The sequence below is a fragment of the Salmo salar genome, chromosome 17 (assembly GCF_965601325.2).
Source record: "Salmo salar chromosome 17, fSalSal1, whole genome shotgun sequence".
Classification (NCBI taxonomy): Eukaryota; Metazoa; Chordata; class Actinopteri; order Salmoniformes; family Salmonidae; genus Salmo; species Salmo salar.
Genome location: NC_138307.1, coordinates 1782599 through 1854687, shown reverse-complemented (window position 1 = coordinate 1854687; position 72089 = coordinate 1782599). Strand labels below are relative to the sequence as shown.

At 42.8% G+C, this 72089-nt stretch overlaps 3 protein-coding genes across 7 annotated transcripts; all 3 read right to left on the bottom strand.

Annotated features, from left to right (window-relative positions):
* Positions 1-9453: 9453 nt before the first annotated feature.
* LOC106575127 (insulin receptor substrate 2) lies at positions 9454-25907 on the bottom strand. The gene is made up of 3 exons (XM_014151345.3): positions 22934-25907; positions 22181-22680; positions 9454-13055 (listed from the first exon to the last, which is right to left on the bottom strand). Exons 1-3 carry the CDS (start codon positions 25618-25620, stop codon positions 13051-13053), a joined length of 3192 nt encoding a protein of 1063 aa, XP_014006820.3. The 5' UTR covers positions 25621-25907; the 3' UTR covers positions 9454-13050.
* Positions 25908-43766: 17859 nt separating this feature from the next.
* Positions 43767-48216, bottom strand: LOC106575128 (ras-related protein Rab-20). The gene is made up of 2 exons (XM_014151346.3): positions 47681-48216; positions 43767-46826 (listed from the first exon to the last, which is right to left on the bottom strand). Exons 1-2 carry the CDS (start codon positions 47937-47939, stop codon positions 46258-46260), a joined length of 828 nt encoding a protein of 275 aa, XP_014006821.1. The 5' UTR covers positions 47940-48216; the 3' UTR covers positions 43767-46257.
* Positions 48217-48940: 724 nt separating this feature from the next.
* On the bottom strand, positions 48941-71333 carry cars2 (cysteinyl-tRNA synthetase 2, mitochondrial). 5 transcript variants are annotated; one of them, XM_082963365.1, is made up of 18 exons: positions 65863-71333; positions 65157-65229; positions 64812-64947; positions 57960-60742; positions 57828-57878; positions 57613-57730; positions 57443-57514; positions 57190-57295; positions 56995-57075; positions 54009-54138; positions 53464-53597; positions 53128-53195; positions 52897-52963; positions 52661-52799; positions 52203-52326; positions 51836-51934; positions 51000-51215; positions 48941-49450 (listed from the first exon to the last, which is right to left on the bottom strand). In XM_082963365.1, the coding sequence occupies exons 4-18, from the start codon at positions 58205-58207 to the stop codon at positions 49385-49387; spliced, it is 1719 nt and encodes a 572-aa protein (XP_082819491.1). In that variant the 5' UTR covers positions 58208-60742; positions 64812-64947; positions 65157-65229; positions 65863-71333; the 3' UTR covers positions 48941-49384. The 5 variants fall into 5 exon arrangements, with proteins under 5 accessions (XP_082819491.1, XP_082819488.1, XP_082819490.1 ...); XM_082963362.1 differs by having other exon boundaries at positions 65157-71333; XM_082963364.1 differs by having other exon boundaries at positions 64812-65229.
* Positions 71334-72089: the final 756 nt, after the last annotated feature.

The following is a 72089-nucleotide window of genomic DNA, read 5'->3' as shown; positions in this document are numbered from 1 at the left end:
GAAAAAAATAAAATAAAAAAATAAAAATTGTTACGCTAATGGCGATATGATTTTTCACTGGATTTTGATCCCGCTGACGGGATGAGACGCTGAAGAGGCTAGCTGTCAAGTTGGCAGCTGCAAAATGATCGAACAGACTCCTAACATTCTGAAGGTGTACTAAATACCACCACATCATCCAAATAAGCCTCAGCATTTTCCAGACCATGTAGCACGATGTGCAAGAGCCTTTGACACATGGCTCCGACATTTTGTAACCCGAACAGAAGACAAAGGTAGGAAAACAAACCAAAAGCAGACTCTTTGGCGTGCCCAGTTAGAGGAACCTGCCAATATCCCTTCAGCAGATCGAACTTGCTAATGTACTTAGCAGTGCCAACACGGTCCACACAATCATTGACCCTGGGCAAAGGGTACGAGTGTCACGACTTCCGCCGAAGTTGGTGCCTCTCCTTGTTCGGGCGGCGTTCGGTGGTCATCGTCGCCGGCTTTCTAGCTACCACCGATCCACGTTTCTTTTTCCATTTGTTATGTCTTGGTTCCCATCTCATTATGATTATTCTCCCTATTTAACCCTCTGGTTCTCATTATGTTTTGTGCGTGATTGTTTGCTTGTCATCGTGTTAGTTGTTTTGTGTCAGGATTATTTATCCCTGCGTGGATTTTGATTTATGAGTTTCTTCGAGAGTAAAGTACGTTATTTTACTCAGTTCTGTGTCCTGCGCTTGACTCTATCCCCACCTCCACATAACTGACACTGACATTGAGTCAGACTTAGTAATGTCATTGAGTTTCTGAAAATTTGAACAAAACTGCAGAGACCCATCCACCTTATGTACTAATAGACAGGGTGAACTCCACGGACTGTTGCCATGTTGTGTAATGCCTTGCTCAAGCAGGAACTTACTGAGGAGTTTCTCTCTCTTTTCAGGATTCACTCGATAGGCATGTTGTTTGATTGGTGCAGAATCCCCAACATCAATTACATGCTCTAGTACATTTGTCTGAGTTGGCACATCTGAGAATAAACCCTGATATTGCTGTGCCAAAAAAACATCAAAGTTTTCCAGAATCTCTGAGTTAATCAGCTGTCCCATAGGCACAGGGTGTACTGGACATTCCTCATGCTTTTGAGAAAGACTATAGTCAACGGTGACAGCAGTGGCCACAGGCAGAAGATCACTACCGGTTTCCACAGACTTCTCCGACCGATCGTAGTGGGTGAAGTATGGTTTCAACATATTGATATGACACAGGCAGGTTTTTTTTCTATGCTCTGGTGTGGCGATGAGGTAATCCAGATTACACATTTTTTCACTATGGTGTAAGGCCCTGAAAAGCGTGCTTGCAACGGTGACCACCGAACGGGCAACACAACCAGGACTTGGTCCCCCCAAAAGAAAAGGATGGCTTCGGGCCTTTCGATTGTACCAAACTTTCCTTTTCGTTTGTGCCTTCTCCAGATTCTCACTGGCAAACTCACAGGCACAGTGAGTATCAAAAGGCGCTAACGTCTTTATCACACAATCTGTATCAAAAGGCGCTGCTCTTATTATAGTCGTCATTGATGTCTTACCACCCGCTCTTCAATGTCCAGCAGGCGTGACATGTACGCAGGTACCCTACCGGTCAAAAGTTTTAGAACACCTACTCATTCAGGGGTTTTGCGAGGAGCGGGAACAGGACGTACTGGACTGGGCTGACGCACTGGAAGCCTGGTGCGTGGTGCTGGTACTGGAGGTATCAGACTGGAGACACGTACCTCAAGGCTAGTGCGAGGAGCGGGAACAGGACGTACTGGACTGGGCTGACACACTGGAAGCCTGGTGCGTGGTGCTGGTACTGGAGGTATCAGACTGGAGACACGCACCTCAAGGCTAGTGCGAGGAGCGGGAACAGGACGTACTGGACTGGGCTGACGCACTGGAAGCTTGGTGCGTGATGCTGGTACTGGAGGTATCAGATTGGAGACACGCACCTCAGGGCTAGTGCGAGGAGCGGGAACAGGATACACTGGGCCGTGAAGCATTACTGGTGGTCTGGAGCATACAACCCCTACGGCCTGAGTGCTCACTCGAGCATGGCACTTGCGAGGGGCTGGAATCATTTTCACCGGACTGTTCGTGCGCATAGGCGAGATCGTGCGCACTTCCGCATAGTACGGTGCTCCTCTGATCCTCTGTTCCCCATAATAAGCACGGATAGTTGGCTCAGGTCTACTGCCTGCCCTAGCCAAACTACCCGTGTGCCCCCCAAACATTTTTTTTGTGGCTGCCTATCCGGCTTCCTTGCCAACCGTGTTCCCCTGTAGCGTTCCCGGTCCTCTTCAGCCTTTTTCCATGGTCCCACTCCGGCTAATATCTCCTCCCAAGTCCAAAACTCCCGATAGTCCACCTGCTGCTCCTTTCTCCGCTGCTTGGTCCGTTGGAGGTGGGAGGTTCTGTCATGGTCGTCGTAGTGAATGGACCAAGGCGCAGCGGCTCGAGTGCTCATCTTAACTTTATTAGTGAACACTTAAATAAACAAAACAAGAAACGAACAAACTAACAGTCTTGCAGGCTAAATACAGCAGTGCAAAGAACAACCTCCCAATATTCCCAAAACAAACATACTCCTAATTATAGGACCTTCAATCAGAGGCAACAAATAATCAGCTGCCTCCAATTGAAGGCCCCAATCCCAATTACCTAAACATAGATCTAAATACCCTAGAACAGACATAGAACTATACAACATAGAACTAAACCAAAAACCACGGAATACATAAATCAAACGCCCCTCTACATAAACACACACTCTGAACCATATAAAACAAATACCCCCTGTCACGTCCTGACCAAACAATAATACCAAATAACCCCTTTACTGGTCAGGACGTGACAAATGTAAATAGATTTTTATTTGGATTTCATGTAATAGACATACACAAAATAGTCCAAATTGGTGAAGTGAATTGAAAAAAATTACCCCAGAGTCTGTAACACCACAAGCAAGGGGCACCACCAAGCAAGCGGCACTATGAAGACCAAGGAGCTCTCCAAACAGGTCAGGGAAGTACAGATCAGGGTTGGGTTATAAAAAAATATCAGATACTTTGAACATCCCACGGAGCACCATTAAATCCATTATTAAAAAATGTAAAGAATATGGCACCACAACAAACCTGCCAAGAGAGGGCTGCCTACCAAACCTCACAGACCAGGCAAGGAGGGCAGTAATCAGAGAGGCAACAAAGAGGCCAAAGATAACCCTGAAGGAGCTGCAAAGCTCCACAGCGGAGATGGGAGTATCTGTCCATAGGACAACTTTAAGACATACACTCCAAAGAGCTGGGCTTTTTACTAGAGGGTTTGTCACGTCCTGACCAGTATAGGGGTTATTTGTTATTGTAGTTTGGTCAGGACGTGGCAGAGGGTATTTGTTTTATGTGGTTCGGGGTGGTGGTTTGTTTAGAAGGGTGTTTGATTTATTATTTCCGGGTTTTGGGTTATGTTCTTTCTAGTTTAGTATTTTCTATGTTAGGTAATTGGGTGTTGGACTCTCAATTGAAGGCAGGTGTTGCCTTTGATTGAGAGTCCTATATATAGGGATGTGTTTTGTTTGTTAATTGTAGGTAGTTGTCTTTAGCACTGCTGTAGTAAGTATAGCCTGTTAAACTGTCTTCTGTCGTTCTTTTGTTTATTGTTTTTCCCTTGTTCACATTTATTTAATAAATTAATATGATGAGCACGCAACCCGCTGCGCCTTGGTCCTCTCTACCCAACGACAGCCGTTACAGGGTTTCAAACCAAGAGGGTCCCAACGGGGGAGGGGAGTTGAAAGCCTTGAAGAATGTGTAACTTTTGTGGTTAGTGGAAAAGTACTGGTTGTTTGAGACGGGAGTGGTCTAAAGATAGGAATGTATATGTGTATTATAAAAGGACTGAGTCCTCATTTTTGACTTTAGAGCTCTCATGAATAAAGATCGTTGAACCTTTTTTATAAAATCTGAGACTTTGCCCAATTATTAGTGAATCAAGGGTCTTACAAACCTCGTTGAATTGGTTAAATATTAAATGCATTATTGGGATTTAAAAAATCCCTTAACACTTATAGAGACATACCCCAAGAGACTTGCAAGCTGTAATTGCTGCAAAAGGTGGCTCTACAAAGTATTGACTTTGGGGGGTGAATAGTAATACACACTCAAGTTTTCATTTTTTTTTGTCTTATTTCTTGTTTGTTTCACAACAAAAAAATATTTTGCATCTTTAAAGTGGTAGACATGTTGTGTTAATGAAATGATACAAACCACCCAAAATCATTTTTAATTCCAGGAAGTAAGGCATCAAAATAGGAAAAATGCCAAATGGGGTGAATACTTTCGCAAGTCACTGTATAAGGTCCCACAGTTAACAGTGCATGTCAGAGCAAAAGACCAAACCATGAGGTCGAAGGTATTGTCCTTAGAGCTCTGAGACAGGATTGTGTTGAGGCATTGAAGATCCCCAAGAACACAGTGGCCATCATTCTTCAATGAAAGAAGTTTGGAACCACCAAGACTCTTCCTAAAGCTGGCCGTCTGGCCAAACTAAACAATCGGGAGAGAAGGGTCTTTGTGAGGGAGGTGACCAAGAACCTGATGGTCACGCTGACAGAGCTCCAGAGTTCCTCTGTGGAGATGGGAGAACCTTCCAGAAGGACAACTATCTCTGCAGCACTCCACCAATCAGGCCTTTATGGTAGAGTGGCCAGATGGAAGCCACTCCTTAGTAAAAAGCACTTGACAGCCCGCTTAAATGCAGTTGTGTAAAGTATTTAAGTCGTTTCTTTTGGTACCTGTACTTTACTTTACCATGCATTTTCCCTGACACCGAATAGCACTCGTTACATTTTGAATGCTTAATAGGACAGAAAAATGGTCCAATTACGCACTTATCAAGAGAACATGCCTGGTCATCCATACTGCCTCTGATTTGGCAGACTCACTAAACACAAATGCTTCATTTGTAAATTATGCCTGAGTGTTGCAGTGTGCCCCTGACTTAAATAAATAAACAAGAATATGGTGTCGTCTGGTTTGCTTAATATAAGACATTTGAAATGATTTATACTTTTACTTTGATACTTAAGTTTATTTTTGAAATTACATTTACTTTTGATACTTAAGTATATTTTAAACCAAATACTTTTACTCAAGTAGTATTTTACTGGGTGACTCACTTTAATTTGTGAGTCATTTTCTGTTAAGGTATCTTTACTTTTACTCAAGTATGACAGTTGGGTACTTTTTCCACCACTGCCTAAAGGACTCTCAGACCATGAGAAACAAGATTCTCTGGTCTGATGAAACCAAGATTGAACTCTTTGACCTGAATGCCAAGCATCACGTCTGGAGGAATCCTGGCACCATCCCTATGATGAACCATGGTGGTGGCAGCATCATGCTGTGGGGATGTTTTTCAGCGGCAGGGACTGGGAGACTAGTCAGGATCGAGGGAAAGATGAATGGAGCAAAGTACAGAGAGATCCTTAATGAAAACCTCCTCCAGAGTGCAACAACCCTAAGCACACAGCCAAGAGAATGCAGGAGTGGCTTCAGGACAAGTCTCTGAATGTCCTTGAGTGGCCCAGCCATAGCCCGGACTTGAACCCAATCGAACATCTCTGGAGAGATCTGAAAATAGCTGTGCAGCGATGCTCCCCATCCAACCTGACAGAGCTTGAGAGAATCTGCAGAGAAGAATGGGAGAAACTCCCCAAATACAGGTGTGCCAAGTTTGTAGTGTCATACCCAAGAAGACTTGAGGCTGTAACAGGGGTGGTTCGGGGGGGGGGGGGGGGGGGGCAGTGCCCCTGTGACAACAATTTTGGACCCCCTTGTGGCCCCCCTAAATGTGGAGTATGAAATAATTTTTACATAACTCATTTTTGCTATCGTTCTTATTTTACATCCGTTATTAGACAGTGGCAACGCAGAACACTAATGATTATGAACATGGTCTTTTGCCTGCTAATGCCTGCAATGCAGTGAAGAAAATGATATGACAACAATAACGTCTAATGTAACTGGCCCCTCTAACAGTACAACTGGCCCCAGCTTGGCCCCCCCAGTTGAAATGGTCTAGAACCGCCACTGGGCTGTAATCGCTGCCAAAGGTGCTTCAACAAAGTACTGAGTAAAGGGTCTGAATACTTATGTAAATGTGATATTTCTTTTTTTTTTACAAACTGTTTTTGCTTTGTCATTATGGGGTTTTGTGTGTAGATTGATGAAAACATAATAATTTAATCCATTTTAGAATAAGGTTAGAAATAACGTAACAAAATGTGTAAAAAGTCAAAGGGGTCTGAATACTTTCTGAATGCACTGTACATACATATAGTTAGGTGTAAATTGATGAGGCAACATGAGAGATAATAAACAGTAGCAGCAATGTATGTGATGAGTCAAAAGAGTTTGTGCAAAAAGAGTCCATGCAGATAGTCCAGGTAGCTATTTGGTTAACTATTTACTGTAGCAGTCTTATGGCTTGGGGGTAGATATGGGCTACCCACTGGGCAAAAACTGTCTGAATAAACGTTGTTTCCACGTCATTTCAACAAATAAATTATATGTGATGACGTCGAATCAACATGGGAAAATGATTGGATTTTTAAAACGTCATCAACGTTTTTTTATACATTTTTTATTTCACCTTTACTAAATAGAAAAGTCAGTTAAGTACAAATTCTTAATTTTATAATGATGGCCTACCCCAGCCAAACCCAGACGACACTGGGCCAATTGTGCGCCGCCCTATGGGACTCCCAATGACGGCCGGTTGTGATACATACCGGGATTGAACCAGGGTCTGTAGTAACTCCTCTAGGACTGAGATGCAGTACCTTAGACCGCTGCGCCAATCGGGAATATGGGAAGTATGGGAGTATGGGAATTTTGTCTTTTTTTCACCCAACTTTGAACCTATATTTGTTGATTTCACATTAAATTCACATTAGTTAACAATTCAACCAAATTAAATCAAAACTAGACATTAAACTGGCATCTGTGCCCAGTGGGTAGTTGATCTGGACATTTATAAATAATCTCTAAGGTTTGCCATGACTGACATGACAAGAAGAAAACTGCTTATGCACTTCCCAATTTCGAAAATGCACCTTGTGCATTCTACTATTGCAACTTTCAAGAGTAAGTTGAAAGCCTGAAAAGGCGGATGGCAGATGGTGGATGTGTATTCTTACAGTTAATGGTCTGGAACTGTTCGGAAATCTCTGATTTAGCAGTGGAGTTAACGTGACCAGATGTTGAGAGATGGAGAGAACTTGAAGGACCGTTGAAGGGACCCACAAGAACCCTAATTTGAGGGGCCAAATGTCACTGTAACTACGGTCGTGGTGTGGTCCTTTTGTAGAGGTCAGCGTTCTTTGACCACATTCGGTCGTGTGGTTCAATCTCCAGTCAGGACCCAGGGTCAAAAGAAAACCGAGGCAGCTGGGGTTGTTTCAAGTGGGGTTCTATTTGTGTTTCTATGTTCCTTTCAGCTGGGTGCGTAGGTGTAAGGGCAAAAGAGAATGAGACCAAGAAAGGGTTTGGTTATTTTGGTTGTAATTTTGTGTGTGTGTGTGTGTGTGTGTGTGTGTGTGTGTGTGTGTGTGTGTGTGTGTGTGTGTGTGTGTGTGTGTGTGTGTGTGCAGCAGCAGTAAACAATCATGTTTTCCCATATCCTCCAGATGGTGATAAAGTGATCCGATTAAACAATTTCCCCAACACACTCCACCAGCGGTCATACCCTTGTATTTATCAAAGGACAACACACTTTGATCACACTCTCAAAGAAGACTCAAGGGCCCCTTTCTTTTCTTTTCTTATCCATCCTTTCTTCCCTGTTGTAATTTTGAACAAATATGCCCATAAACAGGGCCTGTGAGACTGGAACAGAACAGTAGCTCAGTGGGGGTACAGAACACATAAGACTGCATTTCTGCCTGACTGCTGAGCTCCAGTCATCAAGTATTGCATGTGTGTGTGTGAGAGAGACCCTCTCTGGCTGCCTTACTAAGCCCTGTGTCTGATGTCCGATACTGTAACCAGGAAGTATGTAATTTGCTGAACATGAGCTTCCTATGGTCTCCTTCTAAAAGGGGAAATGTTTGCAGGCAGCAGGAAAAGGCAACGATACTCGGAAGCCCGGGAATATCCTGATGGGAGGTATGGGGATGCAAATGTGCTGGTATATTTTGAATGGAGAGAGAACATTGTCTCTGTTACGTGTTTTTTCGTAGTGGCGTGTTGTTTGTTCCATCAAGCGTACCAAAGACGGACAGAGCTTCCTCAGGGACAATATAGCCGAGTACTCTGTGCACCATGGTTGACAACTGGAGCAGTTGGCCTATTGATGTGAGAGTGTTGTGGTGTGTGTGTGAGAGAAAGAACCCTCTTGACCCTCTGGCTGCCCTATTAAGCCCTGTGTCCGACACTAACCAGGAAGGAAGTTATTTGCTGAATATAAGCTTTCTATGGTCTCCTTCTAAAAGGAGAAATGTTTTCAAGCAGCAGAAAAAGGCAGAAAGACTCAAAAGCCTGGAATATCCTGATGGGAGGGAGGGTTCTTTTCCTTTCAACCCATTACATGAGTTTGTCCATTGAGTCCCAAATGCCACCCTATTTCCTACATAGGGCTCTGGTGAAAAGTAGTGCACTATTGGCCATGATCAAAAGTAGTACACTACATAGGAAATAGGGTGCCATTTGAGACAATAAAAACGTGTTAGTTGGTGATACTGACTGTATTCATTTTCCACTTAGTACCATCAGAGAACGCCAACAACGCAGAATGTACAGCACAGGAGGTCGGTGGCAACTTAACTGGGGAGGATGGGCTCGTCGTAATGGTTGGAGCGGGATCAGTGGAATGGTATCAAATACATCAAACACATGGTTCCATGTTTGATGCCATTCCATTCGCCGTTCCAGCCATTATTATGGGCCGTCCTCCCCTCAACAGCCTCCACTGATGTACAGTATAAATTCTTTGACATTATTTTAAAAAGTCAATCTAATGAATTCAACATTATTGCTGATAAAGTCTTATGTTAGCTCTGGCATCCATTAATCTGAAAGCAATACCTTGGAGCCCTATGGTAGAAGTAGTGCACTATAGAGGGCATTAGGTGCCATTTGGGTTGCAGACCTTTTATTCATGCTTTGTTTTCATTATGTATATTTTGCGTTCTTTGGTTCTGTAACCTCTCCCTTGCCACAAAAACAAACCGGAGGTAATTGGGATAGGGACTGTAGTTGCGTGCAGTGCTCAATAGCGATTGTCCTGAAAGCCTATATATAGACTGGCACAAACATCTGAACTGAATTACCCACGTAGAAGAAAAATGTGTAAATGAGAATGTGAATGTGAGTGTCTTGGGGGCAGGGGTGTTTACGACCCTGTGTGTTGTATGAGAGAGAGAGAGATCTCTTTAAATAAAGTTATTTATTATTGCCTGTTGCTATCCATAATCAATACAAACAAAAACAATACTTAACTACTTAGAATTAAATCATCTCTTTAGAGCATCACAATAAACAATTATGAAGTATGTACAATGGAATACAACATGTTCAATCTGTGCCCTCTCAGTATACTGCCCTACCAAGCAAAAAGGCACTAACTGCTCATAGCGTGGAACTGAGAAAAATGGCTTTTATTAACCTTGCTTTCACAGTAACTTCATGCAGTTACAGCTAACATGACCCGCATTTTCTCCAAAACAGAATAGAGGCAGGATACTTGTCCACATGATTAAGCATGTATTTAATGTAGCAAAAATGACAACTCATTTTCAACTAAATGAGCAGTTACTGCCTTTTTGCTTGGTAGGGCAGTATAGTTCACATTTCAATCTTCTCAAGTAAGAAACAGAAGATAAACACTAAAAGTGAGAGCACTGTTGAATATATATACACTATACGTTTCCAGTAACAAAAACAGCATCAAAAGTTGGCAGAAATAAATTTACAAAGGGCAAAATAGTTTCCTTAATTCCATTTTTTTTTTACAAATATATCAATATTTGGTTCCAAACTAAGTTAATGTATTTCACTATTGCATATGCCATATGGGTAAATTGTTATCGACAAGGCAAAGAAATATACTGAAGGTATTTCTCTTTTTAAATATTATAGATGTATTCACAAGTTACTGTGAGGAGGTAAAAGCATACATTTACAATCCAAAAACATCTAGGTTTTGAAAAATACTTTCTTTACATTGTTTAGTGATTTCATTGCAACATGACTAAATGTATCTCTTCAAAATCGACAGCCTATTTCAGATAAACTCTTGTGTACATAATCTACACAAAAAGGCCTTTGCAGAGAAAATAAATCATAAGTGTAGTACATATTAAATAATACCGTTTGATAAAATGTCTCCCCTCCCACTTCATTTTCAATTGTCGTTTTCTACTACATTCAGATGTGTCTCTAGTGTATTACACTCTAACAAATTGTGAGAAATAGGTGTGAAAATTGGGTAGTGCTCATTAGGGCACCAAACGTTTATAAGTCCAAGTAGTCTCTGGTTGTTTCAGTCCATTTTATGCCTAATGAACAGGACCCTGACACTAGGTACTCCTTGTGCTTACAGCAGCAGTGGCAATCCCCATGATCCCAAAATCATGTGGTTCTACCCCCATAACTATATCATTGAGATGTTCTACCATGTAATCAGGTTAGAGCTATGGATTATGGGTAATGTATTGCATATACAGTAAATGCCTGGGATAGCTGAGGTTCTGACTACTACTAGGAAGTACACAGACCAACATCTTTGCGTCCTTCCTACATGAATGTACTTTAATATGCATTTCTCACCTAACTGGAACTAGTAATAAATCCTCTTAAGTTGTATCATATTATTATCCTCACAATATCAAACACAGTTGAAGTCGGAAGTTGACATACACTTAGGTTGGAGTCATTAAAACTCGTTTTTCAACCACAACACATTTCTTGTTAAAAAAAACTATAGTTTTGGCAAGTCGGTTAGGACATATACTTTGTGCATGACACGTAATTTTTCCAACAATTGTTTACAGACAGATTATTTCGCTTATAACTCACTGTATTAAAATTCCAGTGGGTCAAAAGTTTACATACACTACGTTGACTGTGCCTTTAAACAGCTTGGAAAATTCCAGAAAATCATGTCATGGCTTTAGAAGCTTCTAATAGGCTAATTGACATAATTTGAGTCAATTGGAGGTGTACCTGTGGATGTATTTCAAGGCCTACCAAACTCAGTGCCTCTTTGCTTGACATCATGGGAAAAATCAAAAGAAATCTGCCAAGACCTCAGAAAACAATTGTAGACCACCACAAGTCTGGTTCATCCTTGGGAGAAATTTCCAAATGCCTGAAGGTACCATGTTCATCTGTACAAACTATAGTACGCAAGTATAAACACCATGGGACCACGCAGCCGTCATACCTCTCAGGAAGGAGACGCATTCTGTCTCCTAGAGATGAACGTACTTTGGTGCGAAAAGTGCAAATCAATCCCAGAACAACAGCAAAGGACTGTTTGGCCATAATGACCATCATTATGTTTGGAGGAAAAAAGGGTAGGCTTGCAAGCCGAAGGACACCATCCCAACCGTGAAACACGGGGGTGGCAGCATCATGTTGTTGGAGTGCTTTGCTGCAGGAAGGACTGGTGCACTTCACAAAATAGATGGCATCATGAGGATGGAAAATCTGTTGGATATATTGAAGCAACATCTCAAGACGTCAGTCAGGAAGTTAAAGCCTGGTCACAAATGGGTCTTCCAAATGGACAATGACTCCAAGCATACTTCCAAAGTTATGGCAAAATGGCTTAAGGACAACAAAGTCAAGGTATTGGAGTGGCCATCACAAAGCCCTGACCTCAATCCTATAGAATATTTGTGGGCAGAACTGAAAAAGCGTGCACAAACCTGACTCAGTTACACCAGCTCTGTCTGGAGGAATGGGCCAAAATTCACCCAACTTATTGTGGGAAGCTTGTGGAAGGCTACCCGAAACGTTTGACCCAAGTTAAACAATTTAAAGGCAATGCTACCAAATACTATTTGAGTGTACGTAAACTTCTGACCCACTGGGAATGTGATGAAAGAAATAAAAGCTGAAATAAATCATTCTCTCTACTGTTATTCTGACATTTCACATTCTTAAAATAAAGTGGTGATCCTAACTGAGGAATTGTGAAAAACTGAGTTTAAATGAATTTGGCTAAGGTGTATGTAAACTTCCGACTTCAACTGTAGCATGATAAAACATGCTAAAATTAAATTAGATTAAAGAAAATAGCAGAATAAAATAGATTTTCTTTGTTATGCCGTACAAATACTACCACAGAGACAACAAGGCTTTGCGTTGGTCTATATGAAACTTTCCAAAATAAATACATCTAAATATATCTATACGTTTCTCAGTATGCGGCCTTGCTCTTTCTGAGGTAGGGATTGGATTATTTTAAACGCTTTGTTAGTGAATGTGTTACTGAAACGATCATGGTGTCCGTTTTTACACACACAGACACAAACTTTGAACTCATGTAAGCAAATAAATAATAACTGCGTACCGTGTGTGTGTGTGTGTGGGGGGGGGGGGGGGGACTAGTCTTTTGAGGAGGGTGTAAGTACACATACTGTGCCTTACCAGGGTTTGCTTTACATGTCCTGGGGGTCAACAGACAGGCTACTCACAGTCCACGAGCCAAAACCAAAAACCAGAGTGAAAATTCTAAACAAATAAACAGAGCTAGAAATATAGCCTCTAGACACATACAGAGGCCCCCCACGTACAGGAGCCTCTGCCCCCATCTACTTTTTAGTACATAGTCTCTGGGACAGCACCAGTGTTAGGATTCCCCTTCATGGGCGAGAGAGTTAGTCATGGTGGGGGTGTTTGTTGGGTCACGAGGCACAGATTGACTTCATTTACAGCAGCAGGTTGTCTCGGCCACCCCACTGTACAACTGTCCGTCTCAGAGCAAGGATGATGAGGGCTTGGATTGTCCACTGTCCTGTTCAGTCTGGGGGAGAATGAAAGAAGAGCATGTTAAGTATCATTGCATTAGATAGAGCAGTACAGACTGCAATTAGCTTAAATTATTGGATTTCTTATAAATCTCTTAGATTTCCTATGATTAGTTAGTCAAGCTACCTCAAGTTATGGTTCTTAGTTTCTATTGCTACCACAATCAACTCCTATAGACCAAAAAACCCACGCTGGTATCTGACATTGGGAGAGAGATAGATATAAAACAGCCTCCTGTTACCATTCATTCCATCCTCGGAGAGATAACACATTTTGAATTCTAGGATGTAGGATGTTAATTTGATCAGTCTTTTGTTTCTGAGAATTTTCCTGCGCAGCAAACTTGTAGTGTATTCAAGGTTTAAAAAGGCTGCTAAAGTTTGTAATTTCCACTTTAAAATGTCAGACTCTGGGTCAAGGCCCTAACAAAGAAATCAACCCCTACAAAACATTTCCATTAACTATAATCCACATTTCCTGTTGCTGCGGGATTAATCTCCTGCTGTAGTAAACTGGCTCAAATTAACATCCAACATCTAGCTGTCGGGAAAAAAAAGCTAGACAACTGGAACAACAAGTGTGCGTCGCACCTCTCACACAGGACTAGAGGGAGTCCGACCGCAATTGATTTGATCGGGCCGGGCTCAAACTTGATACGCTGTGTTACAAAACATTACAGCGAGTGACTGTGTGACTTGCACCCATTGTCTCACTCTCCTCCCTGCAGGAGCTACCACCACATAACATCAACTGTGTTTATCGCGCTGTCTGTGTTGCTGAAGCTGCAATATAACTACAGCCATTTGTGACTGAAAAAGTCTGTTACCGAAATCCCTCATTTGTTAAGGAAAAACATTCCTTATTCCCTCAACCCTTGTTCTCTTTACGTGACACATGTATGCATCGCATGTGACCAATAGGACCTGACCTATAGCATATCATAATCATATCAATAAATTCAACAAACTCCGAACGCCTTAACACGTGACAGCAAAATGGATGCAGAGTACTTGACAAACTCGAAATAGGGGAATGTTTACTGGTTGCTAACGAGGTAAAGGGGAAGTCAGATGTTTGGAATAAATTTGACTTGTTGTGGAAAATACTGGAGATCAAGAAAAATAAGGTAAGGAGCAAGCGCCGCGTGCATATTATGTGTGCCAAACAGGTACTATAATTTCTCTGACCGTTTGGAACACTAAATAAATTACAAGCATACCACAGAGTCTGTTGTTTTTTGCAAAGCCTTTATTACAGCGAAGACTAAAACCAGTCGCATTCATTAGTGAATGCAATTTCCAAAATGCACGGTTTATTAATTTATTGTTTATGCTAATTATTCAAGAGTCGCTTTGCTATTTTATTTTAAAACTAAAGGCTTGATTGCATTTCAAATCATGAATGACTCGTATGCTGTGTGATGACATGAATTAATTCATGATTGATACATTACTGTAACTGATACATTACTGTAGCTTATATACTGTAAGTATTGAAATATAGGCCTAAGTAAGTTACGGTATTAAGACTAAACAGGATGCACTCTTAGGCCTACAGCTCAGTCAGTGGTGGTTATACAAGGCTTCAATATTAAGCCTACTAATGATAATGACATTACTTATTATTATAATAATATGATTATCATATCAATAATAATAACAACAACAACAACAATAAGGAAATCAAGAAAAAGGAGGGTTATTATTATAGCTCAGTGGGGCGATGCGTTTTGGACGGTATCACGCCAAGCAAGCAGCAGCTGCTTTGTAGGGGCTGAGGAGGGAGGAGGGGGGTTAGGAGTACTGCAGTAGGGGGATAAAGCACCTTCAGTTGTGGAGCTCCTCTATGCCATCTGGGTCTTCCAAGAATGGGCCCGGCCACCGGTGATGGTAGTAGGGGCTTAGAGAGCAGAGCAGAGTGGCGCTGCAAACCTCATTACAGACGGCACAGTTGGGGCAGAGGCCCTTGTACCTCACGACAAAGGCTCTGATATGTTGCTGTTCAGTGATTGTACACCTTATAGACTGCTTATTCACATATAATACACATGCCACTATGGTGGACTTCGGCAGTTTACAATGCCGAAACAGAACTTCAGCGCAGCTAACAACTAAAGGAAATTTGTGAATGGTTTTGGAAGATGGTGTGTGTTTACTTGAGTCTCAGGCAGAGAGAGAGAGAGATTGAGAGTGTGTATGCACACTTTCATCCCACCTCCATAACAAGCAACCTAGACACGGTGGCGGTGTCTAATCCCCAGCCACACACAGTGTATAATCTCATCTCTAACTCTAACCATGGCTGCTGCTGCTGAGGCTAAATGTAAGGGAGCGCTGCCTGGCGACGCCTGCCGCGTGGGTTATCTGGAGCCGGGAACATCCTGGCCTAGTTTAGTCACCGTGTCACAGCGTCTGCACCAACCGCCACCTGCTGGAAACTCTGACACAGCAGTGCGTGTGTTGGGTTGGGATGTTTGTGTGTACTACCAAACAGAGTGAGTGAGAGAAAAACATGCAAAGAGAGGTAGCACAGAGTAAGCAACAACAACAAAAAAGAACTACAAGAAAAGAACACCAAAAGAGGAAAGAGAGAACAGGAAAAGAGCGGGAAAGAGAGAAAGACAAAACAAGAGAGGAAGGGTCGAACTGGCTCTAAAATTCTCTTCTCTATGATCTCATCTACTTTCGAAATGAAAGCAGAGCCTCATTGAGCATGCTCCCTGACTTCTGATCACGGAGTGAGAGAGAGAGAAAGAAAAAAGATGGGGAGGGGAGAGTGTGTGTTGTGCTTTTGAAACCAGATCACCTCTTCTAAGAACAAACAAAACACGTAACACACACACTGGGCCTGGCACAGAGCGAAAAGAATCTGCATCTGGCGCGCGTGATGTTCCATTATTCTACTGTATTTGCGTGTTTCTAAAACCGAAAGCAGCACTGACAAATGCTGACGATGATGATCTTTGATCACATCCGATTCAACACGCACTCTGGAGATGAACAATCGCGGCTCGGATTCACAGTCACGGATAGGATGGATGGGGTGGATATCAGAGAGCTGTGCTAGAGTGTGAGCTACTGGCTATGGCTTCATCCCCCCCACCTCCCCCCCCCCTTCACTCCGGGTTGATGGACATTAGACTGGCCCCTGGGCTGCACCTGCAGCAGCAGCACATGGCGTGTAGTCATTAGTGTATAGTAGTGGGAGGTGCTAGCCTGCCTTGACTGGCGTGCAAGGCACTGTCCAGTGCTCACCAGTGACTAATGCTCGTTCCTACATCCCAAATGGCACCCTATTCTCTATATAGTGCACTACTTTTGGCCAGGGCCCATTGCACTCTTATTAAAAGTAGTGCTTCATATAGGGTGCAATTTGGGACAGAGCCACATGTGTGCTACATGCTCGTGGTCCATCGGTAATGAGGTGGAGGTAGAGGAGGGGGCAAAGGTGGGGGTTGAGAGTAAGATAGTGGTGCACGGCAGGTGTATTACCCTCCCTTCCTCCCGGATGCAGAGCCATCTGCCACCACTCAAGAAGAGTTTGCCGTTTTCACCGCGCGCCGCTCATAGGAGCACGCACTCCCCTCTCAAGGAGGCCCAAGTGTGTGTGTCTGCACACAAAAACACTCTGGGTGTTTACCCTCGCTGCTGACAGCCATTAGGGCAAAACACCTTACTTCAAATCCCAGAGAGTGTGGTCAAATATATATGAGAGAGCGAAAGGAGAGAGAGACACCTGATCAGATAAAAGGCTATTAGCCTCCAGAGAGGAAGAGACAGAGATGTCCCTAAACCTAGCCTCTGCCTGCCACGTCTACTAATCTCTGAACACCTTGTTCACATAGGATGAGCGCCCAGATCATGGGGATAGATGGGGTTAGCTCACGTTAGCACACTCTTAGGTCATTGTGATAGGGTTTACATTAGCACACAGAGGTAAACAAACAGGCAGAAAAGAAACAAACACAGTGACTGTCCCTGTGACCTCTCTCTTTATTCAACCGACTGTCGTCTAGATAATCACACAAAATATCTATCAACAATGTCACCACCGAGTCCCAACTCCTTTGACTGATTTACAGTGACGGAGAGAGAAGAGGGAGTTTGTGAGTTTGCCTGAGGGGTGCCGTTTGTCCAAAAACAATCCTGTGGTGGCATTCCAGGCAGATGCACATGATGTCGGGGAGGCGCTAAATACCTGGAATGGCTGGAGCTGGGTTGGTACCTAGCAAAACCGCCATGTCTCTCTCCCTCTCCTCCCACTCATTAATTCATTGTGTGGCTTTGAAGTTGAATGATAAACACCGTATTAGGCCTCTGACTAGCGAGAAGTCACCAAAATATATGGCCACCTGCTCATCGAACATCTCATTCCAAAATCATGGGCATTAATATGGAGTTGGTCCCCCCCTATGCTGCTAGAACAGCCTCCACTCATCTTGGAAGGCTTTCCACTAGATGTTGGAACATTGTTGCGGGGACTTGCTTCCATTTAGCCACAAGAGCATTAATAAGGTCGGGCAATTAGGCCTGGCTCGCAGTCGGCGTTCCAATTCATCCCAAAGATGTTCGATGGGGTTGAGGTCAGGGCTCTGTGCAGGCCAGTCAAGCTCTTCCACACCGATCTTGACAAACCATTTCTGTATGGACGATTGGCATTGCGCATGGTGATCTTAGGCTTATGTGCGGCTACTTGGCTATGGAAACCCATTTAATGAAGTTCCCGACTAACAGTTCTTGTGCTGACTTGCTTCCAGAGGCAGTTTGAAACCCGGTAGTGAGTGTTACAACCAAGGACAGACTATGTTTTACGCTCTACGTGCTTCAGCACTCGGTGGTCCCGTTCTGTGAGCTTGCATGGCCTACCACTTCGTGGCTGAACCGTTGTTACTCCTAGACATTTCAACTTCACAATAACAGCACTTACAGTTGACCGGGGCAGCAATTTTATGAACTGACATGTTTGGAAGGTGGCATCCTATGACGGTGCCACGTTGAAAGTCACTGAGCTCTTCAGTAAGGCCATTCTACTGACAATGTTTGTCTATGGAGATTGCATGGCTGTGTGCTCGATTTCATACACCTGTCAGCAACAGGAGTGGCGAAAATAGCCAAATCCACTAATTTGAAGGGATGTCCACATTCAAAAGCATGTACTGTTTAGTGTACCTTGAAGCACTTTGAGCGCTCCAGTTCGCTATCGCGAATGTTTTTTTTGGGCCGACAGACAGTTCAGTAAACAACCGATTAGCTCAATTTGCCGCCGAGGCTGTACACCTTGTTCGGGCGCCTCACAATTGGGTTTGTTTGTTGCTTTTAAAAGCATCCGGCGTGCCGTAGTCACATATACAATGCCTTCAGAAAGTATTCACACCCCATGACTTTTTCCACATTGTTGTGTTACAACCTACATTTAAAATGGATTCAATTGAGATTTTGGGTCACTGGCCTATACCCAATAATGTTAAAATATAATTGTTTTTAGACATTTTTACAAATTAATAAAAAATTAAAAGCTGAAATGTCTTGAGTCAATAAGTTTATTAGAGTTAACTGCACCTCAGATTGCAGCCCAAAATCAATGCTTCACAGAGTTCAAGTAACAGACATCTCAACATCAACTATTCAGAGGAGACTGTGTGAGTCAGGCCTGTTCTGAGGAGACTATGTGAATCAGGCCTTCATGGTCGAATTGCTGCAAATAAACCACTACTAAAGGACACCAGTAAGAAGAAGAGACTTGTTTGGGTCAAGAAACACAAGCAATGGACATTAAACCGGTGGAAATCTGTCATTTGGTCTGATGAGTTAAAATTTGAGATTTTTGGGACCAACCGCCGTGTCTTTGTGAGACGCAGAGAAGGTGAACGGATGATCTCCGCATGTGTGGTTCCTACTATGGAGCATGGAGGAGGTGGTTTGATGGTAACACTGTCAGTGATTTATTTAGAATTCGAGGCACACTTAACCAACATGGCTACCACAACATTCTGCAGCGATACGCCATCCCATCTGGTTTGCGCTTCGTGGGACTATCATTTGTTTTTCAACAGGACAATGACCCAACATACCTCCAGGCTGTGTAAGGGCTAATTGACCAATAAGACGAGTGATGGAGTGCTGCATAAGATGACTTGGCCTCCACGATCACCCGACCTCAACCCAATTGAGATCGTTTGGGATGAGTTGGACCGCAGAGTGAAGGAAAAGCAGTCAACAAGTGCTCAGCATATGTGCAAACTACTTGAAGACTCTTGGAAAAGCATTCCAGGTGAAGCTGGTTGAGAGAATGCCAAGAGTGTGCAAAGCTCTCATCAAGGCAAAGGGTGGCTACTTTGAAGAATCTAAAGAATCTGGTTACTATATGATTCCGTGTGTGTTTATTCATAATTTTACTGTCTTCACTGTTATTCTACAATGTAGAAAATCGTAAAAATAAAATAAAAACATTGAATGAGTAGGTGTGTCCTAACTTTTGAGTGGTACAGTATATTAACAGTCATTATAAACCGTGTAGTTTGGGATGCTGATTGGCTGAAAGCCGTTGTATATCAGACATTATAAACTGGGTTGTTCCATCCCTGAATGATGATTGGCTGACAGCCGTGATATACCACGGTTATGACAAAACATACATTTTACTTACTGCTCTAATTACATTGGTAACCAGTTTATACTAGCAATAAGGCACCTCAGGGGTTTGTCCCGTGTGGCTCAGTTGGTAGAGCATGGTGTTTGCAACGCCAGGGTTGTGGGTTCGATTCCCACGGGGGACCAGTATGGGGGGGAAAAAAAATAATAATGTATGAAATGTATGCATTCACTACTGTAAGTCGCTCTGGATAAGAGCGTCTGCTAAATGACTAAAATGTAAATGTTTGTGGTGTATGGCCAATATACCACGACTAAGGGCTGTATCCTGGCACTACGGCTGCGTTGTGCGTAAGAACAGCCCTTAGCCGTGATATATTGGCCATGTACTACACCCCCCCGGGCCTTATTGCTTATGTATAGTAGATGTTTTTTAGCAAACACTTTATAACAAATAATAAGGTGATTCGTCTTGGGCGGTATCCAGGTTGTCATACCTTCATACCAACCTTGTGCCATACAAGGACATCCAGTAATACCGCACTGAACACACGGGGCACTGTTTTCAAACCCTACTATACTCTAATTCTTAGGTTAGCAATGCTAACAAGTACATGTAAAATCCAATTGAGAATGCTAACTAAATCCTAACGAGCGCATTGCGAACATTTTGTACAGTTTCTGACCTAAACAAGTATACAAGCAACTCAAAAATGCTACTCAGTTTGCTGCACGTACAAAACAAATATTACCCAGCAAGGCTCTTGATCCAAGAGGGGATTCTCTGCTGTTACCAAGCAAATGCTTGATTTTGGAAGAAGCTAACCACTCAGCCAAATAGCTAACTAGCTACTAAATTAGCAAACCAAATGCATAACTGCAGAGCATTTAGCAGATTTTAGACAGTTAACTTAACAGTTCAAAGATATCTAGATAGCAAACATTTAGTTGTGAATTCCATACTGTAATTAGATCAACTGGCATGTGCTGCACAACAGTGAGTGATTTACAAGGCTCCAGTCTCTCATTGTTATGTGCTTGTAAACAAACACCACGTGTCTGGGGACTACCATAAACTTCATAATAATGTCGTTTATGTAGCTTATGAAATTAAGAACGCAATGTTCTTTATCTCCTAACGTGTTGCACAAGTTGACTGCAAGTAGTTACTTAAAAAGTAGCTACAAATATTCACATTTATTAAAAGAATTCTAAGAAACCATATAAAAAGTATTGATGGTATTGAAAAACCATCCTGTGGCTATTTGCAAATACACCCATATATGGTATACCGCCCAAGCCTAAAGGTGATGCCATTGCGCAATGTGTTAATTAAACATGTAATGCATTGATAATTGCTATAAACATGCTTGTCAATAGGAGATCAATGTTAGTTAAATGTAAACAAACCAAGATTCAGCCATTACATCAACGTTAATCTATACTGACATTATTTCGACCCTTCGTTCTTCACTGTCCATGTTCATGCATACACTCCGCCTGCACACTGTGTAATTTCAGTGTGTAATTTGATCAAACATATTCGTTCGTGTGCCTTCTCTAATATAATTAGTATGACACGGAAAATAAACACTTGTTTTATAAGATGGCTGGTGCCCAAAATCAATTTTGCTGTAATTTATATTTGGAAAAGGACGTGCATAACGCCAACGATGCAACATTATGTCCTGCAGTGTCATGGTGCCTACGTACCCACCCACCACTTGTTTACTTCAGTGTTTCAAAAGTCTGACATTCGTCACGCTGCGGGTCCGTTTTTAATTCATGTACCACCTACGCATCTTTGGTGGTAAACAGAACAATATAATTTTGTGCAGTCGAAAGCCAAGGGCGCCACAGCAAATAATCTCAACGTGTCCATTTCGAAATGTGTTTTTCCCCTCATGTGTTTTTCATTATCTTGTCTATCGCAATACACATGGCAGAATAGCAAGCTGAAAAGTAGTAGGAGGGGGCCTATGCTGTACGAACTGAAATAACATTCATTTTTAACTCATTGCCAGTCCTTCATTCAGGTTTTCCTCTCATGCAATATAAATGCCAGTTCTCCCCTTATCGTTGTTGACAGTGACAGCACCCTCCAGTATAAATGAGTGAAGCCATAAACTAAAATGTCCATGATCACCATAGAGCTGGACACATTTTTCACCCCAAACATAGAATAAAAGTATAGTCTCTAAGGCAGCCAGTCAACAAACATTTATGTACATTTTCTCCTATGTCTAAAAATGTGTTGATTTAAGTATCATGTTTTCTTCCCATAAAGTTTGGACAAAGTTGTTTTCAGCACCATTGCCATAAGTATACGACCACTGCAGACCTCTAAACCTACGTTTACAAACTCTGGCCAGCCATTAAATGGGCAGCTAAAGCCAGCCAGCTACTAAACACACACACACACACACACACACACACACACACACACACACACACACACACACACACACACACACACACACACCCCCCCCCCCCCCCCCCCCCCCGAGAGAGAGAGAGAAGCCTCACTCACCTTTGACAGAGGTGACCGCCTCCTTGAACTCCAAACAGACGTACGGCGCGACATGTAATCCATGGAAGGCTCCCTTGCAGCCGCTGGCCGGCTTAATGCTGACCGTGGTCAGGTCTTCGCAACAAGGTCCCTCCAGGTCCCTGTCCTCCATTAGGTTCAGGGCAATATAGTTCAGTCCATTCTGGAAGCCCACAGAGGTCTCTCTACTCATGGGGCTGCCACACTCCTCGTCTGAGCTCTCGCTGCTCCGCACCGACAGGTTCTCCACCGAGCTGTGGTGTTTGGCGTCCCCATGGGCGAACGAGGGGAACACGGGGGTGACGGTAGCCGTAGAGGAGAAGGTTTCGGAGCTGTGCCGCCTGCGCCCATGGGGGTCGGCCCGGATCACCTTGGCGGCCCTGTCAGGATCCACGGGGGTGGCGGCGCCAAGGAGGAACACCCCCATGCCCCCAGGGAGGCCCTGCTCACCCAGAGATAGCCTCTTCTCTCTGGCACTGGGGCTGAAGATAATAAACAGAGTTAATATGTATTACAATACATGGTCTATTACAAAACATCCATAGATAGATGTGATGCAGAAAATATTTTATCTTTATCATGAACTCAAATCCACTTGAACTCAATCCACCTACAAACACCACATAAAGTGGCTGCTGTGCCAGGGGAATCTACTAATCTATAACTAGCCAAATAACGTTGCTGAATAACGTTATTACAACTGACATTATGGCTAGAGTACTGAGTGTACTGTACCTTGCTGAGGTCTGAGGGACGAACTGGGGAGGCATGTTGGCCATTCCAAGTCCAAATGTCATCTCGGTGTACTCATCCTTGCCTCTCTGGGGGCACTTGGAATCCCTCTTCGATCTGAGACGGTACACTCCCTCCCCATCCGGACAAGGGCACAGGGATGACTCAGGGACCGTGTCCAACCGTCCGGCAGGGGTGTCTCCGGCCTTGGGTGACTGTGAGACAATGTGGTGCAGGTTCATGTAGTCGGAGAGAGGGAACCTCGGCTGGCCGCCGCTGGAGCCCAGAGACGACTCCTGGCTCTCATTGGACGCTGACGGCAGGGAGTACTTGGTGCCCTCACTGAAGTCTATGTTGATATACTCGCCCGGGCTCCTGGGTTCCCCGGGCAAGAGGTGCTCGTTCATGCTGGGTAGGATCCTACAGCTGTCCAGAGATAGCCGGTTGGGTCGCCCCATCCTCCCCCAGTGGGACGTCAGGCTCTCAGTCCCCCGGCTCTGTCTGATGGGCGAGGGCACCGAGGAGTTGGGCGGGGCCGGATTGGTCATCACTGTGTAGTAGTCGTCTGACTCCCTACCTAGCGACTGATGGCCTTGCGGGCTCATCAGGACGTACTGGTCACCAGTGTCCCCCGCCTCCTTGGAAGCCTGGTGGAGTTTGATGGGGCGTGGCAGGGAGTCTGTGGAGTAGATGGGTGTGATGGAAGGCTCACCACTCAGAAGCTGGTCTAGGAAGTAGTCCGGGGGGGTCTGCGAGGTGGTGTAAGCGGGGTTGCGAGGGGACATGTTCATGTAGGTCGAGCGGCTGTCTGGGCTTTCAACGGACGACTTGGAGCCGCACCACATCCTCATGTAGCCACTGTCCTCCAAGGAGCCTCCGCTGCTGGGTGAGTTGGTCTGGTCGCCGGCCTCGTACTGGTGGTTTTGGGCCCAGGGGTTAATGATTTGCTTGGGAGCCGAGACACACATGGGGCTCATGGGCATGTAAGCATCTGCCTTGCTGTTGTTGCCCCCGGGCGGCGCTGCCACACCCGCCATCATAGGCATATAGCCATCATCCCCTTCTTGGTTACCATTAGATTTGGGGTAGGACACCTTTGGGGAGGCGGAGATGGAGCTGCGCCCGGAGTGGTGCCCGCTGTTGGTGTGGTGGGCAGCCCGCATTAGGGTGTACTCATCCAACGAGGCAGAGGACAGCTGGGCCGGCACCCTCTGATGGCGTGGTGTGGTGAGGGAGTATGTCCTCTTCCTGTACGCCTTCTCCGATGTCAAGTCCTCCTCCTGGCACACCTGCCGTTGGTCATTCATCCTGTCCATAATCATGTAGCCACACGGGTCGTTGGCCTCCCGGGAGGGAGGAGTGCTGGAGAGGGAGTCGTGGGTGTCACTCCTGGTGAGGGGTAGGAGCCTGGAGCTGTCGCCTGGGCTGGAGCTATGCTCGTTGCATAGCATGAAGCTTGCGTCGCTGAGGGAGCCTGAGATAGAGGCGCTGCAGCTGAAGGGGTGGTGGACCGCATCAGGGGTGGGGAGGGTCCCACTCATGGGGGAGAGGCAGATGGAACTGCAGATTGAGGGAGGGGAGTTGGAGACGGGCATGGAGCGGCTGTGCTGGAGGCCAGTGGAGAGCATATTGGACCTGCTCAGAGGGTTCCGGTTGGAGAGGGGACTGGTGGGGCTCCCGCTCATAGATATTGACATAGACACTGGCCTGACCATGCTGCCATCCCCCTCACTAGCTGTCCTTATGCGACAGGATGTGAACTTGCTCATTGGGGATGTGGCCACTATGCTGTTTGTTCTCGACCTCCTCACCAACCCTGTCTGACTTGGGGGCAGATTGTTCAAGTTGCGTCTTGTGGGCACGGAAATGGGGTTGGTGCTAGCCGACTGACTCTTGCTGCGCGGTCTTGATTCTGACAGCTCTTTCATGGCTTTCATCGCCTCCAGGATGGTCTCGTGGATGTTTTGCGCAACCACCGAGTCATCCGCCTGCATCCAGAGCTCACCGGGGCCAGTGACAGCCGACCTACCAACCTCGATGAAGAAAAAGCTGTCGGAGTGGCCACATCTCCGGATATTCTTGAGCTGTAAACTAACAGATGCAACCTCCGAGTTCAGTTTCACAAAGCTGATAGTCCGACTGGATAAACACAGCCTAAACACCCCTGTCAAATGTTTTGTTTGACCCAGTCCTCTGGATTTCAAATTCACTTGCCATACCTCCTTGCAAAAGCCAGTGGTCGGCGTGATCATACTGTAATTCGCCTCCTCGAAACAGAAAAGAGAGGTGGAATTAGACGCGGGGCTGTCATAGACTTTCCCCTCTTCGATCAAATCCGACAACACTCGAAACCAGCTCTCCTGCTCGTGCTCGTTTTCGGCTGCCACTGCAAAGTATTCGTCCTTGGTGTAAAATGCGATGAGGTGTTTGTGCTTGGAGTCCGCTCGCTTGTTTATGCAAAGACAGGAGTCCAGCAGTATCACCCTTTTAGCAGCCGACTTGTTTTTCCACTTCTTCTCGCTCTCATAGTATTCCAGCCGGGCAGGAAAGCTCTCGCTGGGTTCTCTCAATACGAAAAAACGTCTGTGTCCATGCTTCTGTTTCTTTAGATATCCACATTTCTTAATGTTATTACTGTTATTGGTCACATTAGACAACAAGTGTCCTCCATTCGCTTGGGGACTCGCCATTCTGATGCGCACGCTTCACTTACTTTTAGAGAAGTTGTTTTGTGCTATTTTCCAAAGCACCGAAATATCCGCTTTACTTATTCCATGACCCGACACCGGTATTCCCGTCCGCTATCTGCAACAGTTAAGCACCAAATAACACCACAGTGACTGCGCTGGAGAGAAAAACAACATGTGACGTTCTTACATTCCGTTTTGGCTTGCAGTAAAAAAGAGAAGAAAACTAGTCATAAAAGGCGGCGCAACCTTGAAGAGGTGTGCCTGTCAATCTATCCAATTCTGCCCAGCTCATTGGACTCATTGGTGGAACGAACGAACAGCTAGTAAACGGGACCCGACGCCCAGCAGCCTTATCCCTGCCCTCTCGTTCTTTTAAGCCCGCCTCCTATATTGCCAGTTTTTCATTTCCATGTACAGTACAGCAGAGATCACTGTAACGTAGGCTAAATGTATCAAAATAGCAAATTAACGCCTCCTTCCGCTACATTGTAACGATGTAATAACTGATTAGTGTCCAAATGCAGGCATTCTACATAGCAGAAATAGGCTCGGTGTTGCTTCTTGCATTGAACTACGATCTTTTTGGCAGATACGTGCATAGCCTTCAGCATCAGCGCATAATATAAAGGATTACATTTGTTTTCGTTTTTTTTTTGCTGTTGAAATACAATAGGCCTACCCTTTAAATTGTGGGAAACTGTGAATGTTTATTCTTAATCGAATGCACAATATGTAGCTGAGCACCATTCGTATTGTTGTGAACCTGTAGTGCAGAGCACATTATGCTGTAAAATTATAAACACCCTCATGTCATGGTGCGCCCCACTTGCTAAGTAAGCGTCACCCCAGTGTTCTACTTTCTAGTTATGGTTCATCAACAAGCCTGCAATTTACACCATTTGATCTCGCAGATGGACCTGTGATAATTGTGTTTTAATGCACACACATCTAATGCATATAGATAGTTTTTCAACAAAATCATTTAAATCGCTTGTCATAGTGTGGGAATCACGTTTAGGTTGGAGTATAGGTATTTAAATCGTGATAGTGATGACATGTATGAGATGTGTGTTGTTTTGGGTTCTCTTTACTTGCTGCGTCAGGAGCTTCTATTGCGTGTAAAAGCCTGAAATGCTGCCACCATCTGGCTTATTTTGAATTAGAATAACTTTATTTCTCCCGTGAAAAAAAAGTAAGTCTCACCAGACACTTCAAGTCTGGGGATGTTACATATAGGCCTACTGGAGAAACTCGACTAGATTTAGTACCATTTATTTTATTTCATTGACTTAATTGGCTCCTTAGCCCTATTCTGTTTTCTCTAAAATACAAATCTGCATGCACAGTTGACCTCTCAGCTAACACAACATTCTCAGTCATGGATAAATGATGCCCCCTACTCCCATTCGGTGTGAAAGCTATGCGTCATCAACACACTTGTTATTCATTGTGCTGTAAAAACAAGTGCTTAATATAGGCTAACCTAAGCTCGTGGTCCCTGCATAGAAAAACACCTCTGTTTGTAAAGCTACTGCTTTATTGACTTGTCTTAAGGCGCATTTCCATAGTTAATTTACCCCAGTGTTTTACACAAAAGGCTCAGACTTTTCTGTTTCCATCTATGCGGGCTGGCATCCGTGTCTCACTGGGCCATGGCTCTAGGGGACCTGCTCTCACTTGGGGCCACTGGTACTTTTCAGTTTTCCTTTATTACATAACAATGGCTAACTTTTCTCACAAAGCAACTGTTTTGATTATGCAGAGGTTGTTGATTCTGCTACTCATAGCCCAAAGGCTGGCAGATGACGATATTGAATCGTTTCTTCTTACCGTCCAAAGGGAGTGCATGCAACCGGCTATACACTCGTACCCCACGTGGACTGGTTCGTACATAAAACATTCTCAATTCAGGCTGCAAAGGTGTTGATTTCCTCCTTTACTAAATTATAATGGCAAGAAGGCGAGAAAAAAAGGGGAAAATATGCATTTTCCACACCCATGCTAGTGTAACAGTGTAGGTTCCGTCCCTCTCTTCGCCCCAACCTGGGTTCGAACCAGGGACCCTTGCACACATCAACAACTGACACCCACCGAAGCATCGTTACCCATCGCGCCACAAAAGCCACGGCCCTTGCAACGCAAGGGGCAACCCTACTTCAAGTCTCAGAGCGAGTGACGTCACTGATTGAAACGCTATTAGCGCGCACCATCGCTAACTAACTAGCCATTTCACATCGGTTACACTCACCCCCCCCTTTGACCTCCTCCTTTTCCGCAGCAACCAATGATCCGGGTCACGGCACCAATGTAACAGTGTAGGTTCCGTCCCTCTCTTCGCCCCAACCTGGGCTCGAACCAGGGACCCTTGCACACATCAACAACTGACACCCACCGAAGCATCGTTACCCATCGCGCCACAAAAGCCACGGCCCTTGCAACGCAAGGGGCAACCCTACTTCAAGTCTCAGAGCGAGTGACGTCACTGATTGAAACGCTATTAGCACGCACCACCACTAACTAGCCATTTCACATCGGTTACACTAGAGTGGCTGATTGCTAGGAATGTCAGTCTTGGATGTATGCCTATAACGTTCAGCCAATCAGGTTACAGCAGTGTGTTGATTACCCCTGGCTGAACGCAGAGCGCAACATCAGGAAGAAACATTAGCCACTCTAGCATGGTGGTAGAAAATTGTGTTTTATAAAGAAAGTACGCATATTTCCCCCTTTTTTGTCTGCCTTCTCGCCATTAAATAGAGTTAAGGAGGAAATCGCCACCTTTTCAGCCTGAATGGAGAATGTATTATGTACGAACCGGTCCACGGGGGATTATGAGTGTTTAGCCAGCTACATGCAATCCCTTTGGACTGTAAGATGAAATGACTCAATATCGCCATCTGCCGACCTTTTGGCTATGCTCTTCACAAGTCTACACTGTCAGCCTTAGCTATGAAAACACAATTTCCCTAAGCTATGAAAACACAATTTCCTAGTATAACATAAGGGTATAAACATTAGAGTAACACTGGTGTTACAGTCAAAAAGCAGCATGTGTCTTTACAAAAAGCAAAGGAGCAAATATCTGCGAACTCTTGGATCATCCTGACAATCGTGGGCCACGATGCTAAATACTAGCTACCTTTGATTTATCTTGTCCTGCTCTCTGAACTTGATGCGTCACTACAGATCCGGGTTCGATCCCGGGTTGTGTCGCAGCGGGCCAAAACCAGGAGACCCATGAGGCGACGCACAATTGGCCCAGCGTCGTCCGGGTTAGGGGAGGGTTTGGCCGGCCGGGATGTCCTTGTCCCATCGCGCTCTTGCGACTCCTGTGGTGGGCCAGTGCATGCATGTAGCCAGTTGTACGGTGTTTCTTCCGACACATTGGTGCAGCTGGCTTCCGGGTTACATGAGCAGTGTGTCAAGAAGCAGTGCGGCTTAGCAGGGTCGTGTTTCGGAGGACGCTTGGCTCTCGACCTTTGCCTCTCCCGAGTCCGTACGGGAGTTGCAGTGATGGGACAAGACTGTAATTACCAATTGGGGAGAAAAAGGGGTAAAAAAGTACATGCTGACTCACAGCAAGCTGTAAATACATACATGTTTACAGAGAATGCACGTCGCTCACTGTATAGTACAGTGTTCCAGAAGAAACAGAATGTATGCACTCTCTCCCTCACTCCCTCAATGCTCTCTTACCCTGTTTCGCTCTCTTGAATGGTAATGTTTTTCTCAGTTGCTGTTTTTTATGTCAATCCTTCAACCCCCTCATTATCTAGCCTATAATCACGTTTTCTCTCCATATATGTGATAACATATTTATGTTTTATGATTCAAATATATTTATTTCCATAGCTGTGGGAAATGGGGTGCTGACGGTGCTGCAGTACCCCTTGAAAAATCGTAATGAAAAAAATATATACATACAAACCCCCCCTCCCAAAAAAAATATTTTCCACAAAAGTAGTGCTCTGGTCTTTTACTAGTCATGTATTACCGGCCCTGTTGGCACCCCCACCCCCAACATCTTCCCACGGCTATGTTTCTGTCTGTCTGTTTTTGTCGCTCGTTCAAATCCCTCACCCTCTATATTCACGCGTTCTCGCCATATACAGTACAAGTCAAAAGTTTAGACACACCTACTCATTCAAGGGTTTTTCTTTATTTAAATATTTTTTCTACATTGTAGAAAACATCAAAACTATGAAATAACACATATGGAAACATGTAGTACCCAAAAAAGTGTTAAACAAATCAAAATATATTTTATATTTTAGGTTCTTCAAAGTTAGCACTGTTTGCATTGATGACAGCTTTGCACACTCCTGGCATTCTCTCAACCAGCTTCACCTGGAATGCTTTTCCAACAGTCTTGAAGGAGTTTCTACATATGCTGAGCACTTGGCTGCGTTTCCTTCACTCTGCAGTCCAACTCATCCCAAACCATCTCAATCGGGTTGAGGTAGGGTGATTGTGGAGGCCAGGTCATCTGATTTTTTATTTTATTTAACCTTTATTTAACTAGGCAAGTCAGTTAAGAACAAATTCTTATTTTACAACCCCAGCCAAGTCCTCCCCTAACCCGGGTGACACTGGGCCAATTGTGTGCCGCACTATGGGACTCCAGATCATGGCTGGTTGTGATACAGCCCGGGTTCGAACCAGGGTCTGTAGTGATGCTTCCAGCACTGAGATGCAGTGCCTTAGACTGCTGTGCCACTCAGGAGCCAACACTCCATCACTCTCCTTGTTGGTCAAATTGCCCTTACACAGCCTGGAGGTGTGTTGGGTCATTGTCCTGTTGAAAAACAAGTGATAGCCCCACTAAGCACAAACCAGATGGGATGGCGTATCGCTGCAGAATGCTGTGGTAGCCATGCTGGTTAAGTGTGCCTTGAATTCTAAATAAATCACAGACAGTGTCTTTTATTTAACTAGGCAAGTCAGTTAAGAACGAATTCTTATTTACAATGACAGCATACACAGGCCAAATCCTAACCCGTGCAACGCTGGGCCAATTTTGCGCTGCCCTATAGGACTCCCAATCACAGCCGGTTGTGATACAGATTGGAATTGAACCAGGGTCTGTAGTGATGCCTCTAGCACTGAGATGCAGTTCCTAGGACCGCTGCGCCACTCGGGTGCCCTAAGATGGATCTCAAATATAAAATATATTTGACACTTTTTTGGTTACTACATGATTCCATATGTATTATTCATAGTTTGATGTCTTCACTATTATTCTACAATGTAGAAAATAGTCAAACATTTTTTTGAATGAGTAGGTGTGTCCAAATTTTTGACTGGTACTGTATGTGGTAACATTTTTATGATTTTAATATACTCCTCTCTGGGTGATTGCCAGGCAAAGCCATAGAAGAGGGAGCACAGAGGAATGTCTTGCCATGATGATCATTCACAATGTTGCTAACCCAATACATGTAATCATCACAGAGCTGAGTAGGGCAGAGAGGGGCCTGTAAGCCTCACAGCTGTAGCATGAGGTTATGTTCCAAATGGCACCCTATTCCCTATATAGTACAAGGCTCTGGTCAAAAGTTCTACACTAGGGAATAACGTGCCATCTGCCTAAGAGATGCAGCTGCTCTGCTCTCCCTCCCAACCACCTGTCACAAAACATAAATCCACATGATTACCCAGCATACAGGGGAAGTCCAGAGAATATTGGGCGACGGTCCCATTAGGTCCCTTAAGGGTTTCGGCGCAATGAACCAAGAGGTTCACGGCGCGATGCCATGAACCACAGCGATGCCGTGAACCAAGAGGTTATGAGTTCCAATCCCGGACACATTAAATAATAAACACTGTATGAATAAATATACACAATGTAATCATGTAGTATGTCAAAGTGTGCCAAATATGTAAGTTCAAAACATTGTATGTTAAAAGCACTGTTTGTATGTGTGGGGGGGTGTCCCTAGCATTGCCAAAAGACAAAGAGCTGTGATTGGATAAGTTGTTCACCAATCAGGGTCTTGATGGACTTGGCAACAGTAAAAAGGGATGATGTGTAATGAAACTATGGTGTGCGTGCCCTGGGGGGGACGTTTCTTTGCGACCATTAGGTGACGTCCCCGGGACAAACCAGGAACTAGACAAAACCACCAGGGGACCATGACACAATGTCCCAAGAACGACTTAAAAAAAAAATTCGGGGACATCCCCGTGACCAACCGGGAACTAGACAACACCTCCAGGGGACCATGACACTTTAGGTGACCATTTAGTGACATCCTATTTACTCGTTTTTGTTTGCATTGCATGCAGTCTGTGGCCAATTGCAAATCCCCAACCCTTCGTGATTGACTAAGCAAAACCCTTGGGAAACAATAGAGATCCCAAATGAGGTTAATTGATATTCTACCTTACTGTGTAGGTGAAGCCTATAATCAAAGTTCCTGCCCAGTACACTATCAAGATGTTACCCATATCTGTGTTCTGAATTACAGCTATGTTCCTATCAAAATGGGAAAAAGAAAATTAGATGTAAAAGTGGTACCAATCAAGTAAAAGTAACTGCATGTACATACCAATCCTATGATATGGTATATACATACATCTGTTATTCCTCTCTGGTTATTATACTACAATAAGATCATGCTTTTCTCCTATTTGGGAAAAAACTATCATAGTTCATACAAAAAAGCCTTTTCCCTATTCAATTGAACTTAAAATGGCCCTAGAATCATGTTCCCACTAGCTATTGTAGTATATCAGGAAATGTGGATTATGTCAACGTTTAGGTTGTGTATTAACCGCCTCTTTTGGCCCGGTGCTATTTCTATTTGAGTATGATTAGTTAGGATCATTTAAGCCCTTTACATTCCACTTGACAGGCTGTTTTTGTTGATGTTTTTCAGCGGTGCAGAATTACACATGAAAGTAGAGAGCAGGGCCTGATAGGGCTAGCCTGCCATAATCCTAATTTCTTCAATGAAATATTATGTTATGCGTTTGGGATGTTGACATAAGTGGTGTATGGAGACTAATAGAGCTGTGTAGTGTAAATAAACATAAGAGAATATGCAGAGAGAGAGAGAGAAACATAAATCAGTGTAGAAATATCATAACTTATTATAATAAGTAGTTTTTGTATCATGACATTGCATTGGAAGATCATAAGGAGTTGGATTATATTTTGTTTTAAAATGGAAAAGGGCCATCCAATGGAATGGAAATAACTTGAATGAAAAACGAAAATAGAAAGCTCAGAGTTCAAAGATCAAGATAACAAATAAATAATACAAATAATAACAGGGCAAAATTAGAGGGGGTAAACAGTCATTATTTCTCCTTTTTCATTTGTGTGTGTGCATGCATGCGTGCGCACGCACAGTGTGTGCGTGTGGGCGTGTGTGGTGTGAGGGGTGTGTTTATGTGTGTCTGTGCGCATATGTAGGTGCTAGGAAGACAAGACGGACAAACAGACAGGACATCGAGGGATCTATCCCCTTACACAACAGCAACTAGCAACAATAACAACAACTCTGAAATAACCTCACCTCAGCGGTGGCCGTCCATAGCAGCCAACAGCCTAATCACTGGTCATCTCCACCATCACGGAATGGGAGGAAAGCTATAAGGGGAACTAGGGAACACTCAATACAGACGGGTAATAAATCCTGACACTAGCGTATCTGACACCCCGCCGTCAATTAGATTGAAAGGCACCTATTAACAGTCTGCCAGCACGGTTAGCAAAGGCCCTGTGCCAGGAGAAGCAGCAGGGTCTGGCTGTTTAGATGAGCATCCCTTCGTGGGGCTTTAGCTATGGCCAGCCGAAGATTGGTAGTAATATGCTGTAGTAACTATGTGGTTAACATTTCAAAGTATTGCAGCTCCAGGGTGATACAAGAATATGGACTAACTTAGGACTAATTTAAGCATTTGAATTGTGTCTATGTGCTGAGCCCCGTCTTTGGCTGTGTCTGAAGTGGTACCATGTTCCCTATATAATACACTACTTCTGACGAGGGTTCTATATGGGCTCTGCTCAAAAGTAGTGCACTATATAGTGCAGGAGTGGGCAACTGGCGTCGGCCTGCGGTCCCCCTTTTGTATGTTTTTTTTTTTTTTTTGGGGGGGGGGGGAACTCAGTCGGTCTCAACTTACTGTTGAGAGTTAGAATAATAGAATACACAATGTGCAATTTCTAAATATGGTTGTGCATCAGCAGTCACTCAACTAGCCCATATCAGCCAAAACATTTTAGATGGGGGCCAGCTATCTAAACTTGTGGTAAGCCTGGTCGAAATACCAACAGGGGTGGGGCCCATTGATCATATTAAAAACTGCAAACAGGGAATACAACCATTTCAGACGCAGCCTTTTGACCTATATGGACCCTGGTCAAAAGTAGAGCACTACATGGGGAATAGGGTGCAATTTCAGATGCTGCTTGTTTGTTTTCATTCGATTCATAGGATTAGTTTACCGGGCCTCCCTGATAACCAAATGATCACCCCCAGTTTCAGGAAGTTGATTGTGGCTGTGTGGTGTGGTGTGTGTGTGTGTGTGTGTGTGTGTGTGTGTGTGTGTGTGTGTGTGTGTGTGTGTGTGTGTGTGTGTGTGTGTGTGTGTGTGTGTGTGTGTGTGTGTGTGTGTGTGTGTGTGTGCCTGTGTATGTGTGTGTACGTTAATTACACAGAGCGTATGTGATCGTAGGTGTAACATTTATTGGAACCCCTAAAGATTTTTTAAAATAAAATAAACAAAATAAACAACATTAAATCTGCATTAACATTCAACTTTTTTAGGTTAATCTCATTTTAAGGAAATGTTACGTGGCCTTCCATGGCTTCCAGTTTCACTGGGGTATAAAAATTAGGTAAAATAAAAAACATGAGCTGGCGCAGACCCAGAAAGATTATTTTGTGTGGAGGTGCTAACGACGAATAAACTATAAACGATAAAAATAAAGAGAGTCGCACACTCCACATATAAACTCCCAGTAATTTATTGGGTATTTACCAATGTTTCGGCATCACTATGCCTTCTTCAGGGTCACCATCACTGTGCCTTCTTCAGGGTCACTCAATAAATTACTGGGAGATTATATATGGAGTGTGCGACTCTTTATTTTGAAAGTATAAAAATGAGGTAACACACGTACAATCCCTTTGTCTTCCATCACCATTGGGAAAGGCAAAGAACTCGCAATGAAAAAGAGAAAAATGGTTTGTGACTTATAAATCAGGAAATAATAACAACTGAAAAATCTAATATACCACTTACCACTATTTAAACAACAATTAAGACATTTAAAACCACTGGAACAGTGGTAAACTTGCCTGGTAAAGGACGCAAGTGTATCTTGTCCCCACATACAGTGAGGATGGTTTGGAAGGCAAAGAGAATTACAGAACTTGGTCATATCTTGGGGTCACCAAGTCTCCAAATCCATAATTAGCCACCACCTCCATGTTAATAGGCTATTTGGAATGGTTGCCATAAAAAAAAACTTTATAGAGAGCAACCAAAAAATGTAAATGCCTGGAATTTGTTAAACGGCATTGGCACTTGGATTGGAACTGGGAGCTTTGGTCAGATGAAACCAAAATAGAGCTCTTTGCCCATGCACCCCAGTGGTTGGTTTTGCCTTGAAAAAGAAGGATGCATATGCAAAAAAGAACCTCATGCCTACGGTAAAGTATGGTGGTGTATCTTTGATGTTATGGAGCTGTTTCGCTTCCACTGGTCCTGGGTCCCTTGTTAATGTCTACAACAAGTTGAACAAGTACAAGGACATTTTAGACCTAAACCTGGTTTCTCTTCCAGGAGGCTGAAACTTAGCTGCAAGTGGATCTTCCAGCAAGACAATGAACCCAACTTAGCTGCAAGTGGATCTTCCAGCAAGACAATGACCCCAAGCACACATCAAAATCCACAAAGAAATGGTTAATTGACCACAAAATCAACATTTTGCAATGGCCATCTCAGTCCTCTGACTTGCCCCCATTGAACACCTGTGGTTTGAATAGAAGAGGGCAGTCCATAAGCATAAACCGAAGAATATCAAGGATCTGGAAAGATTCTGTAAGGAGGAAGATCCCTCCCTCTAAGATCCCTTCCAATGTGTTCTCCAATCTCATAAAACATATGTATAGAAAAAGGCTAAGTGCTGTTTTCCTCAAAAGGGGATGGTGAACATTGAGTAGTCCTGAGCCTTCTTCTTTCCTAGAATCCCAATATGGCCAGATGGCCACTACATCTAATGTACTAATGTACACTCAGTAATGTATTCTATACATATTCAGGTTATGAGTTGTTATTTATACCAATGCCCTACATTCAATAACCATTAAGCCCAGATGATATTTCAAAACAAGTATTTTGTTGATGCCAGGCAAGCCCATCTGATATTCAAATCAGGAGGCCCCCTTCCCTCACCGTGTTGCACCCATCTGGTGTGGAGCCGTAAGAGATGCAGTATTTGGGGAATAAAGGTCAGTTACTGCAGCCACAATGACATTGAAAAAGCATCCTACTTTAGCCAAGGACCAACCAGCATAGACAAGATGGTGGCACAAGTTAGAACTTCTGCTGAGAAACACTTAAGCTGTCCACCTAATGTTTCTTAAAGGATTATGAAGCTTTTAAAAGAACAGTGAAATCATAAGAGACTTGAGAGATTGAGAGATTCATGTTTCGGCACAGCATGACAACAGGGTCACCACAAACAGTTAATCACAGCACCATAATTACTGAATTATTAACAGTTAATCACTGTAAGACATGACTGACACATGGATACATCAGTGCCAATTAGTCTGCAGCCCCTCTTCAAGTGGTTGGGTAATTTACATATTTGCTTTCATGTCTGATTAGCGTTTGCTGATGTCAGGTGTACAGCTGGCCTGGCTGGGACGTGACTGGAAGGTGGATTAAAGCGCGTACGGCAGCCATATGCAGTGTCTGCAGCCTTTTCTGGGTCAATCTCATTAGCCTTTCCTTGATTCCTCGCTTCCTTTCTCCTCGCCTCTGAAGGGAAAAGAGAGGCACTGAAGGGAAAAGTGAGACATGGTGAAGGATAGGTGGAGGAAGGCTGGAGACACCAGCAGTCCACAAAGCATTGGTAATCTTGTTTCAAGGCCTTGTGTTCCGAGAGGCATTGTTGGGTGAGTAAGTGAGTGAGTGAGTATGGTGCATCTACAATATATCTACTATTGCTTTCTAAAAGGTTATGTGGGGCACACACTGCCTCACAGGTTAACATTGGAAAACCATGTCATCCCTAGGTAGCTACCCCAGCCATACATGCACTGTGTTTGGGTTGGGTAGGTCATGCTCAGGGTAGCAGATGGGAGTATAGGTCCTCAGTGATGGACTTCTAAACAGATTGATTTGAATGAGAATCACCCCATACTCATTATCAGCTTCAAATGAACACCCAGAACCAAAATGTTGCGTAATTGCATCAGATGCTCGATTAAGTTCTGGGGGAGATGTGTTAGAAAATGTACTAACGGGACTAGCACAGTATCCAACCCTCTGAACAGAAACTCAGAGACAGTTTAGGGTAAGTGTATAGGCCAAATGCCCCCTCCCCTTCCGAAATTCTAAAGATGCGAGCATCTGCGAAATCGTGATTTGTACAAATGATCAGTGACAAAAAAACAAAGTACCGAAACAAAGTTCCTTGTTAGTTGTTGCATCCCACAGTCAGAGGGTGAATGCGCAAGACAAAATATTTAGGTGCCTTTGAACAGGGTATGGTAATAGGTGCCAGTTGCACTGGTTTGAGTGTGTCAAGAACTGCAATGCTGCTGGGTTTTTCATGCTCAAAAGTTTCCCATGTGTATCAAGAATGGTCCACCACCCCCTTAACTGTCAATCATCCATGTCCCTGCTGCTGTGGGTCTCTGTTATGGGTTGTAATACTATCTAGAGGCCCTTATTCATCATTCACTCCTGTGGTCACATTAAGGAAAGACAAAGAGGCCGTTAATGGCTATGTCAGATGAAGGACAGCTCATTGATTGGTCAGTGATTGAGAGGCTAGCCAGCTGTTCTGGAGGTGACTGGTTGTGTTAGCAAGGGCAGCAGAGTATTTAGGAATAACTACTTTGTTTACATGCTATCAAGTTATAGCAGTTATTTTCAGGCAGTGTTTGTAACCTTGTCCCACTGATCTAAAAATATTCTGTTACTTTCCGCCAACAGCCCCCCATCCACATGCATGCACTTGCAGGGGCACGCACACACAAAAACACACAGGCACACACACACACACACACAATATCCAAAGCAATACTACAAATAGCCAACAATTCATTAATGCCCAAGGAAACAAATAAGCTGCTGCTGTTGCAAAAAAGTTAATAATCTTAATATCACATTCTCTATTGCTGTGTTATGAAATTATTTACAACTTCAAGCTATGGTAGATAAATACAGATGACGGCCTGATTGTAAAAGATGAGAAAGGCTGTTGGTGACATTTCCCTCTCAGCATTCAGTTGTTTCCCTTAAATCGTTAAAATACAGACGGGAGCTGGAATAGTGTCAAGCCAGCATCTAGAGTGTGAAGTAAGCACATTCTTTAATCCTGCTGTCCCATAACAGAATTCCCAAATTCCCTTGTGGGCCATGGCAGGTTGTTGTTGAGGGTAAGGTTAGGAGAGTTTAAAGTTTAACCACTTGTGCTTTAATCATACGATCTGAGGATACTGACCCCTTCATTCATCCATATGGTTCCCGAACATAGTGCCAGCGTGGGGTGGGCTTAAATCCACACTGGGGTCAGACCAAGAGACTTCACCCAGAGAGAGCGCCAGAGAGGGCATCAAGGGGAGTGGCCATTTGAGTCCATGAGGACCCTATGACATAATTTTGTTTTAAGGGGACCCTTGAACTAGCGTATTCCCAGATCTGTTTGTGTTGCCTTGCCAACTCCTATTGTCATTGTTACAACAAACATATCTGGGACCATGCTACTCTTGAGCCCTTTCGTTCACTGTATAATCCTACTGAGGAATTATAGGGCCAGTGCTAGACACTTGACCACAACTTCCTCTCGCTGTGAGCCATTTTACACTTCTGGGATTGGTCTATGGGGAATTAACTCAGCTACTTAGCACAAGGGTGATTTAGCTTTACTGGCATAAGCCCGCTCCAGAAGTAGGGGTGGGTCACCTGGTTAATATCCCCAGGGAGGAAGCCCACTGTTCAGATAGGGAGAGCTGGGGAGGTCCTCCAGAGCTCATCCTATGGATGGAAGGTACAGTATATGATAGGGCTGCACGATTTTGACAAAATATCTAATTGCGATTTTTGTGGGCAGACATTGCAATTGCGATTATGAATTGTGATTTTCAAACACTTAGGTGAAAACTTAATTCCATCAGACATGGTTAAAACAAGCGTCAGAGTAGAGAGCATCACTGAATTAATACATACTGTGCTAACTGAATACAAAACTAAGTGAAAACTTTTTTTTCCAACACTGTTACACATATGATAATAGATAAGATTATTGAACCTACATATACATATTAACAAACATACATTTTTAACAGGATCATTAAAATATAATGTGCAATAAGCGCAGCCCTTGTTCATTAATTAACAAACATTGAATTCATATTTCCTATTTTACCATTATGAGTTCTTAAATAACCTAAGTTATTTATTCAGGTAGCCATAGGCTGCAGATGGAATAGGAAGATTATGATTGTGTAATTACCCTGTATGTGTAGGCTCAATCATTATTCTAATTTAAATTATGAGTCTAAGTGCTTTAAAAACCTGTAGCACGTAGCCTAACGATTGCAAGGTGCAGCCTGTGTCCAAAACAATGGAGTCTTGTCCATTCAATGCGATGGCCTTTAAAACATTTTGCTCCGTTATCCTTATGTACACTTGCTGCTCCTCAATCAGGCCCCAGTCATTCTCTCAACCCAAGAGCGATGTTTTCTCCTGTGTGATCTCTGGAGAAGTAGCCTATGATGTTTGCAAGCACCGACCGTTCAGTTGAAACTCCTCATCAATGAAGTCTACTGTCAAACTAATGTACTGTAGGACTCAGTTGTTTTACTAGACCAAAGGTCTGTTGTAGTCTCGTAGTAAGCCACCATTGTAAATGACAGCCTACGAATAAGAATTTGTTCTTAACTGACTTATTTTTTTATGTAACCTTTATTTAACTAGGCAAGTCAGTTAAGAACAAATTCTTATTTACAATGAAGGCCTACCCCGGCCAAACCTGGGCCAATTGTGCGCCGCCCTATGGGACTCCCAATCACAGCCGGTTGTGATACTGCCCGGGATCAAACCAGGGACTATAGTGACACCTCTTGCACTGAGATGCAGTGCCTTAGACCGCTGCGCCAATCGGGAGCCCAGTTAAAGACTTGCCTAGTTAAATACAGATTAAATAAAGACAAAATAAATACAAAGAAAGTAATCTAATAATCAACATGTGTGAGTTTTGTTTCAACTTCTCCCTTAATTTTGTTATACAGTATTGGGATGGTGACTTGGGAGGTGGAATCTTGTATCTGTGCTGTCCAGCTTGTTTATCATCTTCTTGAAGCTGTCTTCACTGACTGTGTAAATAAGAACCATTTCTTTGGCTATGTGATGCCCGTGTTGAGGCCAATGCTCCCCACAGTTGTGTCAAGTTAGCTGGATGTCCATTGGTGGAGGACCACTGTTGAGGCTGAAAAACCCCAGCAGAGTTGCAGTTCATGACACAAACCGGTGCGCCTGGCACCTACTATACCCCGTTCAAAGGCACTTAAATCCTTTGTCTTGCCCATTCCCCCTCAATGCCACACATACAAAATCCATGTCTCCATTGTCTCAAGGCTTAAAAATCTTTCTTTAACATGTCTCCTCCCCTTCATCCACACTGACTGAAGTTGATTTAACAAGTGACATCAATAAGGAATCATAGCTTTCACCCAGATTCACCTGGTCAGTCTATTTCATGGAAAGAGCAGATTTTCTTAATGCTTTGTATACTCAGTGGAGGTGATAGCCTCTGTGATTTCTGTGTCTGCGGGATATTTTGAAAACTAATCGTCAATCAATGCCTGTTTAATGTAGGTGGCTGGCTGTGGCTGAGGGGGGATTGTCGTCGTAGGGGATTGTTCTTCTTCAGATTATTGAATACATTTGTTGTCGTCACAACTCTGAAGCACTTTTTACACAACACTTGCATATGGTTAATATCGGTTTGCCTATAGCCGAAATACTGTCATACCACTGAAGATACTTTGGCACCAAATCGATCTCGATTAGCAGTCGCAGCACTCATTTTCCCGAGGTTTAGCATCTAACTGCGCTTAGGACACTTGTGATTGGCCAGCATGTGCATGCCATGCTAAAACTGAGAGAGCCCGCTAGGTCAGCAATCAGGGTTTCCCAAACTCGCTCCTCGGGACCCCAAGGGGTGGACATTTTGTTTTTGCCCTAGCACTACACAGTTGATTCAAATAATCAACAAATCATCAAGCTTTGATCATTTTAATCAGCTGTGTAGTGGTAGTGCAAAAATGAAATGTGCACCCCTTGGGATCCCAAGGACCGAGTTTGGGAAATGCTAGCGCATCTCATTGGAAGAGGTGCCATAGTATAGTTTTTGTTGTATTAATGGAGTGTCAAAGGAGAATCGCAGCCTCTTGCAATATGGATATTGCACATGTCAATATTGCAATTTCAATCTGAATTCGATTAATCGTGCAGCCCTACTATATGGATTGGCGAACATGCATGCTTACTAGTGTAGCACAAATGCTAACATATTACATCTAGACGTATTCAACTGCTGTGCAAATGCAAAGACAGTGAGAAGTACAAACAGAAAAAAAAAATCCACTACAGTGCTATACCCCTTTCCAATCAATTTACACTGACAAATACAAGACAAACTTCTTTAGCATGTGTGGGTGAAGAGAAACTTATTGTAGAAAGCACACAGCCTTTATGAATACAATACATGGTAAGAAAACAGAAGTCTGGGAGTCATACAATAGGTCAATATTTAAGTCAAGATCAACCTGCTTTACTTACAGTGGATATAAACATAGGCCCAAATGTTTTCAGTGTTGACAACGTCCATGAGATCAGAGTATCTAAGTCAAAGAGCTTGACCAATGACAAGAGGATATATTTTACATTTTAGTCATTTAGCAGACGCTCTTATTCAGAGCGACTTACAGTAGTGAATACATTCATTTCATTTCATGCATTTTTTTTGTACTGGCCCCCCGTGGGAATCGAACCCACAACCCTGGCATTGCACACACCATGCTGGCGTTGCAAACACCATGCTCTACCAACTGAGCCACAGTTGGTAGAGCACACAGTACCAGGGAAAAGTTGACACACCTACTTAAGGGTTTTTCTTTATTTGTACTAAAATGAGAAAATAGTAAAAATAAAGAAAAACCCTGGAATGAGTAGGTGTGTCCAAACTTTAGACAGATACTGTATATATATATATACACAGTACCCATCATATACAGTACCCGTCAAAATTTGACACACCTACTCATTCAAGGGTTTTTCTTTATTTTTACTATTTTCTACATTGTAGAATAATAGTGAAGACATCAAAACTATGAAATAACACATGGAATCATGTAGTAACCAAAAAAGTGTATATTTCAAAATATATTTTAGATTCTTCAAAGTAGTAAACCTTTGTCTTGATGGCAACTTTGCACACATTTGTGATTCTCTCAACCAGCTTCATAGAGTAGTCGCCTGGAAAGCATTTCAATTAACAGGTGTGCCTTGTTAAAAGTTAATTTGAGGAATTTCTTTCCTTCTTAATGCGTTTGAGCCTAATGAGTTGTGTTGTGACGTGACAAGGTAGGGGTGGTATACAGAAGATTACCCTATTTGGTAAAATACCAGGTCCATATTATGGCAAGAACAGCTCAAATAATCAAAGAGAAATGACAGTCCATCATTACTTTAAGACTTGAAGGTCAGTCAATCCGGAAAATATCAAGAACTTTCAAAGTTTCTTCAAGTGCAGTCACAAAAAACATAAAGCGCTATGATGAAACTGGCTCTCATGAGGACCCCCACAGGAAAGAATGAACCAGAGTTACCTCTGCTGCAGAGGATAAGTTCATTAGAGTTAACTACACCTCAGATTGCAGCCCAAAATAAACGCTTCACAGAGTTCAAGTAACAGACACATCTCAACATGAACTGTTCAGAGGAGACTGCATGAATCAGGAATTCGTGGTCGAATTGCTGCAAAGAGACACCTACTAAAGGACACCAATAAGAAGAAGAGGCTTTACTTGGGCCAAGAAACTGACACAACGGACATTAGACCAGTGGAAATCTGTCATTTGGTCTGATGAGTCCAAATTTGAGATTTTTGGTTCCAACCGCCGTGTCTTTGTGAGACGCAGAGTAGGTGAACGGAGGATCTCTGCATGTGTGGTTCCCAATGTGAAGCATGGAGGAGGAGGTGTGATGGTGTGGGGGTGCTTTGCTGGTGACACTATTGGTGATTTATTTAGAATTCGAGGCACACTTATCCAGGATGGCTACCACAGCATTCTGCAGCGATACGCCATCCCATCTGGTTTGCACTTAGAGGGACTATAATTAGTTTTTCAACAGGACAATGACCCAAAACACACCTCCAGGCTGTGTAAGGGCTATTGACCAATAAGGAGAGTGATGTTGCTTTATCAGATGACCTGGGCCCCGTTTTACAAAGCCAGTTCAGCTTAACTCGGAGTCAGTCACTATGGCAACATACTCCATTAAGCTAACCTGCTCGCTGGCAGGTTTTCAACTAACCCCGAGTTTCTCCTCTTTATCAAAAGCCTGCAGACTGAAGGAGGTGTCAGACATGGCGTGTCCTTTTCTTGAAGAGCCAGTTGATATAGAAGCACAAATACTCCGCAGAAATCTCAGTCGGGAAGAGGGTGATCAGACTCCGCTTGCATGTTTTACCATTCCCTGATGATTATCTGTTTGAGCGTTTCCATTTTTATGCACAATTAATCATTCATCTGAACCAAATTCTCAGCCCTCATATCGTTCATATGACACATCATGGACATGCTTTCAGTTCGGAACAAATTCTTTGTGTTGCACTTCATTTTTTTTGCCAACGGGAGTTTTCTAAACTCAGCAAAAAAAGAAACGTCCTCTCACTGTCAACTATGTTTATTTTCAGCAAACTGGACATGTTTAAATATTTGTATGAACATAACAAGATTCAACAACTAAGACATACACTGAAGAAGTTCCACAGACATGTGACTAACAGAAATGGAATAATGTGTCCCCGAACAAAGGGGGGTCAAAATCAAAAGTAACAGTCAGTATCTGGTGTGGCCACCAGCTGCATTAAGTACTGCAATGCATCTCCTCATGGACTGCACCAGATTTTCCAGTTCTTGCTGTGAGATGTTACCCCACTCTTCCACCAAGGCACCTGCAAGTTCCCGGACATTTCTGGGGGGAATGGCCCTAGCCCTCACAGAGATCCGGGCTCTTCGCTGGTCATGGCAGAACACTGACATTCCTGTCAGGAAATCACACACAGAACGAGCAGTATGGCTGGTGGCATTGTCATGCTGGAGGGTCATGTCAGGATAAGTTTACAGGAAGGGTACAACATGAGGGAGGAGGAAGTCTTCCCTGTAATGCACAGCGTTGAGATTGCCTGCAATGACAAGAAGCTCAGTCCAATGATGCTGTGACACCGCCCCAGAACAGGACGGACCCTCCACCTCGATCCAGAGTACAGGCCTCGGTGTAACGCTCATTCCTTCGATGATAAACGCAGTGTTTTTCAGAGTCAGTAGAAAGGTCTCTAGTGTCCTACGTTTTCCTAACTGTGACCTTAATTGCCTACAATCTGTAAGCTGTTAGTGTCTTAACGAATGTTCCACAGGTGCATGCTCATAAATTGTTTATGGTTCATTGAACAAGCATGGGAAACAGTGTTAAAACCCTTTACAATGAAGATATGTGAAGGTATTTGGATTTTTACAAATTATCTTTGAAAGACGGGGTCCTGAAAAACAGACATTTCTTTATATATATATATAGAACATTTCTGGTCCCAGTCCATCCCAGATTGTCAGATAGGGACCTTAGTTTAACCAGCTCAAGACAAACACACACCATCATATCCACGGCGCAGTTCTAGACAGACACTCTGGCATGTAAACCTCTTACTAGAACACTTGTTCCAAAGGCTAAGGTGACAGGTGAGTAAAGTGGCCACAATAACAAGTCACTCAGCCCTAGTTGGGATTCTGAAAATATCGAAATGTTTATGTTCTAAATTCCCAGAGAAAATTGAGTAGTGGATGTGTGAAAATGTTGTTTAAAATGAAGCACAGTAGTTTGAAATCTCATCAGGGACTCACCAGTACATCAATTCTGTTCGATTTCTTAGTCAAGGTGGCAGCGTGTCTTTGGGGTAAAGAGGATATTTTGGTGCTTGGCCATATTCTTCGTCCTCCATATTCAATTGGAGCTCTCTAAAAACAGTCCCTACACTACACCCTTGTGGTAGCATTTTACACCATATTTTGAATAACAATATGGTGCCTTCAAAATGAAAAACCATGTTATTCACAGAAAGCTGAAATTCAATAACTATTATTGGAGGTAGAATGGCTTTAATTTAGGCAATGGTAAACAAAGAATGAAATTAAAAGGTGTCTGAAAATGGCAAATGCCACAAAAATCAAGTGAAACTGCATTTTCTAGCAAGGACAAACAGCTCAGACAAGTGACATTTTTGTGCAACTCAGTCCAAAAATTCCCCAAGATCAGAATTGACAAAAAAAACATTGAAAGTGTCATTTCCTTTTTAATGTGAAACCATAAAATATGAAATATGAACAGCAGTGCCAGACTACTGGACTTACTTACAGAATTGGCACATTTTGCCATGGTGCAGAGAAAAACATGAAGTTTTCTAATGCTATTCTACACATTTTGTCATGAGGCTAAGAGCAAATTTTGACAAATACAGTTTTAAAGCCAATTTCCTACAATTCTACACTTTTGCCATTGTGCAGATGTTGTGTTTTGTTGGTATTTTATAGCGCATCTCATTTTGTTCACATTTTGCCATGAGGTTAAGATAATTTTGCAGTTTTAAACCTAATTTCCTACAATTCTACACATTTTGGTATCATATGCAACAAAAACATGGGTTAGGGGCCCAGGGCACATGCCCAGTGCCTGTTCGGTAATCTGGCCCTGCTGAACAGTTGAGCTCACTTGATGAGTAATCCCTCTGTATTAGAGTAGAAACAACGTGGGTGTACGTCTGTGAAAACCTACCCCTAACTCCAGGGAAGATTCTCAATTGCATTCTCCTTGCATCCTCTCTCCAGCTCCTCCAATAGGTTTTAAGATGGTCAGAGGGAAGGGACCTCTGGCTTTCTCATCCAATGGGTTATGAGAAGAATACTAGGAGAGAAGAGGCGAGGCGTATACAATTGAGATTCTCCCCAAGACTTCTTCCTTGTCTTCAGCAGGCTCTGGTGTAAACGTTCCCCAAGGTACAGATCTAGGATCAACTTCCCCTCCCACAATCCTAACCTTACCCATTTGTGGGGAAAATGCAAAATAGACCCAAGATCAGCATCTTGGGGCTACTTCACCCTACTCCGTTCAGCAGCAGCCCCCCTTGGTTTGCTTGCTGGACACCGGCCCATAGTCCTCCAGGTCTATGGTGGGTGAGGCCTCGCTCTCCGACCTCATCCTCAGGATGGACGGCAGCACCATTTCGAACAGCGTCTCGAACAACTCGTCCACATTGGCACCCGTCTTGGCGCTCGTTTCAAAGCACATCCTCTCTGCAGGCGGGCTCAAACGCTCATCCAGCGCCTTGTACCGGAGGATACGCTGGTAGAGCGCCACGGCGTCCTCCTTTTGAACCTCTCGGTTGGCCACGGGGGAGACCGTAGTAGGGGAGGCTAGAGGGATGAGGTGGCAGGCATAGTGCTGTGTGTGGACGGGGCAACCCCCCTCATAGTCTTCTTCCGCATTGGAGGGGTCAGTAAGGTCAGCCTTGTTGCCCACCACGGAGTAGATGCAGTCGTGATTGGCTGTGTCGGTGAGAGACAGGAAGCGCTCCTCCAGCTCGGCCAGGCTCTGCCAGTTGGTCACGTCATAGGTAAGGATGACAGCAGACGCGCCGCGGCAGTACATGGAGCCGAGCCCGTGGAACTGCTCCCGACCTAGTAGTGAAACATTAAGCATGTTTAGATAGTTACATAGTGTAATGAATCAAGAAGGGAGAGTGAGCTTGTCCAAGGTGGTCTGCGAAACCTCAACCTTCTGGGTAAAAGACCTGCACGCTAACAACTGCTCCAAGAAACCCATCTCCCTTGCGGGAATCAATATGAGGTAAAAATCTGTTGTTCTGCCCCTGCGCAAGGCAGTTAACCCACTGTTCCCCGGGCACCAAAGACATGGATGTCGATTAAGGCAACCCGCCGCACCTCTCTAATTCAGAGGGGTTGGGTTAAATGCATTAGACACATTTCAGTTTTAGGCATTCAGTTGTACAACTGACTAGGTATCCCCCTTTCCCTTATATGCGTTTATGAATGCACGGTCGCTCCACAAACACGGGTAGACAGAAACTTTTACCATATATACCCATTTGTATTATGCTGTGGGTATTCCACACACGAAAGCTACTGGTTGCTTTATTGAATGGAAAAATCCAGTCACTCAAGAAAAGAGGTAATCTTCAGTTGAGCTCTGTATGCAAAGTAGGCCTAACTACCGTGGCAAGCACTACCTCAACCCATTCTTTCGTCACTATAAACAAATCCCCCCAAAATTAGACATAAAATACAAATTAAAAAAATAATAATCTTGAAACCCTACTGTGAATTTGGAAAATACATATTGATGCTTGCGTCTGTCAACAAATTACGCTTGATGGGTATAGCCTAATTAGTTGCAATTAGTCTTGTCTGTGCACTTAAAAATGCTAAATAAAAGTAGAAATTGACACCGCACTTTCCCCATGTGCTATACTAGTACTGGAAATAAAACATTTTATCATAAAAAAAATACCTACCTGCGGTGTCCCAAAGCGATATGTTGTAGGGTCCCCACTGCTTTAAGTAGAACGCACCGCCGACGGTACTAATGGTATCATTGAACTTTTTATCCATGTACCTGTGTAACAGAGAGGTCTTTCCAACGTTCATGTCCCCCAATATAACCAGTTTCACGTCGGGCCTCCTCGCCCTTTTCATTTCAGGCATGGTTCTTTTCATTCTCCGTCTAGACACCCGAACAGGCGACACTATCTCAAAAGTGCAATTCACTTTCATTAGAAACGTATTTGATAAAACTGTCAAAGCAATTAAGCTTCCCTACTGTTCCGGTCTGTCAGGTGGCCTTCGGTTTTGACATGCATAGAACATGTGTATGTCTAAAGCGAAAGAATGCATAGGATTTACCAAACCAACAGTGAGTCAACTTCTGCCCATTTAGCATCCACCGCAGAATAAAAGGCACATGACTCGTTTCTACATGAACGGATATATCAATGAAATTGTGACACAACTTGCTCAATGATCAGAGTTCACTCAGAAAATAACGACAGGGGAAGCTTGTGTAGTATCTGGCCAACGAGCATGCAGGAACATCAATCAAATAACTGAGATTTGATTGGAAAATGTAACCCAAAGAGAGTTTTCCCTTTATATTTGCATGGGTGTAGCTATTGTACTTGATGTGCTATATTTGTCTTGTGACCTTTATTTGATAACAATTAATAAACCTAGAAATTAAGATTTAATCACAAAGGTTGGGATCTTTTTACTTCTATATTTCCACCCCCTCTAATGTGTGTGTTGATGAAATCAGTAGCAATTAGCATAATGTAACAACAGAAAGACAAACACTGAACAAAAATAGCAGGCAAAATCCACTGGACAACGTTGGAGGCAGCTTATGGTAGAGAATTGAACATTAAATTATCTGGCAACAGCTCTAGTGGATATTCCTGGAGTCAGCATGCCAATAACACACTCCCTCAAAACTTGAGACATCTGTGGCATTGTTTTGGGTTACAAAACTGCACCTTTTAAAGTGGCCTTTTGTCCCCAGCACAAGGTGCACCTGTGTAATGACCCTGCTGTTTAATCAACTTCTTGATATGTCACACCTGTCTGGTGGATGCATTATCTTGGCAAAGGTGAAATGCTCACTAAGAGGGATGTAAATAAATTTGTGCACAACATTTGAGAAAATAAGCTTCTTGGGCATATGGAAAATGTCTTTGATTTTCTATTTCAGCTCAGGAAACATGGGACCAAGACTTTACATGTTGCATTTATATTTTGTTTTAGTGTGTAATAATTTAAATGGCATTTTGCACAGGAATAATTTGACAATTCTGATTTCAAAAGATTTACATATTTGATAGTCATTCCCCTGAAATACATTTTACTTTGAATAAAGTAGCTTAAGGTGAAAAATATTTTACATTAACAATATTTTATATACAATCCTATCAACACTTTTCTGCAGACCTAAGTATAATTTTATGACAATCCCATTTATAACTATGTGATAGTATCATATCCAATGCCAGTGATAATAGTCCAACCTGCCCTATGACAAATTCCATTATACCAATCCTTCCAAAGTCTTGAGTAAACCGTCAACATCATAGCAGCTCCAACCCCATGTCTCCCAGTCTTTGTGGTAGTCCTCAAACCAGGACATACAAAACTCAATCTAAGCACATTCTGTTCGCAATTCTGTTCTATTATTTCTTGTCCTGGCCAGCTGGCCTCCTCTGCAAAATCTCCCACGTGGAGTTGGGGCCTCTGTCCTGAATCCAGAAAAAAAAGAACAACTTGAGTCATAATGAAGGAATGTCACCCAGTTTAAACTTCCTCATACTACAAACACTCAAGTCTTTCAAGCAAAAAAGAACAGTATGGTTTATTTTGCAATATCAGTACATAGCTATGCAGGATGTATTTTTAGACACTAGATGGCATAAAGTTTCTAAGTGTTCAACTTCTTGGATTAGTTTTACCCTATGGTTTTACTTTTGAGGAAAAATATGTCAAGTGTTAAATGTGATTTTTTTCTTCATTCAAATATTACTTGCCTAAATTAAATCTGACAATTAAATACTAAATGAGAAATAATCCAGTGCTTCCAAAACTTTCTTTACTCATGTCATTCATATTCCATTCACCCAGCTCAATGTAACATCGATAGGTTTAGGCTACTACATGATACTTGAATTTGCCCTATACCCATCATGAGGTTGCTACAACCTAACCTAAGTTTATAACGTATTAACATAGGTGCACAGGAGGTTGAGAGAAAGGTGGCAGTGACACATTCAATACCGCCTTGCACACTCTTGCCTGCATCTAGCGGATCTAGGGTGTAATCATTAGTCCAAACATTTGTTTAGTTTTACAACCAAATCAAGAGTTTCTATTGCAGGTCAGTCCATCCCGTTTACTTACGTTTAAGAAACGTTTTGCAACAGAATTGGCAGAAGGAATACACCCCTGATCACCCGCACAAACAGTTCACTTTCATAGCAGCCACATACAAACAGCATTATCACCTTGCTCGATGTACAATTTCTTCTCGCATCTCACCTTTTCTCTTCACTTGTGGACCTTGATGCACAACAGCTGTCTGTGACCCAGTGAAAAAACCTCTCCAAGACAAACTTTCATAACGTACCCGCTAACCGCTACACACAGCCTACAATTATCACCATATTAGCTAATGTCACAGTCAACATAGCTACTAGAAGTAACGCGTTAGTAAACCTGCTACAATGAGCTTGGGCGTTATCCAGATTTTTACTGTTATTCTGCCATTCCGTGATTTATGCTATTACCGGCTTAGCATACAAGGGGGCGCTAAAACTGCAAAAAGTCCAATGGGCGTCTATTACCAAAATGCCAAAAAAAAATTGCACAAGTAATTTGCAGTTTCTCTCGTTCATTTTAGCTTGTAAATGTCCACACTTTTGATTGGTAGGATAACATGTCAGTTCATGTTGCAAGAGCTCTGATATGTTGGAGCACGTCCTCGAAGTTGCTATAATTATTGTGTAAGTCTATGAGCCTCCTAGGTTTTGTATTGAAGTCAATAAACCCAGAGGACGGAAACTAGCTGTTCTCTGGCTACACCATGGTTCTACCTGAGAGAGTGCTGTTGAGGCTACTGTAGACCTTAATTTCAAAACACTGTTTTAATCAGTTATTTGGTGTGAATATATTTAGTATAGATTTATCTAAAAAGGATAACTTTAAGGTTTCACTATTTTTAATGAAACTCACTGAGTAGGATCATCTTCCCCTTCCTCCTTTGAGGAGCCTCCACTGACCTACACACACACTAACCCTTATGTGCACTCCTATAGATGCAAGGTCTTTCCGCAGAGTGTCGCAGGCCTTGAGGAGGGGTATCTTTTCTGAGTGTGGTCTTGGACTGGCATGGGCGGGCTCTCCAGGCATGTCTTCCACGGACAAAGCGAAGGCCCGCACATCGCTACGGAAACGAGCCAACTGCTCCACCACGTTCTCTAGGGTCCCCGAAGAATCAACAGAATGAGCCTCCTGAAGATGAAGATAGGTGAGATATGGAACAAGTAAAGCAGTTAGGGTTATGGTCCCTTATGGTCCTGTGTGGCTCAGGTTTGTGGATTCAATTCCCATGGCGGACCAGTACAAAAATGTATGCCCTGGATAAAAGTGTCTGCTAAATTACTAAACTGTCAATTGTAATGTAAAATGGTTATAATTAACCTGATTTTAGGCCCATAATAGGTGCCATTTTAACCACAGAAAAAAGTAACTTGCATCAAAAAGACAACATACTACCAATACTGCTGGCATTTATATCAAAGAGATGGTGGCAATGGTTTATGGACATTTACCATTAAAATGGTGCAGTCACACAATCATATGTTGCACTGGAATAAGGCCAGGATTCAATCCAATCAGTGGTAGATCCGTATAATAGTGCTTATTGATATTTAAAGTCTATTTCCGATTGAGCCGACATATGCTGCATTTACTGTGAATACGGTCTCCGTGAACATTGCTTTAAAAGGTGCAAAGCCCGATCGGATTGAACCCCGACCTTAGTGGTGCGCTGAGTATTTGAGGAGATACACTCCTATTGTGCTGTCATAATGTCAGTGAGCTTTGTGTTACTATGAACTTTAATCTCTGACCTTTCTGTCCAGCAGGTCAACCCCCAGGACCTCAAAGACTTCCCTGATGTAGGTGAGGAAGGCCCCAAACACAGCTGGGCACCTTGGTGATCTGTCAGGCTACTCAGACAAGGCACAACAAGTAACAGTGAACCATTCACCATACAGTACAAGCAATCCCCTTATGAAACACAGGAAAATCTACATGAGAAATTGTGTCATCTTTGTAAAAATTCAATGCAATGTGTGAAGGTATGACTTGTGATTATGTTACATATTATTCAGGTTAGTTGTGTGTCGACATGCTGAGACGTTGACTTTCTTTGCCTGAAACTGTTCCTCAGAGTGGTACGCTACATTTGTCATGGTTCTCATCTTGACAGGTTACCTTAGCGATGGGCTGAAGATGGCGGTTCCCATGGTAAACAAGGCTCATGATGGCATTAACAACCCTTGGCGTATCAAAGTCATCTGCCAGTGCTCTGACAACGTTTGCTTTGGTTTCAGCTAACCTTGAAAACACAGACGCCAAGGAATTGGTCAAGGTTAATCTGCTTACCTTCTGAAGGACATGGGATATGGTAGGAAAAATTAACTGTTCAACCTGACCTACGACAATTAAACATAAATAAGTGACCCACCTTGTGTAAAATATGCCCGTGAATGTATCATCCTGACAAAGCCGTCATCAGAAACGAAAATGGCAGTAATGTCTCAATGAACTGAGAATGCATGTGACTCTCCTGATACGATGTTCCTGCACTAGAATGAATTTGTGTGTGTGTATTCAATGCTGTACTCCACTGCATATAAAGTATAATAGCAGAAAGGAGATGTAGGCCCTACCTTTCCCATAATGCCCCCTCCTGCACAGCCTGGCACTGCAGCTGGCCCCTCATGTAGGCCTGGGCATCATGGGTGAAGGCAGTAATGGTTGCCAGGGAGCTCCGAGCTTCGTTCAAGCTGGCGTCACTGTAGTCGATTGCTGTGAACAACAAAAAAGATGACCCCAGAGCTCAACATCACTTGAGTAAAATGAAAACCAGTTTACCATCATAAAAACAACCAAAAAGGGTTCACACCTGATCTGTATTTGGTCAGAAGGCAGAACATTCGGAATTCATTGGTGGAGTAAGATTCTAGGAAATCCTGCAAGTGAGAGAGATGAATACACATGAAGTACATATTACCTCAATTAGGAAGAATTTAGACTTGTTATAAAACAAATGACATTTTCTAAAGTGCAAGCCTGAAACCATTTAATGATGTTTATTTATTTAAAAGTAGTAATGTACTGTAGATCAACACTTTACCTTTATCGTTATATAATTATTCAAGGACTTTGACATTTTCTCAGCACTTCCTTTAAGATGTAAATGTCCTGCATAAGAAAATAAAGTAAAAGTAGAAATGCAGATATGAATCATCTCCTTTTGCCATTCTCCATCATTACCCATGGAGGACTTAAGTAAAGCATAATCCACGTAAGTGGACATCAGTCACATTTATTATCTTTCAATCTAAATAAAACCGACTGATACATAAAGAGACTCCCTTGGACATGTACAATAAGAAAAAAATAATTTCCGTTTTGCTACGGTGTGCCCTACTGAATACGACCTACGTGTCACAGGACTGTGGAGTCCTACCTGAGTGCAGGAAGTAGTTCCCCCACTGGCCACACTGGTGGTAGGCCTCACACTGGGCGATCTCATTCTCATGGTGAGGGAAGGCCAGATCGACGCCCCCAGAGTGAATGTCCAGCTGACTTCCAAACACAGAACTGGAGACCAGAGAGGTGAAAGTAAACTTTCAGAAACTGATCTATTTGCATTCCCATATACTTTTGGCCCCAAGTGACAGACACCAGGGGGATTATTTAACTCCATACAGTGAACTCCCAACATATAAATTACATGGTGATAATAAAATGCATATTTTATCAGATGAACACAAGCCATGGTAGGTAGGCAAATATTTCTTGCTGTGACAGAGAATGAGTTGAAAACAAAAGCAAAGACATGATGATGACCTAAAATAGCCTGGTTCCAGATCTGTTTGTGCAGTCTTGCCAACTCCAGTGGTCATTTTCATTGGCAAGACAGTACCAGATCTGTTTGTGCTATGTTAGTCCTGAATGATGAATATAGGGTTATTCTTCAATAACCAAGGGTTAGTAAAATGAGGTTGGCACCTGGCAATGGTGGAGCATTCGATGTGCCAGCCGGGTCTTCCCTTGCCCCAGGGAGACTCCCAGGAGGGCTCCTGCGGCTTGGAAGCCTTCCACAGGGCAAAATCTCTGCTGTCCCGTTTCTCTGTGTCCCCTAGGAAACAATGTGTTAAAGCTTAAGGTTGCCTATGGTTTTGAAATAGCATACTGTAGTCTTCCAAACACAAAGGAAGTACAATCTAAGCTAGATGCCCTCAATCTCACACAAATTATCAAGGAACCCACCAGGTACAACCTTAAATACATAAACATGGGCACCCTTATAGATATTTTCCTGACCAACTTGCCCTCCAAATACACCTCAGCTGTTTTCGATCACTGCCTCATTGCCTGCATCCGCGGTCAAACGACCACCCCTCATCACTGTCAAATGCTCCCTAAAACACTTCTGCGAACAGGCCTTTCTAATCGACCTGGCCCGGGTATCCTGGAAGGATATTGACCTCATCCCGTCAGTAGAGAATGCCTGGTTGTTCTTTAAAAGTAATTTCCTCACCATTATTTAAGATAAGCATGCCCCTTTCAAAAAATGTAGAACTAAGAACAGATATAGCCCTTGGTTCACTCCAGACCTGACTGCCCTCGACCAGCACAAAAACATCCAGTGGTGTACTGCACTAGCATCGAATAGTCCCTGCGATATACAACTTTTCAGGGAAGTCAGGAACCAATACACACAGTCAGTTAGGAATGCAAAGGCTAGCCTTTTCAAACAGAAATTTGCATCCTGCAGCTCTAACTCCAAAAAGTTCTGGGACATTGGAAAGTCCATGGAGAATAAGAGCACCTCCTCCCAGCTGCCCACTGCACTGAGGCTAGGAAACACTGTCACCACCGATAAATCCATGATAATCGAGAATTTCAATAAGCATCTCTACGGCTGGCCATGCTTTCCTGCTGGCTACCCCAACCCCAGCCAACAGCTCTGCACCCCCCGCAGCTACTTGCCCAAGCCTCCCCAGCTTTTCCTTCACCCAAATCCAGATAGCAGATGTTCTGAAAGTGCTGCAAAACCTGGACCCGTACATATCAGCTGGGCTAGACAATCTGGACCCTCTCTTTCTAAAATTATCCGCCACCATTGTTGCAACCCCTATTACTGGTCTGTTCAACCTCTCTTACGTATTGTCCAAGATTCCTAAAGATTGGAAAGCTGCCGCGGTCATCCCCCTCTTCAAAGGGGGTGACACTCTAGACCCAAACTGTTACAGACCTATATCCATCCTGCCCTGCCTTTCCAAAGTCTTCGAAAAGCCAAGTGAACAAACAGATCATTGACCATTTCGAATCCCACCGTACCTTTCCCGCTGTGCAATCCGGTTTCCGAGCTGGTCACAGGTGCACCTCAGCCACGCTCAAGGTACTAAATGATATCATAACCGCCATCGATAAAAGACCGTACTGTGCAGCCATCTTTATCGACATGGCCAAGGCTGTCAATCACTGTATTCTTATCGGCAGACTCAACAGCCTTGGTTTCTCAAATGACTGCCTCGCCTAGTTCACCAACTACTTCTCAGATAGAGTTCAGTGTGTCAAATCGGAGGACCTGTTGTCCGGACCTCTGGCGGTCTCTATGGGGGTACCACGTAGTTCAATTCTCGGGCCGACCCTTTTTTCTGTATATATCAATGATGTCGCTCTTGCTGCGGGTGATTCCTTGATCCACCTCTACGCAGACGACACCATTCTGTGAATATCTGGCCCTTCTTTGGACACTGTGTTTACAAACCTCCGAGCTTCAATGCCATACAACACTCCTTCCGTGGCCTCCAACTGCTCTTAAACGTTAGTAAAACTACATGCATGCTCTTCAACCGATCACTGCCCGCCCGAATAGCATCACTACTCTGGACGGTTCTGATTTAGAATATGTGGACCACTACAAATACCTAGGTGTCTGGCTAGACTCTAAACTCTCCTTCCAGACTCATATTAAGCATCTCTAATCCAAAATTAAATCTAGAATCGGCTTCCTATTTTGCAACAAAGCCTCCTTCACTGACGCTGCCAAACATACCCTCGTAAAACGGACTATCCTACCGATCCTCGACTTCGGCGATGTAATTTACAAAATAGCATCCAACACTCTACTTAGCAAACTGGATGCAGTTATCACAGTGCCATCCGTTTTGTAACCAAAGCCCCATATACCACCCACCACTGCGACCTGTATGCTCTCGTCGGCTAGCTCTCGCAACATATTCGTCGCCAGACCCACTGGCTCCAGGTCATCTACAAGTCTTTGCTAGGTAAAGCACCGCCTTATCTCAGCTCACTGGTCACCATAACAACACCCACCCGTAGCACGCGCTCCAGCAGGTATATATCACTGGTCATCCCCAAAGCCAACACCTCTTTGGCTGCCTTTCCTTCCAGTTCTCTGCTGCCAATGACTGGAACGAATAGCAAAAAAAAAAAATATATATATATATATTTTTTTTTTAATCGCTGAAGTTGGAGAAATATCTCCCTCACTAACTTTAAGCATCAGCTACCTGAGCAGCTTACCGATCACTGCAGCTGTACATAGTCCATCTGTAAATAGCCCATCCAACTACCCATCTCATCCCCATATTGTTTTTATTTACTTTTTTTGCACACCAGTATTTCTACTTGCATATCATCATCTGCACATCTATCACTCCAGTGTTAATTTGCTAAATTGTAATTTCTTCGCTACTATTGGCCTATTTATTGCCTTACCTCCTTACTCCATTTGCACACACTGTATATAGATTTTTCTATTGTTATTGACTGTACTTTTGTTTATCCCATGTGTAACTCTGTGTTGTTGTTTTTTGTCGAACTGCTTTGCTTTATCTTGGCCAGGTCGCAGTTGTAAATGAGAGCTTGTTCTCAACTGGCCTACCTGGTTAAATAAAAGGTGAAATACATTTTTAAAAAGTATGACAAAAACATGTCACAATGAAGTGATGTAAACACGTACCAGGCTCACCAGCTGCATCTCCAGCACCCATAAGCTTGCCGTAACGGTCCCCGATGGACCCGATATCGAAATACACGTCCCCTGCAGCAGAATGAACACCCGGAACTCAGATCCTGCAACTATTTGCAAACTGATCTTGGCTTGAGAAAGTAACAACGAGAATGTATCAAAAATTACTTTTACATATAGACATACCTTGTTTTGTGGCATAGGCGTGTTCATTTCTGATGATGCCCTCAATGAAAGCCACAATTTGAGGTATATTCTCAGTGACCCTCAAGTACACAGCAGGAGGAAGAACCTTGAAAAATATAAATGAACATGCATATCTTTGCCAACATATCAAATATATGTGCAGTAATTAATGTATGCAGGGTAAGTACTATATAATACACAGCTAACAAAAGCTCAAATTTCTTCCACCCAGCAACATTACATACTCACACACCTTCAGGGCTAACATGTCATTTTTAAATTCCTCCTCGTACATTCTGGCGAGGATTGTTGGAGATATGCTTTTCTGCAATGTCATCAAAAATATAATCAAAGTATGAAAAATACATCAATATCATCAGCATCTCAATTATAGGGGCTGCATTGGAGGTATAATAAGCCTACCTCCAAAGCTCTTCTGATGATTTTATCATCGATGTCAGTGATGACCATGACATGAATGACATTGATGCCAAAGACCCTGGATAGAATCCTCTGGATGATGTCAAATCTGACATAGGAACTTTGAGAGATTAAAGTTCAGCCGTTTCAGTATAGCAAAAATCAACTTATGACATTTAATTTTGTATCATTGAAAATATACTTTGAGAGTGGGTTACCATGCATGCCCCAGGTGAGCATGGTCATAGACAGTGGGTCCACAGCTATACCTGCAGTAACAGTACAAATAGTTACTTCCGTCAATACCCAGTCAGCAGCAGTAGCTATATGAAATCCCATGTTTTCCATACCAAGTAGCAATTCCTTCCTGCGCCAATACCAGTGGTTCTTTCTGTTTGGTGAGGCTGTTGTAGGTCTTCAACCCCGTGTCGTATCCTGTTGGTCGAGTCCATTTCTTCCCCACCCCTGTACATGATGCACTGGGTCTGAAGATCAGTTTGCTTGGTGACACTAACGTTAGCTGAGTGTCCTTTGAGAAAGCATACCTGCTTCTTAATTTCAATAGAAGCGGCCTAAATACTGTTATGCAGGGCCACATGGTTACAACTGAGTGCAAAAGAATAGGATGTACCTGTCGACGGAGCCACTCGTCCAGTCTCTTGTGTCAAGCGTGACAGACAAGTAGCTAGCTAGCTTGACAGTTCTCAATATAGCTAAGTAATGTAGATTAGCAGGCAACTCAACTGCCACTTCCAAATGTGTTGTTAAGTCGTCCGTTGTGCCTGATCGCTACCTCGACATGCTTCAATATTTGATTGTAAAGCGCACGTGCATAAACCGAATCTTGAAAGCTGCTATACTCGGCGTTACAAAGTTGCATTCCGTTCACAACTAGCCTCGTACAATACATCCAGATCTCGCGAGCTCTTCTATGATATAATGGTGGTCCGCAAACCAACGTTAAAGGTGCATGCCGCCACCTACTGTGCTGGAGTGTGTGGTCATTCACGGTTTATAACGTTTCTAAATCCTCCTACCTAACTCAGTCCTTCTGAGAAAATAAAAAAGAGCACTACTAACTTCTAATAGACCCTTCCCCCATCCACAAAATCCTTTCCCAACCCGTCCAACCTGAATGACCCTACACTTCAATCCAACCCTCTCTTCAACATACTTACAACAATATAACAACACATGCTCCACCGTTTCATCGACCATACACTCCAGACACAAATCATTCACATGCTTGCCAACCACAGACAAGTTCAATGTACAATTTCTTAAGCGCAATCAAGCAAACACCAACTCTTCCTTCCATTTACATAAGTATTCAGACCCTTTACTCAGTACTTTGTTGAAGCAGACTTGTCTCGAAGCCACTCCTGCGTTGTCTTGGCTGTGTGCTTAGGGTCATTGTCTTGTTGGAAGTTGAACCTTCGCCCCAGTTTGAGGTCCTGAGCTCTCTGGAGCAGGTTTTCATATTGGATCTCTCTGTACTTTGCTCTGTTCATCTTTCCCTCGATCCAGACTAGTCTCCCAGTCCCTGCCACTGAAAAACATTGCCACAGCATGATGCTGCCACCACCATGCATCACCGTAGGGATGGTGCCTGGTTTCCTCCAGATGTGACACTTGGCATTCAGGCCAAAGAGTTCCATCTTGGTTTCATCAGACCAGAGAATCTTGTTTCTTTAGGTGCCTTTTGGCAAACTCCAAGTGGGCTTTCATGTGCCTTTCACTTAGGAGTGGCTTCCGTCTGGCCACTCAACCATTAACACCTGATTGGTGGAGTGCTGCAGAGATTGATTGTCCTTCTGGAAGGTTCTCCCATCTCTACAGAGGAACTCTGGAGCTCTGTCAGAGTGACCATCGGGTTCTTGGTCATCTCTCTGACCAAGGCCCTTCTCCCCCGATTACTGTTTGGCCGGGCAACCAGCTCTAGGAAGAGTCTTGGTGGTTCCAAACTTCTTCCATTTAAGAATTACGGTGGCTACTGTATTCTTGGGAATCTTTAATGCTGCAGAATTTCTTTAATACACTTCCCCAGATCTGTGCCTCAACACAATCCTGTCTCGGAGCTCTACGGACAATTCCTTCGATCTTATGGCTTGGTTTATGCTCTGACATGCACTGTCAACAGTGGGACCTTATATAGGCAGGTCTGTGTGCCTTTCCAAAAAAAAAATTAAATAAATAAATAAATAATATTTAACCTTTATTTAACTAGGCAAGTCAATTAAGGTCAAATTCTTATTTACAATGACGGCCTACACAGTCCAAACCCGGATGACACTGGGCCAATTGTGCGCCGCCCTATGGGACTCCCAATCACCGCCGGTTGTGATACAGCCTGGATTCAAACCAGGGTGTCTGTTGTGATGCCTCTAGCACTGAAATGCAGTGACTTAGACCGCTGTGCCACTCAGGAGCCCATGCCCAATCAATTGAATTGACCATAGGTGGACTCAAATCAAGATGTAGAAACAGCTCAAGGATGATCAATAGAAACAGTATGCACCTGAGCTCAATTTCGAGTCTCATAGCAAAATGTCTGAATACTTATGTAAATAATCAAATGTATTTATATAGCCCTTCTTACATCAGCTGATATCTCAAAGTGCTGTACAGAAACCCAGCCTAAAACCCCAAACAGCAAGCAATGCAGGTGTAGAAGCACGGCGGCTAGGAAAAAAACTCCCTAGAAAGGCCAAAACCTAGGAAGAAACCTAGAGAGGAACCAGACTATGAGGGGTGGCCAGTCCTCTTCTGGCTGTGCCAGGTGGAGATTATAACAGAACATGGCCAAGATGTTCAAATGTTCATAAATGACCAGCATGGTCAAATAATAATAATCACAGTAGTTGTCGATGGTGCAACAGGTCAGCACCTCAGGAGTAAATGTCAGTTGGCTTTTCATAGCAGATCATTGAGAGTATCTCTACCGCTCCTGCTGTCTCTAGAGAATTGAAAACAGCAGGTCTGGGACAGGTAGCACATCCGGTGAACAGGTCAGTGTTCCATAGCCGCAGGCAGAACAGTTGAAACTGGAGCAGCAGCACAGCCAGGTGGACTGGGGATAGCAAGGAGTCATCAGGCCAGGTAGTCATGAGGCATGGTCTAGGGCTCAGGTCCTCTGAGAGAGAAAGAAATAATTAGAGAGAGCATACTTAAATTCACACAGGACACTGGATAAGACAGGAGAAATACTCCAGATATAACAGACTGACCCTAGCCCTCCGACACATAAACTACTGCAGCATAAATACAGGAGGCTGAAACAGGAGGGGTCAGGAGACACCGTGGCCTCATCCAATGATACACCCGGACAGGGCGAAACAGGCAGGATATAAACCCACCCACTTTGCCAAAGCACAGCCCCCACACCACTAGAGGGTATCTGGTTTTTATTTTGAACAAATTAGCAAACATTTCTAAAAACCTGGGGTATTGTGTCAATTGATGAGGAATTTTTTTTATTTAATACATTTTATAATAAGGCAATAACGTAACAAAATGTGGAAAAAGGGAAGGGGTCTGAATATTTTCCGAATGCACTGTAAATACTTGTGCTCAGAGTCCCATCTCTTCTGCCACACATCTTATGTTTGGCCTCACCTCTACCCAGTGGAACATTAATATCAATTATATCTCGTTTTAAAGCTCTTTTGGCTAACTGGTCTACAATTTCATTCCCTTCCACACGCAAATGTGCTGAGTCCCAGCAGAATCTCACTACTACACCAATTCTCTCAATTCTCCATAATAACATGAATACCTCCAATAGTAGGTCACTCCTATTCGATTTACCAGATGATAAACTATTCAATACATACAGCAAATCTGAGCATACTATAATTCTAACAGGTTGCACTTCCTCCACCCACTGGAAGGCAACTATTATCGCCAACAGTTCAACTGAGTATACTGACAGTTCATCTGTTAGTCTTCTACATATCTGCACATCAAATTCAGAAACATAAACGCCTGCTCCTTCGTGCCCACATTCTGGGTCCTTGGATCCATCTGTGAAAAACTTCTGACAATGTAATTGTTAACCAGTTTCCCTCTATCACTGACTTGTGACCAATTGTCCCTTTTTCTCTAACAAGGTTAGATCAACACCAGGATCTGGGAGTAACCATGGAGGAACATCCCCTATCACCACAGAAGGGCCAACCTCCAACTCCCTCAAACCACTCTCATCAGCAAGCTTCCAACTGTCCAACCAAAACCACTGCCTGTCTACTAGTATATTCCCAACAGTCATCTAGAAGTGTAGCAGTGGGAGGCTCAACCTCACAGCTTTTCAACCTAACCCAATAAGCTAATGACAATGTTTTACTCTGTATATCCGAAGGCATCTCACCTGCCTCCACTAGTAAGGCACATACAGATGTTTATTTAAATGCACTAGAACATATCCTTAAAGCTATATACTGGATTCTGTCCAGCTTCTGAAGCCAAGTCTTCGCCGCTGTTATCTCACGAGCTCACAACGACACTAGTCACCACATCACTTCACTAATGTCACAAACATGGCTGACGGGGGAGGAACTTAGCTGAGCCAACCCATAAAGCGAAGCTTGTCCCAGACACAGAGTTTTACCAAACATTAGGAACACCTTCCTAATATTGAGTTGCACTCAATATTTGCACTCAGAACAGCCTCAATTAGGGCATGCTCTTCAAGGTGTCTAAAGCGTTCCACAGGGATGCTGGCCCATATTGACTTCAATGCTTTATGCTTCCCACAGTTGTGTCAAAAATCCTTCTTTAACCTGTCTCCTCCCCTTCATCTCCACTGATTGAAGTGGATTTAACATCAATAAGGAATCATAGCTTTCACCTAGATTCACCTGGTCAGTCTGTCATGGAAAGAGCAGGTGTTCTTAATGATTTTAATGCTCAGTGTATAATTTGTATTTATTAGGGATCCCCATTAGCTGCTGCCAAGGCAGCAGCTACTCTTCCTGGGGTCCAAACACACCAAAGCACCCACATTACATATAAAACATAAGATAAAACTGTGAACTGTTTGTAATGAATGAGCTAAAGATAAAACACTACATCACATAACATCCCTACACCACCACATATCATATCACCTGACCACACTACTGAACAGTAGTCTAGGTGCAACAATACCAGGGGCCTGTAGGACCTGCCTGGTTGATAGTGTTGTTAAGGCAGAGAAGCGCATTATTATGGATAGACTTCTCCCCATCTTAGCTACTGTTATATCAATATGTTTTGACCATGACAGTTTACCAACCAGGGTTATTCCAAGCAGTTTAGTCACCTCAACTTGCTCAATTTCCACATTATTCATTACGAGACGTAGCTGAGGTTTAGGGTTTAGTGAATGATGTGTCCCAAATACAATAGTTTTAGTTTTGGAAATATTTATTACTAACTTATTCCTTGCTACCCATTCCAAAACTAACTGCAGCTCTTTTTTAGTCATTTTTGTTAAGTGTTGCAGTCATCTCAGTTGCTGTAGTAGCTGGCGTGTATAGTGTTGAGTCATATATGAATAGTCATAAAAAATTATATAATTACAGCAAGCTGTAAAAGATTTACCAGAAAACGTGAATGACGGCTTTACTAATAAACAACCTGAAATGGTTTCCTGTGTTGTTTCAACAGATGTTCATCCCCAAATAAGGTCACAATTGTGTTGCTGTTGCTGTGTTTTATAATGAGCTATTTCTGATATTATTAGCATGTTATGTGGTTGTATGTAGCCTTTTGTAATGTGCATAATGTACAGCAAAGTTAATGTTGCTCTTTTCACCTGATCTATTGTGGGTTACACAGTGGAACTACACAATTAACATTCCATAGAATATTTAGTTAAGATTAATGGCAAAATTAGATGGTTGTTAAAATATCACGGCGACGTCGCTCAATATCTCCATCTCTGCATTACATCCTGGTATTTTTCGTTTTGAATAAAGAAAACAAAATGCTTGTTTAAAAATATATTTTTTATGAAGGTTGCCCTTTTATTACAAGTGCAAAAAAAATGACATTTTCAAAACCTGTGCTGATAGCGTACATGAAGTCAGATGTGTTCTCGCTATATACATGTTTGAGACAGACACACACTGCCGGAGGCATTCATGCATAAACAGAGGGACTATGGTGTGGCGGGTTGTGAATTGCACGTGGGTCAATGAAATGTATGGGGTACATTCTGAATGGTAACATTACATGTCCAGTTGATTCTACACTGAGGAAGAGCTGCAGCTCAACCTCCCCAAAATATGCCCATGCATATCACTGACCACGTTTACATGCACTCCAATATCCCATTGTTATTCGGGATACTCAAGTATTCTGTTTTTGAGTCATATAAACATCATATCCCGTTTACAATAACCCGAAAAACCTTCAATCCTGGTTATGAGAAACCCAGATAAGACGCCTGGGATATGCTGATTTTAGACAGGATACTGTGGCATGTAAACATCTTATCCAATTTACAGTTGTTTTTCACGTCTGCGTAGGCTTAGTTTCGGAAATCATGGGTGTTGTGTGATGTTTTAATCTGATTGTCAAACAAATCACTTCAGAATGTAGGCTAGCTGTGCAGTTCTATCCACCATAATAATTTATTTCGCCGATGCTCTGTACTGGACCTTGTAGTCTACTGGCTTAGGCTACTTTTATCCCTAATTTAGATACATTTCTGCTTATAATTTCAGACATTTGGTAGGCCATTTATTTGTCAACTGTAGTTAGATACATGCAGGGTCTCTTCTGTCAGAACTTGTTGCTCCAGAAGACTAAATAAAGTAGTGCTCACCAGAATAATGTCTTACATCAATAGAATTAATGCATTAGTATTCTAGTTAACACTGATGAAGTTGTATTTCGTTTAGGGACCGAATAAATGCAATAACTCCAAAACAGTGGAAAGATTGTTCCTGTGCGAAATGTCATCAGTTTGACCGGTTTTTACGAAATGAGAAGCTGAGAAAACAATGAAACAGGTTTCTGATAATACTTCAGTTAAACTTGAGTGCATATTGTATGTGGTTTAAATACTGTCTGCAAGTCTGCATGTATGTATTACAATTATACACTTCAACAGTGTTTACCACTCCTGCTCTGAGGTGGGGAGAGAGGTGTAGAAGACAGAAAGTGAAAGAGGTAAGAACAGTGGCAGACAGCATATGATTCATGAATTACGGTGTTACCCTAATATTCTCTCAGTTCGTCACAATTGCGGTGTCTCCTAACCAGCCTTGGGCCCCCTGTTGGCCCGATGGCTATCTTAAGAGTGGGTGAGGTGGCAATGACAGGACTGGCTTCCTCTCTCACATCAAAACATACCTGCAGACGAGTGACAGATGGATAGAGAGAGAGCATGATTAAGCCTTGTTTTTTTTTATTCCAACACAGTCAGTCATCATAATCAGGAGGTGAAATGCAAAACTGACCTTGGATCATTAACTCTGGGACTACTACATCTCCATCTGTATTTCAATGTAAAGCATCTCTTTAATAATACTTCCTGTTGACCCGAACAAGTGACATCTCACCTATGATCATGCTGTGCCCTCAGTGTCAGCAAGTTCAGATGCGGGAGGGGTTCACCAAAACAGCTGATATAACCTAGAGGATTTAGGGAGAAGGGGGAGAGGGATGAAGTGAAGAAGAGAGACTTGTGTGTGTGTGATCTCACCTGGTGTCCACATTATGTGGCTACAGAGTACTTTATGCTGAAAAACAGACACATGAGGACAAACAATAGAAGATAATGTCAATAGAAGATACTGTATGTGACGCAGACACCTATCGGAGTGTACGTGAAACATTTAAATATAGAGGGCTATGTGTCTCACCACCAGGGAAATCATGACTTGGCAGCAACAGAGCAACAGATAGTCCAGTGAAAATGGCTGTGGTGTATGTGGTGTAAATCTGAAAATTAGCAGCTGATATCTTAAGGGTTTTTTAATTAATGCATGTGAGACAGGTTCCATGTACAACAAGACAGACAGAGATGGAGAAAAGAACACAGAACAGTTTAATTAATTATGGGCACTTTTGCCAGCAATAAAGCTTCCATGGCCTGTTCCTCGGACAATATCTACATTTTTGACCCCTTGATCAGCTCGCTCCCTGAAAGTAAAGAAAACAGCTTATTTTTTATAGATATGAAAACAATAACTGAGATATGACCATTCAATTTAAAGCAGCAGATGTCCTTTTTGGGATACGCCAATACAGCGCAGTGCTGCTTACCTGAGATGCCATCTTCGTAGGTGTCCGCTTTGACTTCCTTTGTGTCGAAAAAAAGTTGCTTTCAAAACAATTATTTTTGATTGAAAATAAAAAAGGTTTTGCTCTCAACAAAAAGACATAAAATGTACCTCCATAGCATATAACAATTTGCCTGTGAATAACCACACTTTCATACAAACGTGCTACTGTATGCAGAATTATTGATACACAACCGAAGATGCTGCCATATCCTGCCAGCACGCCCACAAGCGAGCCACTCAGGAGCAGAATGATGACGCATTGAAGTGGGAAAGGAATGAGATGGGAACAACAATTTGTTGCAAGTTGGGGAGGGGGGCTCTTAGCTGAACAATAGACTATAAAACCTTTACTAAAGAATAGTCTAATAGCCGAGCTAGGTGTGAAAAAAACAACCTATCACAGACCAGATTTGACTTAACGACTAAGGGGTAGCTTGCTACACAATGTAATAAAGTAATGACTTTTCAAATAAGTTACCTTGCACGTTATGTTGGCTGACAATTTGTTAGCTACGCTGTCCTTATGAACCACATAGCATATCATTACAGCAGTATGTACTGGTTTGTCAGTGTCACGAACAGGCTCGAAGCCCGTAACAAAAAGGGAGACAACATGTAGATAAAGAATAACAAAACATATTTATTAACTGAAGTAAAGTAAAGACAATTAACAATGGTGTGTGTTTAGTCAGTAGTGTAAGTGAGTGGTCGCGTGTATACATGTGATAATGAGGGGTGTTGAAAGGTGCAAACAAACCAAATAACTACAACCAAAATCTGTCTGTGTCTGCATGGAGAGTCTCCTCAATGAATGGGGAAGAGGGGCATTTAACCTGGGACACACCTGAGCCCAGGTGTGTCCCATTTCACTGACGACCCTCCCGGCTCTGCCCACCGACATCCTATTAAGGTAAACAAGAGCAAAGAGAACAAATTCGGCAGACAGAGTGGGAGGGTCGTCACAGTCAGCTAGCTACCTAACATTAGTAGTTATACATCAAACTTGCTAGTATATTAACTATAGGCTAACTAACTACCCAACGTTTATTGACTTGATTATAATCGTCATTCTTAGCTTAGCTAAATGGTATAGTCGTTGTGCTTTCTCAATGGACATTTGAGTGCTTTCATAAATTCGTTCTGGTTATCTATAGGCTGGACAATAGAACGAATCAAAAATCACCCAAGGCTGAAAAACAGCTGAAGAACGTTGGCTAGAACTGGAACACTAGCGCGAGCCCATAGCAAATGAATGGAATCGAACATTCGCAAGGCCTGTTTTGACTGGAGTGAGGCTTAGAATTCCATAAAAAAATGTATCCCTTTTTATTTTACCAATTCAATCTGTTCGTGGGACGAAACTGGAAGAAAATTGTTTTTTTTTAATAGAAAGTAAACATCCGCACCTCGATGGTGTCAACTGTGCATATGTCTCCGTAATGAAAAAGTAGGGAACAAATAAAAACTTCTGACTTTCTGGTCTAGAGATCGATGACAAACGAGCTCGCTGCCCAGACTTATATAATTACAAAGGGGAGATTCTCCTGATTAAAATGGTGCCCGACTTGAAAAAAACTAAATACACACAGTGAGCTATTTGGCGAAATAGACCGGCATGCCTTTCCATAGGAAAACAATGGGGGGAGCTCAGAGTTCCAAGGGCAAAAAGTATTTGGGGGCTAGCATTTGATGACAACTGAGCTAGCTGCCCAGGCTTACATAATTAGAAAGAGATTCTCATGATTAAAATGGCGTCCGACTTGAAAAAAATCGAAATATACACATTGCGAGATATTTTGTGAAATAGAAAGACATGCCCATATTTCCCCCATAGGAAACAATGGGAAGACTGCAGAGTTCCAATATTATTTTTGCTGTTTACATTTTAACTACAAAACAATGTGAGCAGGTCTCATTGTCAACAATAGCGAAGCAGGCATTGTGACGTTGAACAATAAACTGGGAATAGGACGTTCGGAAGGCGAGTTGGTGCCACAGTGCTCAATAGAACTAATAGGAGTTGACAGGGTGAAAAATGCAATAAGGCCTGTTTTTTTTCGCGATTACTTCAAAACGACGGCAAGCAGCTGGGAAATATGGTCATATTCTGAAACTGGGCTCCACGGCGGATGTAATTAACTAGTTTATTTATCAGAAAAGAACGTTGTTAAAAATTTCATGTGTCCAGCCTACTATCTACACGGATTTCAGAGCACTCTCGTCAGTGTACCAGAGTGCAGAATAATTCATTTACAAGCGCTCAACACCCGTTGAATATGGCCGGTGTCAGTAAATGTTGGAAAAAACGCATAATTAAATTGTTTCCAGCAGCACATTTACAGTCACCAACGCTCTAGTTAACACAAAAACTGCCTTACCAGCTCTGCTAGGGCGAGTAAAATGGTCAGAGTGGTCTCATTTGTGTCAATCCTTCTCCTCGGCCCGAACGTCCAGTGTGCGCTCTGAGAGCGAAATGCTCTGAATTTATGAGCGTCACGTTGTACAGCGCTATATTTTCTGTTCTATCCTAACGGAAACCCAGAGGGTTTTTCATTTTTCATGGAGTAGAAACACCATAATATTAATCTAATTAATTAAGCAAGTACCAGTCAAAAGTTTGGACACACCTACTCATTCCAGGGTTGTGCTTTATTTTTACATTGTAGAATAATAGTGAAGACATCACAACTATGAAATAACACCGGCCTCCCGCGTGCCCTGCATTCTGTATTACAGACATGGCCTGCTCTCCCTTATGTAAGGAATTAGGCACTTCCCATGTTTATGACAGTATGTATTGTAGACTGCACAGTAGCCTAATAAACAAATAAACACATTTTGTTAATAAAATAAAGATTTAAAAAAAATACTCTTTCAAAATGCAGATGTTGATTTAGTTATGGATCCATAACAAATTACTATGGGAATAAATATCACTGATTTACAGAAATATTGGAACAAAGTTGTCTACTGAAGGCAAACAATTTAGAATCCTCCAAACCTGTAGCCTACTCCCGACAATCACGTTGTACAGCGCCATATTTTCCATTCCATCCTAACAGAAAACCTTAGGGTTTCGCTTTTCTTCTTTCTCTGAATGGAAACACCATAACATTAATCAAATTAATTAAGCCAAATTTCTTAAAATCAATCCCATATACTATGTTATTACAAGAATGGTTTTAAATTCTCTGGTAATGCCAATACGGAATACTATAAAATGCTTCTCAAAGATGCCCTCTGGTGGTCAAACTAGCAATAACTTGCAGTAACAGAAAGAATGGCTGAGAATTGAATGACGTGCCACAGAATGCCGCAGCAGCACGCAAGGTGTACCGCAGTATTACGCAACTTTAAAAGGAGGAACCACATATCAGGATGTTTCATCATAGACATAGATATATTCTATTATGGTTTTCTTTGTTTCCTATTGGTTTTCGTTGCTGTAGATGTTACTTTACGTATTGGGAAAGTGTTTATGTAGAACTCATGAGCTAGGGGCATGATTTTCCATGTTTGAAGCGGGCCTGTATAGGTCTATTTATTTGGGAACTTGAAAATAAGGGAGAGCCGCACACTCTAGGAGCTCAGATGCAAAAATGTAATATCCAACGTTTGGGTATTTAAATTCTGGCCAGATAACCAAAAAAGAACATGACTTTCTGGCTATTCAACACCCTAAAATTGCCGCTTTCTATACTTTGCCGAAATTACACAAGAATGTTACAAAACCTCCAGGGCGCCCTATTGTAGCGGGCATTGATGCAGTAACGGCCCCTCTATCTACTTTTGTTGACTTTTTTATTAGACCATTCGCAGAACAGCTCCCCTCCTTTGTAAAGGACACCAGCAGTATGATCTCTATCATTGAATCTCTTGATCCTCTCCCTGAGAATACCTTGTTAGTTACTTTTGATGTTGAGTCGTTATACACAAATATTTGTGACCCTAATGAACTACCTTCCAGTGCCTGCATTATAATATTGGCTGAAATAGTACTCACACACAACTATTTCGTGTTTCTAAATGATTTCTTTATTCAGACGAAGGGTACTGCTATGGGATCACCCATGGCTCCTAACTATGCTAATTTGTATGTGGGTTACATGGAGAAACAGTCCATTTTCAACCCTCTCAAAAATGTTTTCTTGCCTAACATCATTATTTGGAAATGGTATATTGATGATATTTTTGTTCTATGGAGGGGTGATGCAGAACAGCTCCAGGCATTCCATGCTTTTCTTAACTCCTGTTCTGAACATTTGAGATTTACTAAGCAATCTGATACACGTCAAATCAGTTTTCTTGATCTTCTGATCTTGTGTGAAAATAATGTTCTATATACTGATCTTAACAGGAAACCTACTGATCGTAACAGTTTGTTGAGGGCTGATAGTTGTCACCCACTTCCCTTGAAAAATAGTTTGCCCTACAGCCAATTCTGGCGAATCAAAAGAATTTGTAAAAAACAATCAGATTTCGACAGAAATATGGCTGAGACGCACAGAAAGTTCAAGGAGAGGGGGTACAAAAATGATCAGATTAATATTGCCATTGTGAAAATTCAAAACAAAACGAGACATGACCTTTTTCAAGGTCAGTCTCGCAAAAAGACGCATTCTTGCATTCTAACTACCCGCTATTCAAAGCGCTCTGAACAAATTAAGGGAATCGTTCTCAAACATTGGCACATTCTAAAATCCAATGATAGTCTCGGTAATGTGTTTTCGGACCTTCCCTTGGTCGTATTCTCGCGGGGCAGAAATCTCAGAGACCTATTGGTACACTGATTTACCACCCCAAGATATTCCTGAACAACGTCTATTTGCGCCCCTACTGGATGGAAATTACAAGTGTAATGGCTGTGCTCAATGTAATGGCACTTATAAATGTAGATCCTTCAAACACCCACAAACAGGGAAATCGATCCCAATCAAAGGTGTTATCACGTGCTCCACTAAGGCAGTTATTTATCTTATAACTTCTCCTTGTGGTAAAAATTATGTGGGTAAAACAAAGTGTGAATTAAAAGTACGTATCTCAGAGCATCGTAGCACCATTAGGTGCAAAAACTTGACTTACCCAGTTGCGGCCCACTTTATGGAAGCAAACCACTCGATTTCGTCTCTGCGTTATATTGGCATCGAACATGTCACCCTCCCAAGGAGAGGGGGTGACCTTGATAATTTATTGTTAAAACGAAAGGCTGCCTGGATCTTTAATTTAAAGACCCTTGCTCCCTTCGGTCTCAACGTAGACTTTGATCTGAAGCCAATCTTGTGATTATTGTGACTTTGCCATTGTAATTGTTTGTAAGCTTGTGTAGTCTAAAATGTATCTATGATCGTATGCCATCCATTTGTTCTTTTGTATGTTCTTTGTATGCCATTTTTATATTTCAGAATTAACCAATGATATTAGGCCACATTTGGCCATGATTACAGACACCTGTGCGTCTTCTGACACTATATAAACGAGTCATCTCGCAGTGTTTGATCATACCCTGATGAAGACAGCTTGGCTGTCGAAACGTTGGATATTACATTTTTGCATCTGAGCTCCTAGTGTGCGGCTCTCCCTTATTTTCACGTTTTCTACTCCGATAGCCAGCACCTCGCCTTAATAGGTGTGCGTTTCTTTTTCTTCTAGATTGTTCTATTTATTTGGGAAGACAGCTGTGCATGGCTGCATCTCACCGTAGTAGGCTGTGTTTTGGTTATTTGGATCTCCATTCACCTTTAGTTTACTGTTAACTAACTTTATCAAACTGATATTTTGTTTAATAGACCTACTACTTTGTACCATTGTTTTGTTCTGTTCGCATTCGCAGTTGTCTGTATTCTAAGCCAAACTGATATTCAGTTTTTTTGTTGCAGGCATGAATAACTAGGCTATTACTTTCAGCATTTAGTTTGCATTATTTTGGTAAGACAGCTGTGTGTATGGCTGCATTCACATAAACTATTTGTAATAGGTTAATTGACCTTTCTATCTTGAGGCATATATTCATTACCAAAACGGCCTTGCTGTAGCACGCTGTTCATTGTGCTGATACAGCGCAGCAGAGCTCAAATCAAACTTTATTTGCCACATGCGCCAAATACAACAAGTGTAGCCTTTACCGTGAAATTCTTACTTACTATCCCTTAACCAACAGTGCAGATCAATAAAAATATTTTTTTTTTACCAAGTAGGCTAAAATAAATA

What these genes read in the sequence shown, in the direction of transcription:
- LOC106575127 (XM_014151345.3), bottom strand. Translation starts at nt 25,620, where the DNA reads ATGGCGAGTCCCCAAGCGAATGGAGGACACTTGTTGTCTAATGTGACC. An exon ending in GTCCCTCAGACCTCAGCAAG is followed by an intron (nt 22,681 to 22,933) that starts GTACAGTACACT and finishes TATTATCTTCAG; the next exon opens with CCCCAGTGCCAGAGAGAAGA.
- LOC106575128 (XM_014151346.3), bottom strand. Translation starts at nt 47,939, where the DNA reads ATGAAAGTGAATTGCACTTTTGAGATAGTGTCGCCTGTTCGGGTGTCT. An exon ending in ATCGCTTTGGGACACCGCAG is followed by an intron (nt 46,827 to 47,680) that starts GTAGGTATTTTT and finishes TTTCACTACTAG; the next exon opens with GTCGGGAGCAGTTCCACGGG.
- cars2 (XM_014151347.3), bottom strand. Translation starts at nt 58,207, where the DNA reads ATGTGGCCCTGCATAACAGTATTTAGGCCGCTTCTATTGAAATTAAGA. An exon ending in ATGACATGTTAGCCCTGAAG is followed by an intron (nt 57,296 to 57,442) that starts GTGTGTGAGTAT and finishes ATATTTTTCAAG; the next exon opens with GTTCTTCCTCCTGCTGTGTA. An exon ending in GAATGCTCCACCATTGCCAG is followed by an intron (nt 53,598 to 54,008) that starts GTGCCAACCTCA and finishes TCTGGTCTCCAG; the next exon opens with TTCTGTGTTTGGAAGTCAGC.